Source organism: Callorhinus ursinus, unplaced genomic scaffold (genome assembly GCF_003265705.2).
Source record: "Callorhinus ursinus isolate GAN/ISIS: 27379988/994484 unplaced genomic scaffold, GSC_fseal_2.0 scaffold12, whole genome shotgun sequence".
Classification (NCBI taxonomy): domain Eukaryota; kingdom Metazoa; phylum Chordata; class Mammalia; order Carnivora; family Otariidae; genus Callorhinus; species Callorhinus ursinus.
Window position 1 is genome coordinate 77,699,055 of NW_027397074.1, and position 70,649 is coordinate 77,769,703.

The window sequence follows — 70,649 nt, forward strand, 5'->3', positions numbered from 1 at the left end:
AATGCGTGGCAGGGACTATCTGTAAAACAAATGGTTACCTTCCTCAACACCAAAGCAAGTGCCACGGGAGAAACTAGGTTAGTGGACCTGCATCTACGTAAGTAAAAGCAAGCCCTTTTGAAGAAGTTTAAGTAAACATATCAGAAAAGAGTCTTGAGGGCAATAAGCTTTTGATTAAAGGGAAACTAGGCACACCAACTGGACCGAAAAATTCTTGTGTTTTTCTATGCACAGCTGCGGAGGTATAATGAAGGCCTGGTTAGTTCTGCTGGAGATCTTTGGTATTTTTCATTATCAACAATGATCTCTTCCTGTCATTTTTTAAAGATTTTGAGAGAGAGACAGTGTAAGAGGAGAGAGGGTTAGAGGGAGCAGCAGAATCCAGTGAGCTGGGAACCCGATACGGGACTCTGGGATTATGACCTTAGCCGAAGACAGTCACTTAACCAACTGAGCCACCCAAGTGCCCCTCTTCCTGTCATTTAACCCGAAGAAATAAAAACCTTGCTTTAAGTTATTTACTACAGAGTACTTCTTTTATCTATAAAATGGAAGCCTGTTTGGGGCATGTGGGTGGCTCGGTTGGTTAAGCGTCTGCCTTTGGCTCAGTCATGATCTCAAGGTCCTGAAATCAAGCCCTGCATCGGGTTCCCTGCTCAGTGGGGAGTCTGCTTCTCTCCCTCTGCCCACTCAAAATCTTAAAATTCCACCTGCTGCTCAAGCCTATGAAAACTCTCAAACTGCTTCTAGTGTTTGAAGGATACTTAAACTACCCTGTTTACAAGTTTTTTTTTTAACTGAGCTCAACGTCCAATGTGGGGCTTGAACCCATGACCCTAAGATCTACAGTTGCACGCTCTACTGATTGAGCCAGCAGTAATTTAAAATAAACGACATTTCAAAAACTACCAGTCTCCTGGGGTACCTGGTGGCTCTGGTGGTTAAGCATCCACTTTCAATACAGGTCATGATCCAGGGTCCTGGGATCTAGCCCCACATAAGACTCCCTTGCTCAAAGGGGAGCCTGCTTCTCCCTCTCCTGCTGCCACTCCCCCTGCTTGTGCTGACAAAAATTTTTTAAAAAATTGGAAAAACACACTACCAGTCACCTTCTAAAATTACATTTCCATTAGTAACATTTATTACCAATGGGTAAGACAAGAAAGCAAGAACAGTTTGTAATATTCCACTAGTATCTATATACCAAATACCAATTTTAAACCACACAAGTTTGTGTTGGTTCATCAAGACAATTTACTTGATCTTATAATTGGCGAATTTAGTTTTTACTTTATTACCTTGAGTAAGATGCCTTAAAAAAACATTCCTAACATAACTGAGTATTTTAAAAACAAAAGTACCTTATTTAGTTTTCCTTATAAAATGATGGTTTCTTTCAACCTGGGACAGGCTGTTATGCTCTGACAACAAAGACACCTTTCTCCATATCCTGCACCTTCTCCATCTCAAGTCTTGGGTAGTTACAGTTATTTGCTTCATCTCAATCTGTGGGAGCTCACAGGAGCTAGAGATGGAAACAGCACTTACTGTGTGTAGCGGCAGGGCAGAGATTGAGATCAGTTTTGTGCAGACGAGAAGTGAGAATTTCACTTACAACAGGCGGGCACACAGAGCGCACGTGCAATGCACAAACAGGACAGCAGCACACATTATGATTGGCGGATACACGAACTTCCCCTGCCTTTTCTAAGATGCAAAGGGAGCTGCTCCCAACACAAACCTACCTAAATTCCAGTAAGCTATTGTCACTGCCTCCGTAGACCATTCTCCCGACCATAGACTCAAATATGCCAACAGGGCAGCTACTGATGAAACTCTTCCTACTTTCCAGACACCAAAAGGTAGATTTTAAGTCTCTCTTTCCCACTCAGAGCCCCAACACTTCTACCTTGCCTCGGAGGCTCTCCATCACTCTGGGGGGTGCATGTGAACCCCAGCACGACCTGGTCAGTAGCAGCTGAAGGCAGACTTTCAACACTTCTGGGAGAAAGCAGTGGATACATGAGCTCACAGAAACAGAATACTCCTGGACCTACAGCTGTTACCATGACTATACCAAGTCACAATATATGCAATTCCTAGAAATGGAAACACCGTTAATTCCTAATCCAAATGTTTTAACGAAGCACCAGTTTTTTTTAAAAGATTCCACTTACTAAGAGTGACAGCAAGCACAAACAAGATGAGGGGCAGAGGAAGAGGGAGAAGCAGGCTCCCCGATGAGCAGGGAGTGGGGATCATGACCTGAGCCGAGAACAGACTGAGCCCCCCAGGCACCCCTAAGCAGCAGTATTTTTACAAATAAGCAATGCAAAAAGGTCACCAAAGAATGGTTTTTATTAGAAGTATGATAGAATAGTTGGAGAGAAGAAAAGTACCCTTTCAAACCACATCATTATGTTGTGACCTACCTGCTATTTGTGGCTAGGAAGCAAGTTCAACCACAAGCGGATGGCAGTGCTTTTGGCCACTCAAGGCGGCCTGGGAGTTAGTCTTGCAAATTCTACAGTACAAAATAGTGTGATGACCCCAGCTGGTAAGGTCTCGCTCAAACATTTCTCAGCAGGCCAGGTCTAGGGAAGCTATATCACTTTTCTCAATGAACCGTATCCACAGAACTACTGATGAACTGATCGGAGTCAAGAAACAAATGCTATGCTTTTGACACCTACATGGTTCAGAACAGCTCATTACACAAAACGGAAAGCCAATTTGGGTTTTTTTTTATTGTTTTATTTGGGAAAAGTGCTTCTTACAAAAGGGCAGCTGCAAAATACAGAGACCTCTGCAACAATTACTTGTTTTTTCTTAAGAGTGAAAGAATGGGTGGGATCCAAGGAATGAATCAAAGCAGTAGATGGACAAATGAGCATCTCCAAGTTATTTTAGGAACTAGAGTGACAAAACTCAAAGCTTAAGTTTCCAATCTTCTTCTAACAACTTTAGCTCGCCTCATGGATTACCACCCCCGCCCCCCTTTAGTGGAAAAGCATGACTTATCCTGCCAACCAATGACCCCACTACAAGAAACACCTTCAACTAAGTTCTGAATCACATCTGTCTACCTGCAAAGCTCAGGGATGGAATGAGGCAAATACCCACAAAAACAAACACAAAAAACCTGACAACAAAACCTCAAACGAGGACAAATATTTGTCCAAAAGTGCCTGGGCTGCAGAGGCTGGGAGACCCTAAAATATTAAATACAACTGTGTATCCGAGCCCTGGTTTGTGTTACTGACTGGGACCAGCAGACAGGTGACCCTTGTGGCTAAGCCCGTTTCTCTAGAGCTAGAGTACCGATCTACTGACAGCTACAATATCCTGCTTTGCCCTTCACACTCTATGTGCCATACAGGGCTGAAACCGCTAAACCAAAGCTTTTCCACTAAGGCTAAGAACACAGCATCTATGCAGGGATGAGAAGCTTTTCACACACTCACACACACCAAGTCCATCAGCCCCCGGGAGTCCGCTTCCAGCTTGGCTGTTCACGTGGCCACTGCATCTGTTGTACGTGTTCCTTCTCAACTTTCCTATCGTGCTAAACACAGTAAAAACCTCAATGCATTTGCACCTGGTTCTGGTTACCCAGTAGTATGACTTGTGCGCAATTCAACAAGAGACCAAACCACAGAACAGGTGCACAGTGGGGGTTTTGGGGTAAGGAACAAATTTAAAAACACAGATGTGCAGAGTTCACCAGAAACCTCGGGTATCCACCTCGTAAGTCTGTGGCAGGCTACGTGCCACAGTGCAGATCCGTCACCATCACCTCTATCTTGTACCCCAAAGCAGGGCCAATGCTGTTCTTGAACCTGGGGTCCCCCGGTAAGTGTGGAGAGTCCATCAACGCTACCCTAGAATGGTGTCAATCTGGTGGAAAACAGATGACGCAACAGACCTACGCTAACTGTCTGACAGTTAAATTCATGTTACAAAAAAACTAGCTTTAAGATTTATTTTTGTAACTTTTTTTTTTTAACAGAGAAAAAAAACACACTCCTTGGGAAAAGGTGAGGGATTGAGACAGGCCCTGGGTAAGTAGGATCACGACAGCACCTGGAGTTGATCGGCCTGCCTAGGAGAGAAACTCGGGCACTGCCACCCCACCTCAGGGGACAGCTACTGTCTGAGGCTCAGCAGACCAGTTCACCCGCCACGTCAAGCTGCTATAGATCCAAGTCATAAAAATCTTCCAGCTCATCCTGAAACAAGTCCCACTCGTCTTCAGAGTCTGTCAGGTCGTCGTCCCCACCTGCGGCCAAAAGCATAAGCAACATCTCGCCCAGCTCAAAGGTGACAACCTCCTCTTCTTCGTTGTCAAAGGGGTTGCTGTTCTCTCTTTCCTCAATGAGCTCCCAGAAGTGGTTCCTTCGTTGGGCCTGTAAAAAACAAGGCCATGATAGGGATGGCACTGTCGAGTAGTATCTTCTATTGTTGTTTCTAAGGCAAAACGTCCAGCACACCAGAGGGCATGACGAACCAGACTTCTTATTTAGGGTTGACTTTACCAATTCCTCCCCTCTGGTTACTTGAGGCAAACCGCTTACTTAGAGCTTTAAGAGCTAGCTTTTCCTCACCTCTCCCTCCCAGTTTCCTGAGGTTGCCGTTCTTTCATCCGCCAGTCTCACTCCCAGACCTGAGTGTTAATCTCCTTCCCCGGCCCCAATCTGTGTGGGACTCAACTGATAGCGTGGCATTTCCCCTCCTTTAAAAAAACAGCGAGAGTTACCCGGTATCTGCTTGATGTTCCCACTTTCTGTCTCTGTGGCTCCTCTCTACGGCCATCAGGGTACGCATGCTTGTAAAAACAGTTCCCTCCAAATGGGCAGCTCCCACGTCCTTCATCAAAATACCTGCACGCCTTGTTGCTGGAAAGGAAAATATCGCAACCCTTATTCACAGTGGATTTCAGGTCTGTATTTGACTATCATCCGGTATTTCCTTAAACAGGTAGTACAGGTAGTGACAGAACTACCATGACTGTTTCCAGCCCGCCCCAAGGTGTGTTCTTAAACATGTGTGTACTAATGCATGAAGCACCAACTACAGAAAGATACTTTGTTCAAGTCTGTGCTGTTCGTAACAGCTCCAGTCCCGCAGATCCAGCAGAGAGAGAAATCTTCTAGAAGCCCACACACAAGCACACAGGACAACTGCAACATGGACTCAGAATGAGGTTGGAACCCACTCATGGGGCTTCAGCTATTAGAGCAGACTTCGTTATAACCCAGTCTCTGGGCATGCACCCCAAGGACTGCGTTATAGCAAGGTACACAACGGGTAAGTGTTATCAGGGGTGACAAAAAGAAACTGTACTGGGAAGGCAAAGAAAGGGTAGGAAGGAGGTAGGAGTATATAATGCAGCACTGTTCTTTTCAAAGAGAACCCAAGCTACGTTGGGATCTTAGCCTGAGAAAAGGCTGCAGTGCTCATACCTCATTGCTTCCTTGTATTTCTGAATGAGTTTCTGCTTCTCTTCTTTCTCCTCCACCCAGTACTCACTTGGAATGACAAAGTTAGATGTGATCCGGCATTCTGGGCAGGACCTGGGAAACAATGAACAGGCTGCAATGCACATCCCCCGTGACAGGCCCACTCTTCAAGGACACACCCTGGTGCGTCACCTCCATACTTAAAAAGACTTAACTGAAAGCCAAGTGGGCATTTCCTGAAAGGGTTCCACACACTGTCACACAACTGACCATTTCTTTTGAAGCAAGACAAACTCCTTAAACCAACTCAATGGCTAGCCAGTTCACTCAAAAAGAGTTAACTTCTGTTAAAAAAACAAAACAAAAAAACAAAAAACAAAAACAGAACAAAAGAAGACATTTCACACGGACTCCTTTTTCTTTCGTTTAAATAAATTTATTTCTTGTAACTTTGCTCTGTTTAGATTATATGTAGTTTTTGTTCAGTTATGAGAACAATCTTTAAAGGATGGTGGATTATTGGCTAGCTTAATGGATGGAATAGGAAAGTGGAAAATGTAAAACGTCAGGAAACATACATTCAGAGCTAGATTAAGTTTGTTCACTGAGCCTAAACTGGCTAATCCATTAAACAGTCTCCTCAGAAAAAGCACGAAGATTCTACTAACTGATACACAGGGTTTCCTCATTCAAATAAAAGTAGATATACCAACTAACCTAGAAGCTAGCTGAAATACAAAGAAGAAATTCCAATTAGAATACCCCCGTTTCAAGATAAAATGCATGCATTTAAATGCGGTCCATCTGGTTGAAAGTTGGCACAAGATACTAAAATTCTTCCCCAAAATAGAAAGCACAAACGAAGATTGGGGAGGAGTCTCACTTTATGATCTTGCTCTCAAATTGCTTAGCACTCCTCCACTTGCGAATACACTTGAGACAGTAAGTGTGGTTGCAGTTGGAGAGAATCCCAAAGCGGCGCTCACTGGGGTTGGCTTTTTCATAGACCACCTCCATGCAGATGCCACACACCATGTCCTTACTGCGCTGGACAGCAAATGAGAGCTCCATGTCCTTCTCATGGGCCTCAATGCAAGACTAGAAAAGGTGGAGAGATAAGAAGCGTAATCAAGTCACTGAATAATGAAAGACTTCAACTTGACAGTTAATGACTGAGTTCAAAGAATCAATAGTTAACTGAAAAGATGTTCCCAATTGACTGGAAAAGCGGCTTTGTTCACAAATATAGGTGGACAGACATTCTACATATTTACATCTATCACTAGAGTCAAACTAAGACCTCAACTTCAGAAATGGGGGGAGGGGGAATCACCCAATCTTCGCTACCCTCCATGTTATGATCCATGTTAGGATAGACAGATTTTCATACTAAGCTTGTTGATCTTCTGGTTTCTAAATGGAAAATGTAATTAAGATTAAGGTCTTAATTTACAATGTGTCAAGTGAGGGTGAAGGAAGCTAACATTTATTAGTGAACACCTAATTTTTACATTAAAAAAAAAAACAGCTTTGAGATACTTCATATACCATAGGATTCATTCCTTTAAAGGGTACAATTAAATGGTCTTTGTAGATGCAGTCATGCAACCATCAAACCAGTCAGTGTTAGAATGTGTTCACATACCCCAAGAACCACCCCATACAAACAAGCAAGGAAATCACTTCACCGGAAACCGACCCCTCCCCCACTTCATTGTCAGCTACTAATCTGCGGCTCTTCTTTAAGATTTTATTTATTAGAGACAGCGAGAGAGGAACACAAGCAGGGGAGTGGGAGAGGGAGAAGCAGGCTTCTTGCTGAGCAAGGAGCCCGATGCGAGGCTCAATCCCAGGACCCTGGGATCATGAGCTGAGGCGAAGGCAGATGCTCAACGACTGAGCCACCCAGGCGCCCCTAATCTGTGGCTATTCTTATTCAGGGCATTTCATATTAAATGTGTCCTTTTGTGACAGGCTTTGTTCACTTAGCATATTTTCAAAGTTATCTAAACTGTAGAAGGTATCAGTATTTTATTTTTTATTGCTGAGTAATATTCCATCACAGGGACAGACCACTATTTATCCATTCATCGGGTGATGGACATTTTGTTGTTTCCACTTTGGGGCTATTAAGAATTATGGGGGCACCTTGCCTACTCAGAAGAGCATGTAACCCTTGATTTCGGGGTTGTGGGTCTAAGCCCAATGTTGGGTATAGAGATTAAACTTAAGAGGTTGGATGGCTTGGTGGATTTTGGCTGAGGTTCTGGTCTCAGGGTTCTGAAATTGAGCACCATGTGTGACACTGCACTTAAGCAGGGAGTCTGCTTAAGATGCTTTCTCCCCCTGCCTCCTCTCTCAAATCTGTAAAAAGAGGGGTGTACTGGTCAGTCAGTGAAGCGTGCAGCTCTTGATCTCATAGGTGTGGGTTCAAGCCCCACACTGGACATCAAGTCTCCTTAAAAGTGAGGTTGAACTCTGGCAAACAGTATGGAGGTTCCTCAAAAAGTTGAAAATAGAGCTACCATACGATCCAGCAATTGCACTACTGGGTATTTACCCCAAAGATACAAATGTAGGGATCCGAAGGGGTACGTGCACCTGGATGTTTGTAGCAGCAATGTCCACAATAGCCAAACTGTGGAAAGAGCAAAGATGTCCATCGACAGATGGATAAAGATGTGGTATATATACACAGTGGAATATTGTGCAGCCATAAAAAGGATTGAGATCTTGCCATTTGCAACGACATGGATGGAACTGGAGGGTGTTATGCTGAGTGAAATAAGTCAGAGAAAGACATGTATCCTATGACCTCGCTGATACAAGGAATTTTTAACCTCAGGAAACAGGGTTGCTGGAGTGGTGGGGGTGGGAGGGATGGGGTGGCTGGGGGATAGACATTGGGGAGGGTATGTGCTATGGTGAGCGCTGTGAATTGTGCAGGGCTGTTGAATCACAGATCTGTAAAACTGAGGGTTCTAGAGGGGAGGGGGTGGGGGGATGGGTTAGTCTGGTGATGGGTATTCAAGAGGGCACGTTCTGCGTGGAGCACTGGGTGTTATGCACAATGAATCATGAACACTACATCAAAAACTAATGATATAATGTATGTTGATTAACATAATAAAAACTTTTAAAAAGCGAGGTTGAATGACATAACACACACTTTTTAAATTTAAACATGCTAATTATAAGGAAAAAAAAGTCACCCATAGTTACACTAACTACAATATTTTAATATTTTATTTTCTGAAAGCTCTTACATTCCTTAAGAGACACTACTAAAAAGGGGAAAAAAAAAAAAAGACACCACTTCTGCCAATACCCAATATATAGCTGAAAGACTTACAGGGATTTAACCTGCTCCAATTCATGTAGCCAACATGTCGTGAAGGTAGGATTCAATCATGTCTCTTATATTATGCTTCACCCAACAACCCACTAATTTTTTTACGTAATTTAGAAGCAAAATTTGTTGCTCCAGTAAATATAAAATTTGTATATAAAAAAAGTGTCTCAAAAAACATACTGCAAATGGGCTTAAAAACCATAATTTGGGGGTGTCTGGGTGGCTCAGTGGGTTAGGGGGTCTCCCTTCGGCTCAGGCCATGATACAGGTCCTTGCTGCTCAGCAGGGAGCCTGCTTCTCCCTCTCCCTCCCTCCTGCTCCTATTCTCACCTGCAAGAACCATAGTCTGAAATCCTCATCCACCGTGATTGGGGAAGTGAAATGGTGTACTCACTGTGCAAGAAGTCTGGCATTGCTCAAAATGTTAAGCACTGAGTTACCAGATGACCCAGCAACTCTACTCTCTAACTTAAAACATGCCCACAAAAACTTACATATGAATGCTCATGGCATTATTCCCAAAAGCCACTGGGTGAAACAATCCCTAAGTCCTTCAATTGATGAAATGGAAAAACAAAATGTGGTGTAGCTATACAGTGCATTATTATTCAGCGAAAAAAAGGAAGTACTGATACACACTACAACACAAATAAACCTCGAAAACATTATGCTAATGTTTAAGACAGTCACAAAAGGCTACATAGGATTCCATTCATATGCAATCTCCACAACAGGCCAGTCCAGCGATCAGATTAGTTGTTGCCAGGGAACTGCAGGGAAGGGCAGAACAAACAGTAATGGAGCTAAGGGGCATGAAGTTTTTCAGGGGAACTGTGGTAATGGCTGCACAAGTATGTTAATATATTAATACCAATCAGACGTGCATCTCTCGAAGAAGTCTCACATGGATTAACAGAATACTTCCCTGAAGACTTACTTTTATATGTTGCGATCTCTGGGCGGCATCAGTCGGATGGAGGACCTGCAGCCCACACATGTCGCAGGAGTCTCCGTGGAGATACACACAGTTCTCCCCGTACCGGCACTCTCCGACCGTAGCATAGGGGCAAAGCTGCTGCTTGGTTTCTGCTGCTGTTTGCTCTTTCTCCAATTCTTCCTTGGTCACTGAGCCCTGCGGGGATGCTTCAGTGCAGGAAGGGGCAGCTGAAAGTGTTTAAGAGGGTAGTAAAGGTCCAAAATGGGTAAAGCAGATATATGAACCAAGGTAACTGAGAACCTAACTGAATAGAAAAAAATGAGAAGAACTTCAATTAAACTCCAAGTCTATTGAACTAATCCCTTCACTCTTCAAAGATCAATTTTCTAATGCTGCTTGTTTGGGGAAAAATAAAAACTTATGATTTCTTGTGCGATTGCACTGATTAAAAGAGGCTTCGGTATTTTTCGAAACATTCTAAATTCATTGGGATTCAAAAAGTTTCTTTCACTCCATCGGTAAGTCTTAGGTAATCCAATTTAGAGTATTAACTCAGGCTAAATATGAAGAGTGGAAGCAGGAAGGTTGTGAAAACCTGCTCACTGGTAGGCTATGGCCCAGCACCCTAAGTTGTTTTTAGTCTTCAAAATACTCACTACGGCCACAGTAGGGCTGCCCAGGAACAAACTCAATGGCATTCACCCAGTCTTCTGAACCTGCTCCTACAGTTGCAAAGTTTGAATTTCTTGACTCGGCTTCGCCCGTATTCATTTCAACAACTGGTCCAACGCCTGATGAGAGACTTGAGGAAGCAGCAAGGGATGATTTTGCAGTTAGATCTACAGCAGTCACTTCGTCCTGTTTCAAAGGCTTGCTATGTTCATACCTAAAAAAAAATTCGAAGTCAGCAGTCACTGTCTAGCCAGCAGCCCCAATTGGGGTATGAATTCCCTGATCCTGTCCTTGGGTTGTTTTCAAAATGTCATGCCTATGAATCACCTGGGAATTGTTAAAAGGCAGATCTGGAATTTCTAAGTCTGGAGCAGAGCCCATGATTCTGCATGTCTATCAAGCCCCCACAGGAAATACTGCTGGCCCAAGGACTCTTGACTAGCAAGGTCATAGACCAGGAGTCGGCAAACTAGAGTCTTCAGCCAGGTTTGGCCTAGAGGCCATGTTTGCCCACCCCTGCAGATGACCATCTATCATCCCTTAAATTCCACTCGAATCTGGAGTCTCACGGTTTCCATGGCAACTCTGCTAAAGAGACCCTGCACCGAAGATTGATCAAAGCAAGGCTGACCCTCAAACTCAAGTAGGAAACGTAGAACACTTTAACACGTTATGTTAAAATGTTCACAATATTAAACAGGAGACTGTATTTACAATATACGATATGTATTCTTTTCCTGTATCGAGTCATTGACCTGATAACTTTTCAAATCTTTACCCTATATTTTCATTCCTTTTCATATGTAAAATTATTAAAACACATCTCCAGCTATTCCCTTCAAGAACCAACTTCCCGCCCAACAAAATACACACAATTCAGACATTCATTCAGACACAATAAATTAATGATACATGATACAGTCAGTCTGAACTGGCATAACCTACAGTACACATTATCTAGCAGGTCTTGCAAATTGATTAATTGGGCCATCCTAACCATGGGCCAGCTGTGTTACCAGTGTATGTATTTCCATCTAAAATAAAGGCTAACTACACACCATCCCTTAGATTACTGCAAACATTTGCTTATATTTACCCTTGTATTCTACCATCTCAAACCTTCATATTCCTACTCTTAAGCTTTAGGGAACCTACTTTCCCTTGCCGTCCAAGTAACTGCTATCAGCTATAAAACCCAGTGTGTTTTATTCCAGACTGGAATCCTGAATCATGCAAGCTGACAGCAGAAACCACTGGGAGTATGCACTTGCACCACACCTTATTTCGTTGTCAAAAAATTGTCAAGTGGTGGGCGCCTGAGCGACTCAGTCGTTAAGTGTCTGCCTTTGCCTCAGGTCATGATCCCAGGGTCCTGGGATCGAGTCCCACATCGGGCTCCCTGCTCAGCGGGGAAGCCTGCTTCTCCCTCTCCCACTCTCCCTGCTTGTGTTCCCTCTCTCGCTGTTAAAAAATAAAACCTTAAAAAAAATTGTCAAGTGGTGTTCTAATGTGACTCTAAGCTTCTCTGTATGACAGGAACCAATGACCACATAGCTATTTATACTTAAATGTACAACCAGTTTGTTGGTCCCAGCACTAGTCTTATTTTCAAGTGTTCAAGTGGCACAGGTATAGTTACTGTATTAGACAGCATTTTTAAAGATTTTACTGGGGGGAGAGAGAGAAGCAGACTCCCCGTTGGATCCCAGGACCCTCGGATCATGACCTGAGCCAAAGACAGACACTTAACTGAGCAGGGTTAACTTAACTGAGCAGGGAGCCCGAGCCACCCGGGGAACCAAACAGTTCAATTTTTTGAGCAACATCTAGTAATAAACACATGCCATGCATTAAGAACTGTATCATCTGGGGTGCCTAGGTGGCTCAGTCAGTTCAAGTCATGATCTTGGGGGTCGTGAGATAAGAGCCCGCCTTGGGCTCCAGGCTGGGTGTGGAGCCTGCTTCGATTCTTCTCTCCCTCTCCCTGATCCCCAAGGCTTGCTCTCAAAATAAATAAATCTTTAAAAAAAAAAAAAAAAACTACTGAGGGGTCAAATTTAATGAATAAAACCGGGTCCTTGAATACAAATGATAATCTATTTTGAGTATTAACTTTTAGGGATGCCTGGGTGGCTGAGTGGGTTAAGCATCTGCCTGCATCTGACTTCTCCTTGGCTCAGCAGGGAGCCTGCTTCTCCCCTTGCCTCCCGTTCCACCAGTTGTGCTAAGAAAAAAAAATGACTATTAACTTTTAAAATCAATCTGCCTAGGGCGCCTAGGTGGCTCAGTTGGTTAAGCAACTGCCTTCGGGTCAGGTCATGATCCTGGAGTCCTGGGATCGAGTCCCGCCATCGAGCTCCCTGCTCAGCAGGGAGTCTGCTTCTCCCTCTGACCCTCTTCCCTCTCGTGCTCTCTACCATTCTCTCTCTCAAATAAAATCTTTTAAAAAAAATAAAATCAATCTGCCTATTTAGCCTAAGTTAATCCTTTAGTGCAGAATAGATCTATAAAAATGATTCTGAAGTGAAGATTTGTCCATAGGTACTAGGAAAGATAAAGTCCATTTAAGAAAAAAATCCTAACAAAGCAAGGATGCAAGATGCATTTTGAAAGGTGCTTACTAGGGGCACCTGGGTGGCTCAGTCATGATCCCAGGGTCCTGGGACTGAGCCCCACATCAGGTTCTCTGCTCAGCAGGGAGCCCTCTCCCTCTCCCTGCCACTCTGTCAACTTGTGTGCTCGTTCTTGTCTTTTATATACTATTTGAGTGAGAGAGAAACCAAAAGGTGCTTACTAGAAATATGGTTCAATGAAGCATGGACCTTCTTAAGAATAGGGATCAATCCAGCCTATGACCCTCAGGCCAAACCCAGAGCTAGAGCTAAAAATGGTTTTGATACTGAGCAAGCCAGCCAGGCTCCCCATTGACAATTTCTTTTACAGGCCATTTCTGTGGGCAATTTTAACTGTGTAATTCAGGAGACAGCAACGGACTTGTATTCTTGGTTTCAGTATTTTTAAATGGTTGAAAAATGAACTCAAATTTTAGCGTCTCAATGAAGTTTCATGGGAACACACCACATCCATCAGCTTATCTACAGCTGCTATTGCACCAAGAACAGTATGGCCTCCATAGCCAAAATATTCATTATCTGGCCCTGTACAAACGAAGCCTGCCAATTCCTACTTAAGAGGACTAACATCTACTGGATTCAGAGTCCATAATGATTGTGTTTGTAATGATTAAATTAATTCTTTTAAGATTTAGATCACAGAATTGGTGATCCTTTTAATCAAAGTGTTAAGCAATACTGAGACAACACTGAAACCAATATTGGGCTTTTCTTTTTTTTTTTTTAAAGATTTTATTTATTTGAGAGAGAGAGCACATGGGGGGGGAGGGTCAGAAGGAGAAGCAGACTCCCCGCTGAGCAGGGAGCCCGATGCGGGACTCGATCCAGGGACTCCAGGATCATGACCTGAGCCGAGGGCAGTCGCTTAACCAACTGAGCCACCCAGGCGCCCTGGGCTTTTCTTTCACATCTTTGCAGATACTCTGTATAGTATTAATTTCTATGTAAGGAAACTGAAATCACTTTTTCTTCCATCTTTGAGAGTAGATAGATGCTTTCCCCTCTGGTTGGCTACTTCCGACCCCCAATCATTCCAAGGTCTGGTACCGGTCTTTAAAAAAAATTTTTTTTTAAGATTTTATTTATTCATTCATGAGAGACAGAGGGAGAGAGAGTGAGAAACAGAGGGAGAAGCAGGCTCCCAAGGAGCAGGGAGCCCGATGCGGGACTCAATCCCAGGATTCCGGGATCATGACTGAGCCAAAGGCAGATGCCTAACCATCTGAGCCACCCAGGCGCTCTGTCTTTAAAATTTTAACTTATGGGGTACCGGGGGTGGCTCAATAGGTTTAGCATCTGACTCTTTAACGGTTTCGGCTCAGGTCATGGTCTTGGGTTTCCTAGGATCTCCTGGGCAGAGTGCTTATGTGCTCTTTCAAATAAATAAATCTAAATACGTTAATTTACGGGATTCAGTGGGTCCAGAGGGAAAGAGCCCTCCACAGGAAACAAGACCTACCATAGCAATGGTTGTCAACCAAGGCAATACTCTTTCTCCACTGGGTGTTCATCAACAATGAGGGCATTCTTATGGCACTGAGTAAGTGGGGGCAAAGGATGTTAGAGGTCATGCAATGTGTTTAACAGTTCTGAGTAATGAAGAACTGGCCTAAGTTAACAGTGCCACCTTCATGAAGCATGGATGCAGTAACATTTGTGAACTGTTGGCATTAGGACATCATCTTTCATTGAAGAAACTATTACCTCTATGAGGCGTTCAATATTTGAAATCTCTGGGCAGTGGCCAATTTGTATAAAAAGATCCCTACACAGTTAAGAGTGAAAAAGTAGGTGTAAATCTTCCAGCCTGTCTGTCCCAATTACCACCAAAGCTTCCCTTCAGGCCAACTATTAATAATAGGTTTCCCTAATTCCTTTCATTTCAACCTGAGAGATCTAAACCTAGCTCAAATCAGATCACTGGCCAAAGAGGGAGCTGCATCTTTAAAGAAAAAAAGCAGTTATCAGGTGACTTGAAACCGCCTCAATGTCAGGGCCTCACCAAAACAGGGCACCCACCTCACTCCCTGGCCTTCGACCTCGGTCTCCCACAAGTAAGTCCACTGATTACAGGGTTATGTTGAGGATGCGCTTCCATACTTATTCCCAAGGAGAATATGGAATGCCTAAATGCCATTTAGGGCTGGGGAAGTAACCTGAAAAGTAAGCTAACACATACGGCCTCAGCCTTAGCTTGGGTTTCTTACAGTTATTTTTCACTCTTCCCACCTATATGGTCCAATCAGATGAGTCCCTCTTCTGAAGAGGAAGCCGATTGTTACCCAGCCATACTTTGCCCCCTCCTATCACACAGCATACTCTCCACTTCTCTCTGCTGGACACCCTAGTTTCCCCTCCCACTCCTGACATTTGTTTCTTCTCTCCCTGCACATAGTGTACAAAGACTCTCGGCTGATTGTTTAGGCAAAGAACCAGGCTCCCCTACAATTAAGCTGGCCTAGAAAACCTGCAAGAGACCATACAGTAGGATGGCGTTCTACCAACCCCCCCTTTCATACTGTGACTGATAAGCCTGGCAGTCGAGTTTTTTGGGGTTTGTCATTTTCCCCTTCCCAGTAATACTGCAATGAAAAAAATTAGCTGAGAGCAAAAGGACTTAAACTCAGAGGTTCCATTTCTGAGCTCTTAAAAGTCACATGAAGAAAAATCTATTTTTCTCTATCCTTACTAGATTTCCTAATAAAATGAATGTGGGATGACTGAACATTTATATCCCACCCATCAATAATTTCCTAGCCTTTTGAATTCTAAGCATATGGCGTAGAATGCTAAAACTGGCTGACATTCCCCAAATGTCTTACCTAATATGATGGTTTAAAGTATGTCCTCAGTTCTTTGACAAGCCTCCCTTCAAAAGGTGGGGCCCAATCTCTCTCCCCTTGAACACTTCAACATGGGCTGGATTTAGTGACTTGCTTGTAATGAAGAGTATAGCGGGAAGTGAGTGCAGGGCTTCTGAGACTAGGTCATAAAAGGCACTGTGGATGTGTCCTTGCTGGCGCTCTCCAATCATCTGCTCTGGGGAAAGATAGCAACCAAGTAGGACACTAAAGCAGCCCTAAGGAGAGGTCCAACTGGTAAAAAACTAAGGTCTCTCTCCACCTTAGGAGTGATCCTCCAAGCCCCTGAGGGAGAGGTCAGATAATGGCAGCCCTGCCCAAATTCCTGACTGCAACCTCTAGAATCTTGGAGCTAAAACCACCCAGCTAAACAAGACCCCCAGAAACTGGGAGATGTTTTATCATTTCTAAGCTGCTAAATCTCGGGGTAATTTGTTCAACATCAACAGGTAACTATTTTTTAATTGGTTATTTGACAGAGAGAGAACAAGCATGGGGAACGGCAGACAGCGAGGAAGAAGCAGGCTCCCTGCTAAGCAGAGAGCCCAATGTGGGGCTACATCCCAGGACCCTGGGATCATGACCTAAGCAAGGCACCTTACTTAACCAACTGAGCCACCCAGGCTGCCCCAATCAACAGGTAACTAGAACACTTCTTTTCCGACTTGGAAAGATAAATAAAACCTCCACCTATTTCTAAGCACAAGCCACGGCTGCTGAATCGCCACGTAACAAGATTAGGGTGCCAATTCAATTAATAATGATAGAGATTAAAGAATGAATCCCTTTTAGTTCTTAACATTCTGATGGTTACTAGACACATTCCTGAGTATTTCCTCTAAATCTAAGCTTAGTTGCAAGCTGAAGGGTTTCAGGAAAGTTGACACTGAATGATAAGCAATGAGAAGCTCTCTAGGTAGTAACCTAATACACTATTCCAAATGCCTACGATGCCCTTTTCTCTCCTATTTCATTATTAAGAGATATGCACATCATTCTTAGTCCTAAAAAGGAAATGCGATATACAGACATACTTTCTCCACACCTTATCCCTAGGTTTGCAGAAAGGGCTCCTCGAATTACTGCATTACAAACTCATTTTTTAAAAAAAAAGTATTAATACATACCCTCTAAGTTAGAGATTTGTAAGTGTACTAACACTAAGGAGTACTTTTTCAAAGCATTTATCTTAAACCTATTTATAAAGCTATTGGAATTATGTATTTTACTCTTCTTCTCACCCTCTTCCACTCCACCTCTCAACAAACTCATCTGTGAACAATTCTTACCTGCAGCGGTCTCCGTAAATACAGTATCCTCGCTGAAAATACTTGCACACTACACCGTAAGGACTGTCAGAGAGGTCATGTGAGTAGCGACAGTTATCTCCTTCCTTACAAACTCCGTGCATGAAATACCTGTGAGAAAAAGAACCACAAAGTTCAAGACAGTCCTAAAAGAATTCATGACCAATGTACTCCACCACTAACACACCAATAGTAGGAATATCCTAGTGCTGTATAGTAATATACCCAATATATGCTATTCTACCCAAACATGTGAAATGAACACAACAGCAAGCAGTGTAAGACTGTATGAGGAGATTAGCCGTTATGGTACCACAGGAAGACTGCCTATACATATGTGCACCAAATTAGATTTCAACTCTGAGGTCATCTAATCTGGTCTCTACAGGGTTAAGTTTGACCACAGTTCTCATTCCACAGTCCTAGGGAGGTAGTAATGTTAGCCATAATGGCAGCTCTTTCTGTAAAAAAAAAAAAAAAAAAAAAAAAGATAAAGAAGCAAGAAACAATTTAGACCAGAATGGGTAAGACTACTGCATGTTTCACTACTTCACGAAACCATTTTAGGGGTGCCTGGGTTGCTCAGTCAGTTAAGGGTCTGCCTTATCGGCTTAGGTCATCATGATCTCAGGGTCCTGGCACTGGGCCCCATGTTGGGCTCCCTGTTCGGCAGGGAGCCTGCTTCTCCCTCTGCCTCTGCCCCCGATTCTTGCCTGCTCTCTTGCGCTCCCTATATAGTGCTCTCTCAAAGGTTTTAAAAAAATAGTTTTATTTATTCATCTGACAGAGACACAGTAAGAGAGGGAACACAAGAAGGGGGAGTGGGAGAGGTCGAGAAGCAGGCTTCCTGACAGAGCAGGGAGTCCAATGTGGGGCTCAATCCCAGGACCCTAGGATCATGACCTGAGCCTAAGGCAGATGCTTTAACAACTGAGCCACCTAGGCCTGCTCGGCGGGAAGCCTGCTTTTCCCCTCCCACCCCCCGCTTGTGTTCCCTCTCTGTGTCTCAAATAAATAAAATCTTTAAAAAAAAAAAAGAAAAAATTTTTAAAGATTATTTGACAGAGAGAGACACAGTGAGAGGGAACACAAGTGGGGGTAGTAGGAGAGGGAGAAGCAGGCTCCCTGACCTGAACCAAAGGCAGACACTTAACTGGAGCCGCTCAGGTACCCCTAAATAAAATCTTAAAAAAGAAACCATTTTAATGCTTGAAAAGCCACGCGAAGGGTACCTGAGTGGCTCAGCTCCTTAAGCAACTCTTGATCTCTCCATCTCAGGGTTTTGAGTTCAAGCCCCACACTGGACTCCAAACTGGGCATGGAGTCCTCTTAAAACTTGATGTAAAATCCACATGTGAAAATATAACCAAATTTGCTGCAAACATAGAGGCAAAGAGAAATCACCGTATGTTCTTTGGTTAGCAGACTACTGCTCCTCAGCCTTAGAGGATTACAGGTGTACCTAACTAGCAGTTTCCTAAGCAAGTATCAAGAGTATGCCTTAGTAGGACCTGGAATAGCACCATTAGCACCATTTGGGAATTTGCTAGAAATAAACACCTCATACCTACTAAAATCAGGAAGTGGGGATGGAGGGGGATGAGTAGAGCAAGCAGCAATCTACATTTAGGTTAGAAGTGATAGTCATTTTTTGATCGCATAGAGTAGAACCACCACGACCATCCTCCATCTTCCCATCACTGACTTCTGTCAGGGTTCTTTTTTACCCCCTCCCCAAGATTTTATTTTTAAGTAAACTCTATGCCCAATGTGGGGCTTGAACCCTCAACCAGAGATCAAGAATCACATGCTCTAGTAGTGACTGAGCCAGCCAGGCAGGGCACCCCAGGGTTTTTTAATTCTTTGGTCCTTTACTGGTCTCTTTCTTGAGCAGAGAGAAATGAAGGTTTATTTTTGGCAGGCCACAACTAGCCACATAGGCACCTGAAGGAAAAAGTACATATTTCCTAAGTGTGGCTGATGACATCACTATATCCAAGAGTGTCACCATTATCTAGAGTAACTGTATACTCCACTTGCCCACTGATCTGAATATGTAGAAAATATCTTTATTTACCTAAGGAACCTGGAAGAAGGCTGCCCAAAATTGAATATGAAAGCTTCTGTTCAAAGAAGGGAAAACTTCTGCATGACAGTACATCACTTGAAAAGACTAACATGTTGGTGGAAATAGTTAAAATGACCAATATCCTAAAGTGCCCTGGACTTGTAGTCCGTAACAAAATCTAAGAATATACTAGGAAGAGAACTATAGTTGACCTAATTTAATTTCAACTGTTATTTTAAGTTTACCATGATGTAACCCAGGCGTCAACTTCTGCTCAACTACAGGGCAACTTTGAGTTAAACCACTTGTTTATCAATAGGTAATTTTGGGGGCACTGGGTGGCTCGTCGCTTAAGCGTCTCACTTCGGCTCAGGTCTGATCCTGGGATCAAGCCCTGCAATGGGCTCCCCACTCAATGGGGAGTCTACTTGATCCTCTCCCTCTGCTCCTCCCCGCTTGTGCTCTCCCTGTGTCTTAAAAAAAAAAAAAAAAAAAGCTCATTTGACTGCATAAATGAAGACATCAACACAGACACCCCCTAACTATAAACAAGCCAATGAAAATTACATTGTAATCACTGCAGCAGTAAAATCTTGCTTCAAAGTACATAGAAGTATCCAGGGGCACCTGGGTGGCTCAGCTCGTTAAGGTGTCTGCCTTCGGCTCAGGTCATGATCCTTGAGATGCAGGATTGAACCCCCTTTCCAGCTCCCTGCACAATGGGGAGTCTGCTTCTCCCTCTGCCTCTCACCCTGTGCTTTCTTGCACTCAAGTAAATAAGTAAGGAAAGTATCCAGTTGGTAATAGGTTAGTTATCCTTTTGAAACAGTATCAGTGCTCAAACACAATAGTTTACTGTCTTATCCCCAGTGGGAACTGTTCCTTTTTAAACACAAGAGTGTCTATACCTTCAGTATTTCTTTGGGATCATTTAAGTCACATACAGATACTGAGGGGCGCCTGGGTGGCTCAGTCATTAAGCGTCTGCCTTCGGCTCAGGTTCAGGTCATGATCCCAGGGTCCTGGGATTGAGTCCCACATCGGGCTCCCTGCTCAGTGGGGAGCCTGGTTCTCCTCCTGCTCCCCCTGCTTGTGCATTCTCTGACAAATAGAATCTTAAACAAAAAGAACTGGGGAGACTTTTAAATTCCAGCTTTGTCAATTAGAAGCTATGTGACCTTCAGCAGGTTTCAGCAATCTTTTAGAATTAAGGTAAGTCAGTAACTACATAGTCTTTGTGCTATGTCCTTCCACATCTTTACTCTGCCCTGCCAGACCACATTTATTCACTATATTGATTTATGACCAGCCTAGCAAGAGGTACACAGGAACATATCAAGTTGAGAGGAAGTCAACTGGTGCCTGGGTTGCTCAGTCACCTGCCTTTGGCTTAGGTCATGATCCCAGGGTCCTGGGATCAGGCCAGCATCGGGCTCCCTGCTCAGTGGGGAGCCTGCTTCTCCCTCTCCCACTCCCCCGGCTTGTGTTCCCTCTCTCGCTGTGTCTGTCAAATAAATAAATCCAAAAAGAGTAAGTCAAACCATTAAGGCAAGACACCCATGCCACAAGGTTTTTTTTTTTTTTTTTTTTTTTAAAGATTTTATTTATTTGAGAGAGAGAGAATGACAGATAGAAAGCACGAGAGGGTAGAGGGTCAGAGGGAGAAGCAGACTCCCCACTGAGCAGGGAGCCCGATGTGGGACTCGATCCCGGGACTCCAGGATCATGACCTGAGCCGAAGGCAGTCGCTCAACCAACTGAGCCACCCAGGCGCCCGCCACAAGGTTTTTAATCAACTGTAGTTAATATAGCCAGAATACAAACAACCTTTTCAGGCACTATTCCTGACAAAGTCAATATATGCAGAAAGCTACATCATGTATCTATCTGGCTCAACATGAAGCCAGAGAAGAATTACCCAGCAATGAGATAGGTTCCTGAGGTCCAGAACCAGTAACACTGAAGGAATTCAAGTAGACACAAAAATCACCTGATACTTCAGGATCAACAGAAATGCTAGAATACAGGAGGGGCGCCTGGGTGGCTCAGTAAAGCGTCTTCCTTCGGCTCAGGTCATGATCCCAGGGTCCTGGGATTGAGCCCCACATCGGGCTCCCTGCTCGGCAGGAAGCCGGCTTCTCCCTCTCCCACTCCCCCTGCTTGTGTTCCCTCTCTCGCTGTGTCTCTGTGTCAAATAAATAAAAGCTTTAAAGAAGAAATGCTAGAATACAAGCCCTAATTAGTTACTGCCAAATACTAAACATAAATGGTTGTTTGGTATGCATGGTCTGGGTTTTCAGCTTATTTTTTTGGCCTTTTATCCCTCAGTGATATGAACACTATTGGTATATCGAGAATTAAATACAATTCTCAGTGAAATCCCTCCTCACCAACCCATCTCTAAGAGATTATGATTGTGAAAAGTGTTGCGCTGTAACAAGTAGAAAAAAAAGGCAAACCTCTCCCAATAAGTTTCTCTCCCCAAAATGAAACCAAGGGCTTATTTTGTTTTTTTTTTTAAGATTGAGGCCATTTATTTATTTATTTAGTGGGATTGTGACCTGACTGAGCCACCCAGGCACCCCCTCGAAGTTTTGTTTTTAAAATGCCACCACCAAGCCTCCCCAGACTAAAGCTTCCTTTGGAGAAAAGGCTGGGCCATTATGACTTTTTAAAAATTCATTTATTTTAGAGAGAGGAATGGGGGGTAAGAGAAAGAATCTCAAGCAGACTCTTCCACTGAGCTTGGATGGGTACGGGGCTCCATCCCTCCACTGGGATCATGACCTCTGACCCTCCCTCCTGCTCCTGCTTTCACTGCAATGTCACTCCAGACATTGTCCAGTTAAGACAAATAAAATAGACTAGAAATCTCCCTACTGCTGTACCTCCTGGAAACCTAAGCACGTTTGCCAAAATAATTACAAAACACTCCAACAATAGCTTCTAGGGTACACAGAACCGAATACCCTCAAAGTACCTCTAGGCATCGCAACAACCTGCCTGTGGGTTGACAGAAGAAATTACAGAATGCTACCTAATTCAGCATTTACCACTTCATTGGCTATGGCATTTTTTAACTTGGGATACTTAATCTGAGGAGTGCACGTACCATTTTTCAGACTAGACTGCAAATTCCTGGTGGCTGAGGACCATGGTTTACTCTGCTTTTTTTTATCTCTTTGTCTTTACAAATAATACTTACCAGTTACATATTTAATAAAAACTGTAGGTGTCATCGCAAATCGACATGTCAGTAGCAAATTAATTCTTCTTAATGAATGGGCTGGTTAACTTTTTCAATGCCACCCCTTCAAAAAAGCCTGTACTAGATAGTTTCCAAGTAATAAACTTCACTATGGGTATGACTGCAATTTGAAAGAGACTTTCTGGAATTATTTCCTTTATTTTTTACACTCAAAATGAAGACACTTGGTTTTGGGATATTATTTCAAATGCCAGAACAGTCATCTACCACTGTAGAACTCCCATAAAGCAGTGTCTAAATCCAAAATTATAGCTTGCAAGTTATGACAGTATTTTATTTTTTAAAATTTATTGTTATGTTAACCATACATTATATCATCAGTTTTTGATATAGTGTTCCAAAGTATTATTTTAACCCTATACTCTCAAAGCTAAAAGCAATAGCGTATTTCATAATATTCCTCCAATAAAAAAATATGAAAAATGGCCTGGTGGGGGCAGCATGATACAGTTCCTTGGGAAAGGTGTAGGTTTTTCTTAAGCCGCAGACATCAAACACAATGAGGTAGAATTGAGAAATAAATAGTAACCAGTAAGAAAATCAATTGAGCAATTTAAAAAAAGTCCTCCAAAGAACTAACTTCTTAGAGGACTATGCCCTAAGTAAATAGCCTTAAACAAACTGCTAGATGGAAGAAAATAAGCAGAAACACTAAAGTGTATCACTTAAATCTTAATTCTCCTCTAGGGAGATTTAGCAAACAATGAAAATATAATACAATGCATTTTTGCATTCCCTTGAACATCTAGGGCATCGTCTCTTGTTGTAGGCACTAATACTTATTTAATGAATAACTGAATAAGGTAGTCCCCAAAAGATAACTCAATTTAGGATAAACAAAATAGGGCCCCTGCTCAAAGCTCAAGGTCCACAATAAATGAAGATCTCATATTCACTATCCAAAGAGAATTTTAGTTAGATGTTCGTACCTAGAAAACAATGTCAAATATTAAAATCCAAGATATACTAGCCTGTACTTTTGAAAAATAACTTTCAAGTAAAAACTAGTTCGTCTAAGCCTGTTATCTTTTACATAATGCCTTTCCAAAATACTAGATTACTGAGCTATGTAAATTTTTTTAAATACATATAAATCTATTGGTTCATGGGCAATGAATTCCCAGTCAAGAACAATCTACAATACTGCATTTAACTCAAAGATCCTAAAGGCAAGCAAAGAGGAATGCAGTCTGGTAAGCTATTCTGAATTCTGGTTATATATACTGTTGAGGACTAGAAAAGGAGAAGTTAAGAACAGGGCCAAGTGTCCAACAGAGAAGAAAGTGTGAAAGTGACAATCAATTCTGTGCACTGCTGTAAAGTTGGGTTCAAGTTACAGCTGCCAAGATAAAAATGAGGTAAGTATGGTAATGCCAGGTTGGTGATGGGTGTTAAAAGCTAGACTATATTGAGATTGGAAATGATAGGTTAAAACCAAGGCTTTGTATGGAGTTCCTGTTAAGAACTCACATATTCAAGCAACATATTTTCAGTATATAGAGGTAGATCGGGACTGCAGAGTGAAGGGCTAAAAATTCAGGTATATCAAGGTTACACTAGTTTTATTTTTAAAGGAACCAACTAGCACATATACATCAACTGCAGCACTGCAGAAGAGAAATTGTAAATAGGGACTTAACTGTTTCATGAACAAGAATTTTAAAATTCTCATTCTTCAAGATACTGCACTCGATTCCATTCTTAAGATCTACAAACGTCTGGTAAGAGAAGTGACCTAAAATAGCTTTTATGCTTCTTCAACCCACTACTGAAAATAAGCTTATATTCATGCCTTACATGTATATAAACAGAGAATGCTCTTTAATATCACTGTTAGCACCAGGACAGTGAGTTCTGTATAGGTAAGAATCCTTACGTATTGCATAGAAATTATCCCACCCCCCCCCCCGGTGAAAACTGGCGTTCCAGTTGGATTTTTTCAACTGCTAGAAAAACGCTTCCAGTCGCTAATGATCACTTCTATAGGAATCCAAGTAAAACATTCAATTAAATGCACAGAAGTGCACTCATCCTGTATGTACAGCTCGATCAATTTCTACACGCGTACACACGTACCTATTACCGCCATCCACTTATTTTTTCAAATACTTACATCTATCTGAGACATACCAAACCCAAACAAAACCGCTCTCCTGCATTTCCCCCCCTTCAGAAGTAAGATGCGTGTATTTCAAAAGAACATTTTCACCGCGGGAGGGGAATGGCAGCTCGTGTAATTTAAGGCGGAGGAGACGACCTCAGCCCGGCACTCGGTTCTAAAACAAAAGCTCAGAACCGCCAACCTCGATAAACATACAAAGAAGAAATAACAAAAGCTACTTCTCGGGTGCGGCGGGGGCGGAGAGAGACGCGAGCAGACATTACCAACGGATGACACCGCGCCGAGGCCGGGCAGCAGGGCCACCTCGTCCCGGCCCGCGGCCGCGCTCCCCAGCCCCGCAGGCCAGCAGGGAGGCCGGCTGCAGGCTAGAACACGCACCCCCTTCCGTTTGAACCTGAGGAGGAACTGCAAGCAGGGGCTGCAGATCTGGCGACAATGAAAAGGAGGAGGAGTCTGCCCACCTTTCTCTCTACGCGGCGCGCCGCTCCGCCAGCGCTAGGAGGGCGGCGGGCGGTGCGGCGGGCAGTGCGGCGGGCAGTGCGGCAGCCTCGCAGCAGAGCTGCGCGCGCCCGGCACCGCGGCGGCCGGCGGGGGTTGACGCAGCGCGGGCGCGGAAGCCGCGGCGGCCAAACGCCGCTCTGCTCCCTCCTCCGCCCGCCCCCGGCCGCCCGCCCGCCCGCCCCTTCCTCTGCGCCCTCTCCGCGGCCTCGGCCCCCTCCCCGCGCCAGCGCCCGGCTGCGCAGCGCCTCACCTGCAGGTGACCTGTTTAGTCCAGCCGCCGCCGCTGCCGTCGCTGCCTCCCCCTCCCCCCGCCCCCGAGGACGGGGAGGTGACTGTGGGGATAGGGGTGGGGGAGGCTGCTGCCACCGCCGCCGCTGCCGCTCCTGCTCCTGATGTTGTGGCTGTTGTTCCGGGAGCTGCAGCCTCCGCCATTACTGTTTATCCCACACAGCAGTGGCACCGGAACTTCCGGGATCACATAGTTCCGGTCCGGCTGCGGGAGAAGGCGGCGAGGCGAGGGGAGGGGAAGGAGACTGGGGCGCCCGCTCGCTCCTCTTGGCTCCGCTTAGGGTCTCCGAGCGCTCTAGCCGCTCGGACTGCGGGCTGGAGCCGCAGCGCCCGCGGCCCGCCCCTCGACCCCGGCGCCCAGCATCCTGATTGGCGGACGAGACAGCCCCGCCTGCGGGGGCGGGGCAGGGGCCGGGCGCAGCCGGCTGCACCCACCCTCACTGCTCCCCCGCCCCCCCCACACTGGGCGGCACATCTAGGGAACTTTATAAAAAGTCCACATTTCAAGAGTGCTAACCCAGAGGAATACCTGGGTAGCAGAGGCAGATACAGTGGAGGACGGGAATAGAGGACCTGGGTTGGAATCCAGACTTTCCCATTTACTGACTGTACCAATGGTCAGCTGAAGGAACCGGGGATACATACCCATTCTGAGCCGGTTCCTCATCTCCAATGGGATGATAGTAGGCCCTCCCTCACAGGGTTGCTGTGAGGATTATGGGACATGCGATCACTGAGGTTAGTGCCTGGTACATCGTAAACACTTAATGTTCTCTTATTCCTCCAATCGGTGTAATCTCTAAACCCCGGAGACTAGCATGGTAGCCCAGCACAGGTTCTGGAGTCAGCTTGTCTCCCTCACCTCCCGCTTTCTCCCATTCCTAGCTATGTGCCTTTGAGCAAGCTAATTTACTTTTTAGTGCTCCTGCTTTCTCTCTCTGTAACAGTAAGTCTATGGAAAGCACTGTTCTTTCACACAATACTGAACAGATAATAACATAAGGTGTCTGAAATATCCCAGCTTGAGTCATTTGTAAAACTATGAAAATTAAAATGTATATAATCCTATTTCCCTATTAATGTCCACTGTCCTGACGGGCTGCCTATTAAATTATGATTTTCCATAGGCAGTTTTTCATAAGCCCTTCATTTGCTTTTCAAGTCCACCTTGAGAGTGAAAATCGTCCCCACTGGCGATCAGACCATCGTGTACCTAACAGACACAAGTAAGGACAGTGACAAAGCCAACAGGAAACAGTGTTTCTCCCAAGGCCACGCCACGGCTGCAAAAAGACTAACAATCCCTTTTCTTCAGTGACAGCTGGAGTCTTCCCAGTCCCACTTCATTGCTCCCTCCAACCTCCCAAACAAGCATCATTGAGATGCCCAGTTCCTCAACTGCCCCACCTCATGACAGTACCTAATCCAGAGCTGGTTCCTCTTCTGCTGGTCTCTCCCAAGCCAGCTTAGACCCCGTAAGAGGCCCCGCCCCTCCCTACTGCCCTTCCATGTTGCCCCACTATTTCTTAGCTGCAGTCTCCCCTGCTGCAATAAGTTCATCAATTTAACTTCGTGGGACTGCAGGTATAGTCAAGTCTTGTTGAGTTTTACCTTACCAAGTCAAGTAATAATGTGATTTTTTTAAGAGATTTTGTCAGAGCGAGAGCACACAAGCAGGGGGAGAGTGGAGGGAGAGGGAGAAGCAGGCTCCCCACCAGCAGGGAGCCCGGATGCGGGGCTCAATCCCAGGGTCCTGGGATCATGACTGGAGCCAAACGCAGTTGCTTAACCATCTGAGCTGCCCAATGTGATTTTTAAAAAGGGAAGTGGGGGAGGGGCACCGGCTGGCTCACTAGAGAAGGTAGCACTTGATCTACAGGTCCTTAGTTCCACATTGAGCAGAAGAGATTGCATTAAAAATGGGGGAGGTAGGTGCGCCTGGGTGGCTCAGTTGGTTGAGCGACTGCCTTCGGCTCAGGTCATGATCCTGGAGTCCCAGGATCGAGTCCTGCATCGGGCTCCCTGCTCAGCAGGGAGTCTGCTTTTCCCTCTGACCCTCTTCCCTCTCATGCTTTCTCTCTCATTCTAAGTAAATAAAATCTTTAATAAAAAAAAAAATGGGGGAGGTAGGGGAAGCAAGCACTTCATCTTTAAGAGGGTCACTTGGGCTCCTGTTCCCAGGTCAGGGTGGAGTTTGCTTGTCCCTCTCTCTAAAATATTAAAGAAAAAAAGGGCTACTTCAACTAAAGCATTCCTCTATTTTAGGAACATTCTCTTGTATATTATGGATTCATTTTGTCTCCATATTGCTGCCCTTACCCGGAAAGCATTGGCACCCAGCTCAGAGCCCTCAGTGGTATCATGAGATCATAAAAGATCTGAGCCTCAGTAACACCTGGAAAGGCCCTGGGCATGAACTTCAGAATAATCCAGACCTAGTCCAAAGATGGGGGGAGGATGGGACCCAGGACTGTCCAAGGTCACATGTGCCCACCCAAGCTTAGTTCTCAATTTCTGAGCTCCCTGCTCAACCCTTCAGCCAGAGTGAAGGTGTCACTCTCTGCTCAAAGTCCTCCAAATAGGGTTTCAATCAGAGTTAAGTCCTTGGCAATGAATGAAAGAATTCTCTCATGTTATAAAACTCACTATGCCTTGGCTCACCATCCATACCAACAGGAATAATGTTTTGTTTCAGGAAACGAACTATAGAGTCATCTGTTGATTCCTGGGAGGAAAGTTCAGCACAAGGGCAGTTCATGCATTTCTTCCCTCAAAAAATATTAGTGACTCTGCTATATACCAAAAAGCCAGGTTCTTTATTGTAGGAGCCAAGAGCCTCCTGTGTGGTGTGATGTGAGGGTACCAAGAACCTTCTCAGATTATCAATTTCTTAGATGCCAAGGTCCAGATGGGGACGACCACAGGCTGGGGAGGACTCCCATGGGAGCACTCACTTTATTCCCCTCCACTGACTGGGCATCAAGGCCAGTTTAAGAACCCTCGGCAGACACAAGGGAAGGAGAGAAAGAATTCCCAATGAAGGGCATGGTGGGCATTCTCCTTCACAATTTTGCGAAGAAAAGCTATAGTCAAGCTGTAGTCCTCAAGTATAGTGACCTTATTTATTGAAACAAAAATGTTCCATGACCTGACAGGGTGCAGTGGACTGGTCTGAAAAACAGGAAGCTTGAAGTCAGGGTTGTGCAGAAAACCCAGGTGACCTAGGAATCAGAACTTCAATGCCTGAACCTAGTTGTTTGACAGAGCAAGTTATTGCCCGTTTCCTCACTGGTGAAATACCTCCCTCGTTAAGTATTCAGTGTGTTAATATACAGGACCGTCACTGGCCTATTAAGGGCTAGGGAAGTATTTGCTCGTTTCCACTGATGTTGGCATAGGATGTTTTTGCTTTAAGATTTTGAAGACAGAGCACACATGCACAGCAGGGGAGGGGGCAGAGGGAGAGGGAGAAGCAGAGCTGGATGAGGGCTCCATCTCAGGACCCTGAGATCATGACCTGAGCAGAAGGCAGATGCTTAACCGAGCCATCCAGGCACCCCGGCATGGGATAGTAAAATAGTTTTGTCAAATTTGGCAAATAAAAATACAGGATGCCCAGTTGTATCTGAATCTCACCAAAAAAAAAGTATTTTTAGTAAGCTCTATGCCCAATGTGGGGCTTTAACTCAGGACCCTGAGAGCAAGTTACATGCTCTGCTGACTGAGCAAGACAGGCGCTCCTACATCTGAATTTCGGATAAACAAACTGGTTTTTTTAAGATTTTATTTATTTTGACAAGATAGCGAGAGGTAGCAAGCAGGGAGAGTGGGAGAGGGAGAGGGAGAAGCAGGCTTCCCGCTGAGCAGGGAGCCCAATGTGGGGCTCGATCCCAGGACCCTGGGATCATGACCTGAGCCGAAGGCAGACGCTTAACGACTTAGCCACCCAGGTGCCCCAACAAACTGGTTTTTCATGTAAGTATATCCCCAATATTGCATGGCTCAGGTCATGGTCCCAGCGTCCTGGGATGGGGCTCCCTGCTCGGCGGGAAGCCTGCTTCTCCTTCTCCCACTCCCCCTGCTTGTGTTCCCTCTCTCGCTGTGTCTTTGTCAAATAAAATCTGTGTAAAAAAAAAAAAGTGATTTCACTGTCTGAACTTCAAATGTAATGCCTCCTCTGCTTTACCTAGCAACCTTACGTTACAACCAGTTTTCATGATGCTGAAAGGCCAGGTTGAGAACCTGGAGAGGGGGGCCCCATGGGGCTAGCCAAGAGGGCCCTTACCTTCATGTAGGGTGGAAATCAAATGTGAGCCAGAAGGAAGTGACAACAAAGTTTAGTGAATGAGACACGCAGGGACAGAGCATCTGAGAATTAGGAAAGTAACCTGAGTCTCGTCTCTGCTTGGGGTCCAGGGTTCTTATTGGCGATTTTGCTCTGATGGACATGTCCTCTTAGGCATCTGGGAACTGGTCAGAATAAGGACAGGGTCCAGGTGTCCTTCAATCCCTGAAGCCAGGGTTCTTGGCAGCAAGGTGTTTGGAGTCAAGTGGTCCTGGAGAATGTCCCCAGATATTATCTAATGTACAGGAAACCTCCAAGGATATCACTACCTCTTTGTCCCTTTCAAGGGAGAGGTATGCCATTTGCATTTACAAGGCATGTGTAGCATGGGGCTGAGGGTGCAGGCCAAAGCAAGAACAGAAGCTAGAAAAGGAGTTGGGGGTACCTGGGAGGCTCACTAGGTTAAGTCCCTGCCTTTGGCTTGGGTCATGATCCAGAGTCATCACGCTCCTTGCTCAGTGGGGATCTGCTTCTCCCTCTGCCCCTCACCCTGCTCATGCTCTCTCAAATAAATGTTAAAAGAAAAAAGTCTGGAAAAGGAGCAAAAGGGGGAAAAAACTGGTTTTCTTCCATGGTCTCAAAAAATTTTCACCTACCTTACCTACTTTGAGCCTCCCAACAGGCCTTTGCAGTAGGGCAAGCACAAACGACTGTGCCTCTTTACATCTGTAAGATAAGGTCGAGACAGGCAGGGATACTATATACGCAGGATCACACAGCAATTCCCCCGCCCCCCAACCCGGAGTGACAGAGCAGCGCTTCAAGCTTGAGGAATTTGAAGTCTGGTGCTCCTTCCCCAGCACGTGCTGGAAGTCAGGCCAGGCCCTGCCTTAAGGGAGGTTTTCATTGGAAACGGGGACCTGCAGACCAAACACAATCATGCTTGTCCCTCTGTGCAGAGTGCTACAGAATTGAAGTATAAGATAGGCCTGGCATCCTGCCATGGCATCTTGGGAGGATACACTGTGTACAAGTTTAGTCTGTACTCTGGCACCAACTTTGAAAATTTTAGCCTGGCAGTAAACAGTGCTACTAGTCTATGCTATTTTTCTCAAAAGGAGATTTAAATTTTTTGAGAAAGCGCGTGCAAGCCTAAGTCTGGGGAGGGTTAGAGGGAGAGAATCTCTAGCAGACCCCCGCCCACTGAGTGGGGAGCTAGCTCCAGGGGAATCCATCTCCTGACCCTGAGACCATGACCGGAGCCAAAACCCAGAGCCAATTAACCACAGAGCCACCCAGGCGCCCCTCCCAAGGGGATCTGAATAACGATTTGGTCCCTGTAAAAAAGTTTGTATTCTCAGGTCAGTGGCTTCCCCTGACTTGTATCATCTCCCACAATTTTTAAGTTATTTTGTAGCAAGTACTGTGTTAATTTGTGGTTTGCATAAATTTTGTAACAATGCGGTCACCTAACTCAAGTATTTGTAAAACTAGAAAAGGCATGACGAAGATTCTCTTCCACCAAATACTCAAGCTCCCCTGAACTTCTCCAGTAGCCCTCAATTTTTTAACTTCCATTTTCATCTCTGCATTGTCTGATTTTAGCCAGAACCCTCCACTCTCCATATCTGATCAGGCTCACCTTACACCATCCCTCAGGTTGAAAGGACTTCAACCACCTCCATTTTGACCTTAGTCTGTACTTACTCAATGATTAAGTTCTCCCTTCCAGCTTATCTCTAACTCAGGGAAAAGACCCTGCGGGTAAAGCATTCCCTGATGGGAACTGAAACTGCCCCCCTCAAGCAATAAGGACTGCCCTGAGCCGGTGAGACCCCGCATGATTGACCCCAAGATAATGATCAGCCTGACCTTTACTGCCCACCTGCGGGTACCCACCCTCCTCTGTCCTGCATTTTTTATAAATCTGGAAGTGGGGCATCTGGCTGGCTCAGTGGGTAGAGCGTGAGACTCGTAATCTTAGGGTTGGGTTCAAGCCCCACATTGGAAGCCCCCTATTTAAAAAACAAACTCCCCGAGTATTTCCAGGACTCTGAGCCTGATTGAGATTGTCAATCTGCTGTCTTCCCATTGTTGCCCTCACTGAAATAAATCGTTTGTTTCACCACCACTGTCTCCTCTAACTTTGGGTTTTGGCAGCAGTGAGTGGCTGAACCCAGTCTGTTTGGGACCCCCAGAGCCAGGTGTTTGGTCACCCCTGCCCCCTGCCTACAAGGTGAGGTCTGATCACCCTGGCTTGCCTTAAAGAGTCCTGTTAGGTCGGTTTAGCCGAAGTGCCCCCTTACCCTGTTTTTTCCTTAATTTTCCATCCACTGAATCACCCCCCACCCCCGCTTTGCTCCTTGGCTGTATATTTCAACTTGCCCAAGCTATATTTGAAGTAGAGCCCAATCTCGCCCTGCTCTAAGTGACCCCCCCAGTTCCTATACCTCCTGGGATGGCTCCCCTTAATATTTTAAGTTTTCATAGTCAACTTATTAAGTTGGCCTTGCCATGCTTTCCCAAACGCCATTGCAGTTAGAATGTTGTTTTCTTTTCATAGGTATGGAGTGAAAACGTCACCAGCTAGGCCCCAAGACCTGGCCTTTACTGCCAGCCTGCTTGAACTCACTAACCTTTGTCTTACATCTTCCCTAAGCTCTTCTTTCCGGCTTTCCCCTTAATGCAGGCAAATGAAACCCAAAACCATCCCCCAGGTGATGGGACAGCCTGGGCCAAATCTCCTGCTGGTCCAGACCACCCAGCCTGAGCGAAACCTCACTCGCGCCTGCGCAGATGGATCTTGGAGTGACCTCATTATACTACTAAGATCTCTACTCAGAGAGGAGCCTCAGTCGCTTACAGAGCACACTAAGTATGTATAGGCCAAGTTCCCTTAAATGTGCGACCCTCACGCCCGCCTCTACCTACGATGACCAGCCTCCCCCATCTAAATATTCATCCTAACCCTAAACAAAAGGAATCTATTCACCCTCTCAGGGTGTCACATCTCTGGAGGCCATTCCCCATGATCTCATTATTTGCCGAAAGTAGTAAGAACTTTGTGGCCACAACCTGGTCGTTTGACTCACCAAGCAATGAACTCACAAAAGTTGTCCCTCCCCCTACCCCGTTCCTTTCTCCCGGCCACCCAGCTCATACCCCATGGCCAACTACCACTTTTCATTGTTTGTATATCCTTCCGGAGAGATCTTGTGCACATTCAGATGAATGTCTATGTACTTTTTCCTCCCTTTGGAAATTAGTGGCAGGTTGGACACCTGGTCCCCACCCCCCCATCTAACAAACAAAATATATTTAAAGCTCTTTCCATATCAGAACCTGAAGGGAATCTTCATTCTTTATACTCGCATAGTTCTCTGCTGGGTCATTTATATGACCAGTCCTCCTATTAGGGACAACTGGTGTTGTTTTCAGTCTTGTCATACTAAACAGTGCTTCAATTAATCACGTTTTTATGATATCCTGCACATGGGGGATTAGGTCTGCAAGATAAACGGATTGCTAGGTTAAAGAGTATGGACATTTGCCATGTTAACAGATTTTATGAAAACGTCCCCCATACAGGCTGTTCCCCTTTATAGTCCCACCAGCAATTGCAAACAACCTCACCAATCCCACAGGCAACCCAATTTTTGGCTATCTGCCAACCCAAGGTGGGGGGATAACATTCTGAAATGTTACCTTTCCCAAAACTATTTGTAAAAATCATCTCTACACCCAGCATGAGGCTCGAACTCAACCCGTCGATCAAGAGTTGCATGATTTACTGACTTGAGGTACTAGGTGCCCCTTTTTTTTTCAGGAATGTTCTTTTATGTATGAACTTTAGAATCTGAGTGTCTTAACTTTCAAATCCTGTTATTTTTATTTTTAACATCAAACATTTTGGGAGGGACCTTCCTACCCCCATCTGAACACAATGCTTGGAGCTCTTTCTCCTCAGCATTTTAGGTCAATGCCTAACTCAGATTAGGGGACCAAAATATTTGTCCAAGTAAACAAATGGATAGATAGATAATGAACATGGGCATGGACATGGGCAAGGATGAGGCAAATTTAGATTTGTGGGGCCTTACCTTACGTTCAAGGTTTCCCTCCTGCTTTTGATGTTGTTTGTCGTGGTGGGGTTCGGAGCCGACGGCCAAGAAAATTCTTTGAGATGTGTTCGGTGCCAAAAACCGTGGTCTTATCAAAGCACAGGGACAAAAAAAAAAAAAAGGACTCGCGAGCAGAAAAGGTTGTGGCTCCAGGATGCTGAGGAGCAACTGATTATATACTGTGGAGTTGGGTGGAGGTAAAGACAAAGGGAAGTTTCCAGAAGGACTTTCATATGCTAAAGAAGACTCTTCAGATCCTGGAGGCCTGCCTATTGTCAAGCTAAGGTTGTTTTTCCCTCTAGCAAAGCATTAACATTAAGACAATTGGGAGTTTCCTGGAGGAATGTTATAGTCTGCCTGCCTCAAGTACTTGTCAGGGCACAGCAGGTTATAAGGACATTTAATTTTACCTACATTTCCTCTGCCTTTGTTCCCCACATCACTTTGACAGAACGGGAACTAAGGTTTTAGGAAAAGAATAAGGAAAATTTAGGGATAACTCAGCACCTCCTCTTTAAACTGCTGGCTGTTTCAGCTCCTCCACTTCTAACCTGGTGTTTGTTGCTTGAGGGCATTCTCTTAGGGAGGGGCAAAACGTGCTAATAGGTTTCCAGCTTCCATTCTTGCCTCTGCTACTTGTAGGAGCTGAAAACGATTGATAATCTCAAAAAAGAACAGTACCGGGGGGGGGGGGGCCACCTGTGAGTAGGAAAAAGGTAAACTAGATTCTAGGAAAGGGCTCAGAGTAGCCTTTTAAAATACAGAGACTTTAGAGTTAGAAAAAAATCCTGTCTGCTTTAAAAACCTTTACTTTCTTGCTTTGGTGGAGGGTGGGGGAAGTGGAGTGGGGGCGGGGAAGTGGTTAGAAGTTGCAAATGAAACTGCCAGAAGCCCTGAGACCCAGTGGGCAGCCTAATCGGCCTTGGAAATGTTCCATTTCGGAGAATTCTGGAGTCCCGACTGAGAACTAGAAGCTGAGAATGAGTTTGAGAATTTCCCAGTCTTCTTTGGTTAAAACACCAGATTTTGTCTTTTTAAGAAAAAGCCTCTTCCAGCTTCAGCCTAAAGGCGCTGCAGTTAGGGGATGATGGCGTCAGGGAATGCATTCACTCATGCGTTCACTCAGGTGCCTCTGGGACGTCTTTGCTGACATAATCGCACAGAGACCTAAAGGATTAGATCTTTTTAAAAAATAGATTTTATTTATTTACTCATGAGAGACAGAGAGGCAGAGGGAGAAGCGGGCTCCCAAGGAGCAGGGAGCCCGATGTGGGACTCGATCCCAAGACTCCGGGATCGTGACCTGAGCCGAAGGCAGACGCTTAACCATCTGAGCCACCCAGGCGCCTGAGACCTAAAGGATTAGAAAGAAGAAGGCATGTAAAGGTCCAAGGGGATCGTAGACAGGACAGAGGGATCAGCAGGTGTAGAAGCTGAGCGTTGGGGCCTTGGCTGATGTGATCCAGGAACGGCTCGTGCCTGTGTGGCTGGAGCCCAGGGACCGAGAGCGTGGGCAGAGACAGGCAGGCTGGCTCGAGAGCCCTGGGGAGAGATGGTGGGAGCTAGTGCCCTGGGGAGCAGACTCCTCCCGACACCTCAGCTCACAGCATAGTTCCAGGGAGCAGGGGTGCAAGAGCACCTGGCTGTGGGGGGTGGGGGCACAAACAGACCAGGTTTGGCCAAAATCCAAAGGCAGAGAGACAGGCGGTGGTGAAACAAGAAAGGATTTTGTTTCAGCGAGGTCCACACTGGAAAGACAGTAGACTAGGATCTCAAAGGCTGTCTCCAAGCGCTAAAACTACTTCCAGGTTTATGGAAGGAAAATGCGGGACAAAGATGAGTGGATCCCGGCAGGTGGGCTGTACAGGTCAGGTTGATCCCAGTCTTGGGGTCAATCATGGGTGGGGTCTTGCTGGCTCCAGGCAGTTCTTATCACTCGAGGGGGCAGTTTCGGTTCTCAGCAGGGGATGCTTTGCCTGCAGGGTCTTTTGCCTGAGTCAAAAGATAAGTTGGAAAGAACTTAATCAGTAAGAAAGTACAAACTGAGGTGAAAATGGAGGTGGTTGAGGGGTGCCTGGGTGGCTCAGTTGGTTAAGCATCTGCCTTCAGCTCGGGTCATGATCTCGGGTCTTGGGATCGAGTCCCACATCGGGCTCCCTGCTCAGCGGAGATTCTCCCTCTCCCTCTGCCCCCACCCCATGCTCTCTCTCAAATAAATAAAATCTTAAAAGAAAAATGGCGGTAGTTAAAGTCCTCTTTCCCTTGGTGTTATCAGGTGTGACTCTACCAGCTAAGCAGAAGTTACCAAACCCAGTGAGACTGTGCTGGGGCAGTGGGCGCATTGGGGGGGGGGGGGCCTACTTGAAGGGAGGAGGCAAAGGGAGTGACAGGTGACGCGTGGGGGCGCGTGGGCGAGCACACTAGGAAGGCTCCTACATGAGTTGTGTCCTTCCACCAAGTCAGCTTTATTCAATCAGAAAGCAAGGTTAGCGTAATTGTGAAGCCGGTTTGGGATTTCCGAAATCAATGTCATTTCCCTGCACCACTTGGCTTCACACACGTCACAGGGGAGAGTACAAACAAGACACACGGGGGGTAAGAAGTTAACAAACCAAACTCGAAGTCAGCCCGTGAGTAAGCAGCTGAGATGACTGTCTGGCCCAGGTGAGCTTCTTAGGGTCAAACAGTGTCAGATCACTCTGATGTTTAGAGATCAATCACACAGAGCCTTTGGTGGCAGCCACCTTTTTAATGAGGTCAGATGCGGAAGGGTCAGCATCTGCAGAGTCGGACACTGCTGCAGAAATCCCCCCTTTTTAAAGGGGTTTGTTCAGTCTTTATGAAGAGGGAGCAGAAGGCTAGCTGAGGACAGGCAGAAGCTGACTCCCCACAACCCGCCCTCCCGTGGGATATGTGTGACATGCCTCAGGCACTCCAGGCTGCCCTAAAGGAAACACAAATAGTTAATTTATAGAGATTACAGTCCTGCAAGACGTGAGTCTCCCTTGGTTTGCAAAAGTCTTGGCAATTTACAAGAACAAAGCATTTCTATCAATGGCCTAGCTTCCAGAAAGGAATGTAGATACAATTAAATGTCCTTGTAATCTGCAGCCCTTTCTTTGACAGATACTTCAAGTGAGCAGAGTGTAATGTTCCTCCAGGAAGCTCCCCAATATCTTACTGTTAATGCCTGCCTTACTAGAAGGAAAGACAACCCTAACTTGACAATGGCCAGGCCTCCGTATCCTGTGAGTCTTCTTTAACATACAAATGTCCTTTTGAGGGCACCTGGGTGGCTCAGTTGGTTAAGGGAGGGCCTTCGGCTCGGGTCATGATCCTGGAGTCCCGCATCGAGTCCCCGCATCGGGCTTCCTGCTCGGCGGGGAGTCTGCTTCTCCCTCTGACCCTCTTCCCTCTCGTGCTCTCTGTCTCTCATTCTCTCTCTCTCTCAAATAAATAAATAAAATCTTAAAAACAAAACAAAACAAATATCCTTTTGAAGCCTCTCTTTTCCTTACCTCCCCAACTCCCAAGCATATAATCAGCCACACCTCACAAACCTGCGGCAGCAGCTCTTTCGGCCCATAGATCCTGTTCCTATGCTTTAATAAACCACCATTTTCCACCAGAGATGTCTCAAGAATTCTTTCTCGGTCGTCGGCTCTAGACCTCACCCCACCAAACCTCACCTATATTTTAAAACCGCATCATTTAGCCTTGCAGACCTCTTCTGGTTATAGTGGTTATCAGTTCTCAGCTCTTCCAGGCTCTCTTGCTGGTTATCGGTTCTGGATGCCACCAGTATGTTCTGGTTTTAACGATAATCTAGTCTCAGTTCATCGCCCCTTGGCTGCCTTCCTGATTCATTATGTCATTGCTTGGCATGAGTCACTGCTTGACTTGAGTGACTCCATCTTGCTCTCTACAAGGCAACAGAGACCCCCCTCTTTTTCACCCTTGGGTGATCACAGATGCAGAGTATCTATTCAGCTTTCTCTCTGCTTCTGCTCCTGGCTTCATACTTATCAGGGAGCTTTGATCTGAAGGATTACAGCAATGCCTTCTGGATTTGGTAGTTATTACAGAGGAAGAAAAAACTTTGCCTCTACCCTGTTAGGTTCAGTAACTGGGGCTTGTGAATCAAATTGACAAAAGCCATTAATAGGAGAAAAGAGTTTATTTCATAAGCATAAGGGGAGCCATCAAAAGAAGTAACTGGCTCCTGGGGTGCCTGGCTGGCTCAGTTGGAAGAGCATACGACTCTTGGTCTTGGTCTTGGGGTTGTAAGTTCGAGCCCCAGTTTGGGTGTAGAGATTACTATAAATAAATAAACAAACAAACAAACAAACAAACAAACTTTAACAAAAGTAGCTGGCTCTTAAATGGTTAAAGTTAAAGGCTTATATATCTAACTTAGCAAGGAAACAGGAGTGGGGAGAAAAGGCTACTATGGGAAAAACCAGTCTTCTTTAGGAAAGACAAACGGGTTTCTAGAACAGATGAGAGATAAAAGTTTGGGATAATGTTTGTATACACAGTTATGCATGGTCTTTTTGTCCTCTTAAGGGCCATAAAGGGGATTTATGATAGCCTCCCTTTCCAGAAGTTGTTGCTTTTAGTCAGTAAGCAAAGCACTGAAAGGGCTTTTTTTTCTTCATCTTTTGAATCTCAAATGTCTTCAGCTTAAAATAATTGTGATATCAACTCTGGTCTTCTGAGTGGGTCCCCCGTTATCAAGGTGTATCTATCTCCCAGCATCTTGTGCCTGTTGTCCCCAAACTGAAAATGCACGTGTAACTGATGGATGAAACCAATGCTCTTGGATAAGAGAGCTGGGCAGAGAATGCTTGGATTTTCGTGTGCTAGTAGGACAGGGATCTCAGCTGCCAGAGCTGCCCCCTCTAAAGAGCAGTAGCAGGCCCCCGGCCCCTCAGCCTGTAGGGGAGACTTCACACCTCGCCTACCCCACCTCAGCCCAGTGCCCACAGAACCCCTGCTGCCTCTCACAGTGCTGGCCCAGCTCCCAGAGCTCCAATTCCCCATACAGGCACCACCTGCAAGGCCCAGAGGCTGCCTGCCTATGCCTCCCCCCCCCCCGCCTCTCTCTCTCTCCCCACAGCAACCCTGGGCCAAGTCGGGGTCTTTTCACCGCTGAAATCCACCTCCAATGTGCCCGCTTCCCTCACCGCCACCACCACTACCCTAAGCCAAGGCACTGTTGCTACTTGCTGGCCTATTTCAGTGGCCTCATAAGTGGTCTGTGGGCATCCACTCTGGTCCTTTCCATTCCATGCCCAACATTGCAGACAGTGATCTTCTAAATCTAAAGATGCTGATCTCATGGGTGCCTGGCTGGCTCACTCGGTGAAGCATGCAGCTCTGGATCTCGGGGTCATGGATTTGAGCCCCAAGCTGGGTGTAGAGATGATGTAAAAATAAAATTTTTATTAAATAAATAAAAATAAAGGTGCATATGTCATTCTCTTGCTTAAAACTTTTTATAGTTTCAGGTGCCTGGGTGGCTCAGTTGGTTAAGCGACTGCCTTCGGCTCAGGTCATGATCCTGGAGTCCCGGGATCAAGTCCCACATCGGGCTCCCTGCTCGGCGGGGAGTCTGCTTCTCCCTCTGACCCTCGCCCCATCTCATGTGCTTTCTCTCTCATTCTCTCTGTCTCTCAAATAAATAAAATCTTTAAAAAAAACTTTTTATAGTTTCTAGTAACTTTTAGAATAAAAATTTTCACTATTAACAGGATCTATAGAGCCTTATGAAGTTTGGCCCTATTATAGACTGGATTGTACCCCTCTCTCCAATTCTTATGTTGCAGCCCTAACCCTCCCTACCTCAGAATGTGACTGTATTTGGAGATAGAGCCTTTAAGGAGGGAATTAAGGTTAAGTGAGGTCATTGGGGTGGCCCCTAATCCAGTGACCGGTCTCCTTATGAGAAGAGGAGTTTAGGTCACAGACATGTACAGAGGACAGAATTTGTGAAGACACAGAAAAGATAGTCCGCAAGCCAAGGAGAGACGCCTCTGAAGAAACCAACCGTTGGCCTTCTGCCTCTGGAGCTGGGAGACAATACATTTCTGTGACGTTACCTAGTCTGGAGTACTTTGCGATGACAGCCCTAGCAAACCAACACAACCCCTACTCACCTCTCCAGGTCCCAGTCTCTACAAAGCTCCATTTTCTCGGTTTCTAGAACTTGCTTTAATCCCTCCCACCAAGTGGCTATTCCAAGCCATTTTCCAACCTTCTCTCCTTTGCCCATTCCGACTACAGGAGCCAAATACCCACTGGCTTTCTCAGCATCCCTTGTAGCAAAAGATAGCTGTGTGGTCAGCTCTGGCCAATGAGCTGGGAGAGCCGGCTGCCGGAGGCTTCTGGGAAAAGTCCCCTGGATTTCATGGATAAGAGGCGAGCTCCCATTTGGTCCTCCTGCATCCTGCCTTTGGAAACCATCTCAATCTCTGGAGCTGGGCTGAGGAGGGGACAAGCCTGAGACCAAGCCCTAATGCATGAAAAATGGCAAGCAGAAAGAGGCTGGCTCCGTAAGGACAGTGTGCAGCAACTGGACCAGCGCCAACAGCCACCACCTCCATACTTCTCCTTGTGCGAAGAAAGAAACTCCACTGGTGTAAGCCACCCGCTGTCCGATTTTGTGTTTCTTGGAGCCCAAAGCATTTCTAACCAACACATGATTCAAGGCTTTGCACACGCTATTCCCTCTTTCTAGAATGCTGTTTCCTGCTCTCCTCAACTTTCAGATCTCTGACAAGTGCCACTTTCTTGGGGAAGTGTTCTCTAGACTCCTAACCAAGTCCAACCCCCTGTGATCTACTCTCACACTCCAGTTCCCCATCCTTCTTAACACCTTGCATGATGGCGACATTTTGTTTGCTTGTGCGTGATTATATGAGTGTCTTTCTTATCCCCCAGAAGCTCTTGAGATCAGGGACCGTATCTATATTTGTTTACCATTGTACCTCCAATGTCTACCACACTCAGTCTGTGTCAAATGAATGAATAAATGAACGAGTGTCAGGAAGGACCAACGTCAAGACACGCATTCGTTCAAACTAGAATAGTATTTGGCACATCATTGTAGTTCAGGAAATACATGTCTAATGAGTAAATGAATGAATGGACAGGGGGATAGAAAGATGAAAAGCAATGGCACTTGTCTTGGGGGAGCTTAGACCGGAAGAGGCGAAGAGGACCCCAAAGCAGGGCCTTTTACTGGGGAATGTGCATATGCCATAAGGTGCTATCAGAACTCAGAGAAGCAGCCTGTAAGTTGGACCTGATTAGGAGCGAGGGTCGCAGGGAAGGTGCAACATGAGTTGAATTCTAAGTGAGCTGAGCTAGCGCACGCGCCCTAGCTGCAAGATTGCACGAAGCTGACGGACAGGATGGTGTGGGAGGGAGGCCGGGAGCAGCTCGGCGTTCGCTGTTGGAGCATGAAGTCCTATGCCGGCAGGGGCAGCCTGCAGCCTGCGGCGCGTGGCGGGAGGGCCAGGGAGGACTTGGATTTGGTCTTGCCAGTCACGGGAGCCCTGCAAGGTTTCGGGCAGGCGGCTGGCCTGGCTGGTCAGATCACATTCTGGCAGTGGAAGAAACGTAGCCCTGAGTCCTCAAGCTGCCAACTTTGCTGTTGCTCCCAGCCCTTCTAACTGGGGTGTTTCCAAGGGCAGGCAAGGTTTCCAAACACAGGTTGTTCCAAAAAACACATCTACCCTGTTGACTGAGTCAAGTAAACAGGTTCTGACCATTCACCTGGGACCTGGGCACCCGCCCTGCCCTGCAGTCTCTCTACTCCAAGCCAGATCAAAATACTGGGTATCTTAAAACCCACAGGGACCACTTTGACCCCTGGCGTTCCACACCCTCATCCTCAACGGCCTGCTTTCTCTCCCGCCCTCCCTCTCTTCCTTCCTTCCTCCATTCCTCCCTTCCTTCCCTCCTTCCCTTCTTTCTTTCTGTGCCCCAGTTACCGTGTCTTCAGCCCCTGTACCTGCTTCACCTCCTATCCATTGCCCTTGCAGCCCATCCTCTGACCACAACCCACATCGCCTCTCCGAAACGCTGCATCATCTGGTAGGGCTTTCACAGACAATCATCTCGTGAGCCCAGGACCCCCAAGAAATGCAATTTGTCAGCAAAATTGTCTTTCTTGGTCACCAGACCCTCCCCTAAATCAATGAGAGGCTACAGGCTTTAAGTAGAAAGCTGGCTGATTCCACTAGACCATCAGCAGGGATTCTGTTCCAACACTGCATTTGAAAGGTAAAAATGCATGGCGTGACCCCAATGCCCATTGACAGGTAAATGGATAAACAAAACATGGCATATACATATACTGGAATGAATATTGTTTAGACTTAAAATGGAATGGAATTCCAGGCTCCAACATGGATGAACCTTAAGGACATTATGCTAAGGGCAGATACTGCATGACTCCACCTTCGTGAGGTACCTAGACTAGTCAAATTCCTAGAGGCAGGAAGTAGAATAGAATTTGTCAGGAGTGGGGGTGATGGTAAGGGAGCAGGGGGAGTCTTATTCAATGGGTCCACAGTTCCAGTTGGGGATGGGGAAAAAGTTCTCAAGATGGATGGCGGTGACAGGTGCACAATAAAGTGAATATACTTAACACTGCTAACCCTACACTTAGAAATGGTTAAGATGGCAAATTTTATGTTTATATATACTTTAACGCAATTAAAACAACATTTTAAAAAGATTTTATTTCTAAGTAATCTCTACACCCAACGTGGGGCTCGAACTTACAGCCCTGAGATCAAGAGTCACATGTGGGGCACCTGGGGGGCTCAGCCGTTAAGCGTCTGCCTCGGGCTTGGGTCATGATCCCAGGGTCCTGTGATCAAGCCCGGCATGGGGCTCCCTGCTCAGCGGGAAGCCTGCTTCTCCCTCTCCCACTCCCCCTGCTTGTGTTCCTGCTCTTGCTATCTGTCTCTCTGTCAAATAAATAAATAAAATCTTAAAAAAAAAAAATAAAGTATGCCACCTGAAAATATGCCATTTTGATATAAAGATACTTTGAGCTGAAGGCAATCAAGAATCAACAGATAGGGGTGCCTGGGTGGCTCAGTTGTTAAGCGTCTGCCTTCGGCTCAGGTCATGATCCCAGGGTCCTGGGATCGAGCCCCACATCGGGCTCCCTGCTCAGTGGGGAGTCTGCTTCTCCCTCTCCCACTCCCCTGCTTGTGTTCCATCTCTCGCTGTGTCTCTCCCTGTAAAATAAATAAATAAAGTCTTTAAAAAAAAAAAAGTTTAAAAAAAAAAAAAGAATCAACAGATAAAAACAAAGTCTTTATTTTTTAAAGTAAGCTCTAGGCCCAACGTGGGGCTTGAACTCACGACCTCGAGACCAAGAGTCACAGGTTCTACCGACTGAGTCAGCCGGAGCCCCTCCTCCTGAATTTTATTACCATAGATTAATTTTCTTCTGTGTTGTTTTGTTGGATGTGTGTAGAAAGAGAATGCTGCAGTATGTTTCATTCTACACGTTGGTGGTGAGGCTCGTCATGTTAGTGCTCCATTATAACAGTGTTCCAAGACTCCTCAGGGCTCTTCTCCTGTGTGAAGTCCTTATTTTTACTATATTCAGATTTATCAGTGTTTTGCTTTATTTTTATTTATTTAAAGATTTTATTTATTTATTTGACAGAGAGAGACAGAAAGAACACAAGCAGGGGGAGTGGGAGAGGGAGAAGCAGACTTCCGGCAGAGCAGGGAGCTGGATGCAGGGACTCGATCCCAGGACCCTGAGGTCATGACCTGAGCCCAAGGCAGCCACTTAACCAACTGAGCCACCCAGGCGCCCCAGTGTTTTGCTTTATAGTTTGCCCGCTCCATGTCTTGTCAGAGAACTCACCCACCTTGAGGTCAGAAAGACTTTCTCCCATATTGGCTTCTGAAATGTTAGATCTAGCTTTTTACATTTTGGTTTGTTTTAACAAGCTGTTAGATGGTGCTTACCAAGTTCCAAACCTTAAAAATATTAACTAATTTAAACCTCATAAAAGCCCCATTTATTATTTTAATCTTCTAGATGAGGGAATTGAGAGAGATGTTCGGTAAGTCACTCCGAGTCCCACAGCTAGTGAGGGCAAGCCAGAATTCAAACCCACAGTTTCCAGAATCTGGAACTAATACTTGGCACACTTTGGTGGATACCTGGAATTAATTTGTAAGCATGGGCAGAGGTAGGGGGCCACTTTTCTTCTTTCTCCATATGGAAAACCACCAGCACCAGATAACAGTGTGATTCAGGGATACATTTTTTTTTTTTTTAAGATTTTATTTATCTCAGAGATAGAGAGCAGGGCAAAGGGCAGAGGGAGAGGGACAAGCAGCCCCGACATGGGACTCGATTCCACGACCCTGAAATTATGATGGGAGCTAAAACCAAGAGTCGGATGCTCAACTGACTGAACCACCCAGGCGCCCATTCATTCAGGGACTCTTTGAAGCCGCTTCAGAGCAAATCACTGTTGTTTCAGCCTTAAAAAAAAAAAAAAAGAAAGAAAGAAAGAAAAGGAAGAAAGGCCAAGTTCCTTCCTTAAGTACCTTGTCCTTCCTTCCCTTGGTCCTGCAGGTCTTCAAGGACAGTAGGGAGCCTCTCTCATGCCTTGGGTCCTGGTCTTGCCTTTCCAAATGGTGCAAACACCCCAAAATGTCCTTCCCCAGAAACAGAGCACTTAGTGTGGGAACACGTGTGACAAAAACATTCCGGCCTTCTAGGGCTCTTTCAGAAGAAGGAGGCTGATCTGCCATCCCCGTCTCCTCTGTAGAGGGCATTGTCCACGGTGCACTGGTATGACACTGGCAATCACGGCCCAGTGTGGGGATGGCGAGGGGCTGGGGATGTGGGGAGCCCGCAAAGGAAGGGAGGGTACGGCCCTGGACAGAACATTTGAGCTGTTCCCAGGGTTCAGGGGCCGGAAGCAATGCCAAGATTCAGGGAGATGTTTGACGCAGCCCCTGGATGTGTCCCTGGGAAGAGGACTAATCAGGGAGACGCCTGTGTGTCCAGAACATGCAGTAATCTCATGGGTGGGGAGTGGATGGTCGCTTGGGAGGATGCCATCAGCCGCTGCAGAGGACACAGGCTTCTGTAAGGAGCACGGTGTTTACCAATTGTGAGAGAAGTGTAGTGCACGTTCGTGGGGGCCCTTAGTCTCCGGGGTTGCTGTGACAGTAGCCCCAACCCCACGGCGGGGCGTCCACTGTCCTGATGCTGGCCTGGGAGCTGCTGCTTCCTTCTGCAGGAGCTTTGGTCCCGTGACCCCGGCAGCTATAAGGTGGGCTTATCCCAGACGCCCAGCTTTCCTTCCCCTGGAGCCCCAGAGGCAGGTCTCCACTCGTAGAAATAGAACTCACACACCCTAAAGTTCACCCTTTAAAAGTGTACAGCTCGGTGGTTTCTAGTGTGGTCACGAGTGTGACCATCAGCACTCGCTAATCCCAGAATATTCTCATCCCCGCACAGGGATCTTGCCTCTTTTTACCGGCTGTGGGTGGCCCATGGGGCCACCCCCGGGGTGGAGGGGCAGTGGCTTGGGGACCTCGGTTCTTTTTCTACATGCTGCTTAAAGTGGAGAGGTTTCGATGTTTCCCTGAAGGTCACCATGCACGTGTGTGTGTGCATGTGCGCGTGGGGGGGGGCAGGGCACGCCGTGTTGCCTCAGATGGCGGAGGGTTTGGGCTGCAGGGAACCTGTGGGTAGTAGGCAGGTCCAGTCATGGAGGGGATGGCAAGTCAAGGAGAACATTCAGGACAGCGGCAACCCCCTGCCGCCCCCCCGTCTCTAGGTGAGGGGAGGGTGCCTTTTTTTATGATAATCACCTGTGACCAACAAAGAATAACCAGACCCTACAAAGGAAGTAAACCACTGAAGGTGTTATCACTAGTTCCTGCTCAATGGTGCTATCAATAGAGATGTTAAAAGGATTTAAGCTCCCTGGTTAGCTTTCTATAAAAGACCGATGCTGAAGGCCCTTGTTGGCAATCCTGTCGGGACCCCTCTCACTCTTGAGAGCTTTTTCCGTATTTTCACTCAATAAACTTCTGTCGCTTTACTGCGAGGTTCATTCTCCGTGAGACAAGAACCTCGCTCTCCTGCTTCATTTGGAGGCAATTGCATAGAGGAAGTTGGTGTTTATCTCATAGAAATGTATGTGTGGACGATAAATGGCCAGAGTTAAAATAATTTTCCCAGAATATAAATGCCCTGCAACATTATTGCTGTGGGTTCGTGTGTGTGTGTGTGTGTGTGTGTGTGTGTGTGTGTGTGTGTCTCGGAGGGGGTTTAACAGGTACACAACGTAAAATGTATCATTTTCACCCTTTTAAAACTATACAGCTCAGTGGCATTAAGTATATTCATGTTGTACAGCGATCACCTGGGTTTTGTTTTTATTTGTTTTTTTTTTAAAGATTTTATTTATTTATTTGGGGAAGAGAGGGCAGGGAGCACGAGCAAGGGGAGGGGGAGGGGCAGAGGGAGAAGCAGGCTTCCCGCCAAGCAGGGAGCCCCATGCGGGACTCAATCCCAGGACCCCGGGATCATGACCTGAGCCGAAGGCAGATGCTTAACGACTGAGCCACAGGTGCCCCTGGTTTTTGTTTTTTAAGCACAATATTTTGTCACGGCTAGAAGTGCAGGATGGTGACAGTCGGGCTTGGTGTAGCCCGAACCCCATGGCTCCCCCGGAAGGCGGATGCCCCATCCCTGGAGGCTTTCAGCTTCCCTCTGCCTCCATAGCACCATGACCTGACTCAGCAGGGGCTTGGCTAGGCCAGAGGGAGGGGCCCCGGAACCAAGGACATGCGGCTAGTGGACCCACGCTGCTGGGAAGGGCCCTGACCCACCTGCCCCTGAGTCGCCCTAGTGGCTGACACTCCCCCCCCCCCCGCCCGCCCCCCCGCTTGGGTGCAGTCTGCTGTGCCAGCTCCTGCTCAGGGCTTTCCCCAGGCCGGATAAACCAGCGCAGTGAGGGCAGAAGAGCAACCTGTGCCCCAGGCCAAACTCCAGGTCCAGGGGCTCGGGTCCGCCGGCCAGGCCTCCCGGAGCTGCCACCCAGAGATCTGCCCACTGGATCAGCCCTTTCGCACCTGCCTGAGAGAGTGATGCGTGAGTCCCCGGGAATCTGGAGTCCTCTGCCCAAAAGACAGCTCGGTCCACATTCCGCCCATGCGGGTGAGGGAATTAACAACCCGTGGTGAGGTTTGGGTGCAGGACTGGACTGGGTGCTCTTAGCAAGACGGTTGGGGTGGGGCGGGTGATGGTTGCAGGCAGAGGAGGGCAAGAGGGGCAGCTGAGGAGCCCCGGGTTGACCAAAGGTGAGGCTGTTGTGCTTTTTGGCTCATCGCCGCGGAAGCTGGCAACAGGCCTCCGTCAATTGTAACCAAAAAGGAGTCAGAGGTTGGCAGCTGCGCCCCACCCAAGACCTGGGTGAGGGCGAGGTGTGGTCACCCGACAAGCCAGGGAGTGAAGTTAATTGGCCGTCACAGGTGCGCGCAGTCCAGTGACCCCTCTCACCTGCCCCTGGCTTTTCTTACTCACCTCTGCTCGGGCCAGAATCTCCCTTTCCTCCTCTGCCTGTTTCAGCCCCTCCTGTCCACCCGAGTCCGGCTCTGAGCTCAGCTCACATGGTGAAGTCTGAGCCCCCTCCCCCGCCCCTGCTCTCACCCACCCTGCCCTCCTCTGAGCTCATCCCCACAGCAATCCGTCCTCGGGATTTTTGGGGGCCTAGCATGTACTGCCTTGGGTTTGTCTTCAAGCCTGCGCAAGGTAACTTGAGTAATGGGACCTTTTTTAAAAAACCGAATTCACCAGGTTTGATATCTCAGATGAGTGTGGGTGGCCCCGTGCAAGCGTATACCCATTTCATTTCTGTTTTTATTTTGCAGAGCATTTTAGGGGCTCTTAGGTAATGCTGAACGCAGGACATACAGGCGGAGGTCTCATTTCCAAAACTTGGCCCTAAGATTACTGTCAGTGAAACATAAAGGAGAATTTGCTTACAAGGGAGGAGATCAGCCACCTGAGGAGGTGAGTCGCCTAAGACAGAGTCCTGTAAATGTGTGAAGACATCGGGGGAACTCCTGGCCAATGAAGGGTTCTAGGGCTTTAGCTCCAGGTAGATTAAGGTGGATCCCAGGAATCTGCATTTCAAACTAGTATCCCATCAAACTGACGCAGGAGGTGCCAATCACCCCTGAGAAGCTTGGGGTCCTCTCTGAGAGGTGTGGCTGGAAGGTGATGGATATAGCTGCGCAAGCTGGAACCGGTCTGAAGAAAGGAAGGAAGCATCAAAAGGTGAGGTGCCCTCAGACGTTGTGGGTGGGAATGAAAAACAGTGCCACCACTGTGGAAATCAGTCGGATGGTCCCCCCCCAATTGAAAGGTAGACATTTCTATAGGACCCAGCAATTCCACTCCTAGGTACATCTACTCAAAGAAACTGAAAACAGGTACTGCGCATGTTTGCAGCAGTACTGTTCTCAGTGGTCAAAAGGTGGAAATAAACCGAGTGTCCACGGATGGAAGAATGGGTAAACAATATGTGTGCCAACCATACCCTGCATATCATTCAGCCATAAGCAGGAATGAAGTACTGTTGGGTGATACAGCGTGGATGCACCTTGAAAACATTATACTCAGTGAAAGCAACCAGACGCAAAAGGTGACATATCGTGATCCCACTTGTATAAAATACCCAGAGGAGATAAACCCATGGAGATGGCAAGAAGAGTGGTGGTTGCCAGGGGCTGGGGGTGAGGAGGGCCTGGGAGTAACTGCTTAATGCGTACAGGGTTTTCTTTTAGGGTGATGAAAATGTCTTTTGGTTGTTGCTAACATTGTGAGTGTACTAAATGCCACTGAATTGTTCACTTTATTTATTTATTTAAAAAAGGTTTTATTTATTTATTTGACAGAGAGAGACAGCGAGGGAACCCAAGCAGGGGGAGTGGGAGAGGGAGAAGCAGGCTTCCCGCTGAGCAGGGAGCCCGATGCGGGGCTCGATCCCAGGACCCCAGGATCATCACCTGAGCCAAAGGCAGACGCTTAATGACTGAGCCACCCAGGCGCCCCTGAATTGTTCACTTTAAAACGATTGATTGTATGTTCTGTGAATTTCACCCCAATATAAGAAAAAGGGGGAAAAAGACAAGGTGGTTAGGAGGGAAAGTGCCCAGGATCAAGGAGGCGGCAGGATTCTCCAGCACTGCCTGGGGGAAACGAGTCATGTGATTCACCGCGAACTGAAACCCTGTGCTTCTAAACACACACACATACACATTCTTCATGGAAAATGTATGCCTTTTTGTTGGCATTAGAGGACTGGGTTCTTGGATAAATGCTCCGTGTGCAGCAAGACACAGAAGCTGGGGGCACCTGGGTGGCTCAGTTGGTTAAGCAACTGCCTTCGGCTCAGGTCATGGTCCTGGAGTCCAGGGATCGAGTCCCGCATCGGGCTCCCTGCTCGGCGGGGAGTCTGCTCCTCCCTCTGACCCTCCCCCCTCTCATGCTCTCTCTGTCTCTCTCTCTAATAAATAAATAAATAAATCTTAAAAAAAAAAAAACCCTGGAAATAGCTTGCATGCATAAGAGTAGAGGATTGGTAAACTAATTTCTAATACATCTATAAAACAGAATGTTACACAGTCATTAGAAATGTTGACAAAGATGTATATTTATTCACTTGGAGGTGTTAAGTAAACAATATGAAATAAGTTAGAAAAGAAGGTATATTCCAAAATATTAAAAGTGATCATCTCTGGGCAGAATACTGGTATTCATAAAATTAACTACTCTGAGGGGCTTGTAAGTTACAAATTCCTGAGCCCCCACCACTCAAGAGATTCGCCAGAGATTCCCCAGAGATTCCCCTTCCGTCTCCCCCACTCGACCCCAAACACACGTACCCACCTAGGCTAATTGTGATGCATAGCCTGGTTCCAACCTTGGACCCCTTTGAGAATCTGATATAAACCGTAGATCCTCTCTTAAAACACAAATGGACATCGCTTCTCGGCCTTTTGGCTAAGATCAAGTGAAAACACAAATGGACACACCAAGTCTTGGCTATAACTTGTGGATGGAAGGGGGTCATCCATGACTCCAGTTAAGAACCTCTAATGTAGAATGACAGAGATCAACCACTTCATTTTCCTCTTCTTTTTTTCCTTATTAGACCGCCTGTTCCCAACTCCCTAAGTGAGAATCTCTGCCAAGTGGCACAGGTCCTTGGGCCACTGCCAAGGTCAGAGCACATCCCTTTTGTGTGTTTTTGTCGGGACCACTGGTGCCATCCAGAGGGGGTCCGCTCGTGCGATGTGCAAGCAGCGGGTCGGCCCCCTGGTGTTCCTGAGGCCTGCTTGAGAACTTGCCTGTGCTGCCTGCCTTCTCTTCCTGCATCCTCACTGTGATCTTTGCAGGACAGGACTTGGGGTGCAAGCTTTACCCCCACCTCTCTGCTTCTGGTCCTGAGAAGGCAAGCCGCCTAGCTGGCGCATGAGTCTGATGAAGCTAGCCCCAGAGTTTTGATGACCCCTCTTGTAAACATCAACACCACAAGCCCCTCCATGTATGCTGATCTGGGTCCCTACAATGAGATGGGAAACATTCCCTACAATATAAATGGAAATACGGTCAAAGCTGTGGATTACATGTTTTAAGGTCCCCAAGAATATTTTATTAACAGATCTCATGAGGAGAGCTCTTTTTCTGTGTCCCTCTGAAAGTCATGGACTGCTTGGGCAGTGGATGGTCCCATGGCTTCGAAGAGAAAAAAGGCCATCGGGAAGTGTCAGGTCCATTCGGGCCCAGAGGAGTGGGGAGCACGACCAACGGCCTCGGCCACCAGGTGGCGTCCCTGGCCGGCCTTGGACGTGCAGCTCAGCCCAGGAAGCCAAATGTCTGTGGTGCTTGCGCTCCTTCCTTCAGGCCTCAGAAAGCACGTAACACACACTGGCCAATCCTTTCCCCAAGAGGACACCTGTCACCTGTGAGCACGAGTGCCCTGCGATCTCCACTGCCCTCCCCCCCTACCACCTGCCTCTGTGCCCAGCCCCCACCCAGAGGGGCGCCTTGTTTCCCAGCCCCTGGTCACCGCTCCTGCCCTCCCCTTCCTCCTCTCCTCTGGGGTTTAGAGCGCAGCCACCAGGCAGGATGAACCAGGGCACCATGGCGTAGGGCACGAGAGAGTTTTCTTAGCCCTGGCATAATAAAAAGAAAACCCAAACACTTTTCTTTCTTTTAATACCTAAGAGTAAAAAATAGAAAAAATCCCAAACCCAACAACCCAAACAATCCATTTGAAAGTTGCTGCCATGCCTGGTCTCAGGTCCCCTTTCCAGGGCTGTTCTGCAGGAGCAGCACCTGCTGGGCCCTGGGTCCTGGGGAGGCCCTGGGGCAGCCGGAAACCATCCGGCCTTTATCCCATACAACCAGGACCCAGCGTTTCAGAAAGGCCACCAGGACTGTTTTTTAAAAAATGTGGTTGCAACCACGAGGAAGTTTTCCCTTGAGGCTGAGCTGAAGGTTATTTCTTGTGGAGAAACTTCATTTTGTTGCCTAAAAAAAAGAAAATGAGAACATGTCACCAGGCAGACAAAAGTGAAATCCTACCCTTTTCAACCCGGACATGGTGGGGGTGACTGCGGCCTCCCAGGCCACCTCTGGAGCCTCTCCTCATGCAACCTCCCCAACGCAAAGGGATCTTGCTCGGACGTGGGCAGTTTTGAAAGGAAGCGTGTCAGAGCTGTAGAGGAGTGTTTGCTCCTGAAACGGTGACAAAGGGAGCACTGAATGTAACATGTCCCTGAGGAGCCACATGAGGAGAAAACCCCCAGCAGCACGGGCGGGTAGGAGGGCCTCCCCAGGAAACCAGCCGTCCTGCGGAAGGCACGGTATTGGCCCACTTGCACCTCCCCCTGGGCGCCTCATCACCCTCGATTAAACCGAAGCCCTAATTCTTTTGGTTTTTGTTTTTTAATTTTTATTTATTTTTTTAAGTAATCTCTACACCTGGGCGCCTGGGTGGCTCAGTTGGTTAAGCGACTGCCTTCGGCTCAGGTCATGGTCCTGGAGTCCGGGGATCAAGTCCCACGTCGGGCTCCCTGCTCAGCAGGGAGTCTGCTTCTCCCTCTGACCCTCCCCCGTCTCATGCTCTCTCTCTCTCTCTCATTCTCTCTCTCTCAAATAAATAAAATCTTTAAAAAAAAAAAAGTAATCTCTACACCTAACATGGGGCTTGAACTCACAACCCCTGAGATCAAGAGTGGCGCGTTCCATGGACCGAGCCAGCTTGGCGCCCGAACGTCCTCATAATTCTTACATTTCCACTAATTTGTTTTTTTTTTAAAGATTTTATTTATTTATTTATTTGAGAGAGCGAGAATGAGAGAGAGAGAGAGAGAGCGCGCGCACATGAGAGGGGGAGGGTCAGAGGGAGAAGCAGACTCCCCGCCGAGCAGGGAGCCCGATGCGGGACTCGATCCTGGGACTCCAGGATCATGACCTGAGCCGAAGGCAGTCGCTTAACCAACTGAGCCACCCAGGCGCCCCATTTCCACTAATTTGGAGGCTGCTCCAGGTCTTCACTACCAGACACCCTTCTTCGGTTCCCCTCATGCTTCCTAAGTTCAATTGCCCAGAAGGCTGAAGAGTGTGGGAGAGAAGAGTGAGGAATAGAGCAGGGCGGCCCGGGGGCCGGTGAGGCAGGGAGGGGTGCTTTGTTTCCCTTGTCTATCCTCTGGGGCCGGATCAGAACAGGAGCCTACAAGGCCGCAGTGCACTGAGCATTATTTGGCACCTGCCCCAGTGGAGGGAACCGAACGAGACTCGAGACCCGGGGGAACCAGAGGCTGGTGATGGGGACCGAGACCGCCGGGCCTTACCGAGTCCCTTCAGGAACTTATTGACGCCGCTGTGTTCTCCACTGGGGAGTGTTTCTAGGTACTCTTGGGCTCGGACCTCAAACAGACCTGTCAGCAAGAGAAATCCCAGCCATTTTAGTTCCTTCTCTCTCTCTTCTTAACATATCCATTTCCTTACTGCCATAAAAAAGAAACCTTGCTTCTGAGACGAGCTGCTCCTATAAACATGCTCTGAATCATAAGGTTTATAAGGGTTTTTATTGCCCTTATAATTGCCCGACCTTGTGCAATAACTATCTTCGGGAGGCTGTAAAGCTAGATCATACATGAAATCCTATTTTTATTCAACAAACACCTTCCAAGTGTCTATACTGTGCCAGGCACGTGGTTTCAAAGATGAACCAGACCGCCCTGGCTTTCAGACTCCTGTAGTCTCCCCTTTCCTCATATTCTCCCCTAAGAGGAATGCCGGCCAAGTGGTTTAGCTTCCAGGGAATCTGTCTGCCATCTGTCGGCTCAGGAAGGCCAGACAGGGCACCGCAAAGGGGCCTTCGCCTCTAGCCTCAAGGTGTGAGCTTCAGGCATTGTCTTCCTCCTCTCACTGATCTTCCCTGGACAGAGGACGCCTCCCATGCCACTTTTAAGCTTTTGTGTCTCGACCTTTCTATCAAATAGTGATCTGTAAGCAGATGATCTGGTTAGCAGAGCTTCTATTTCAAGGAATCCTGTCGTCAGGAGTGTGACTCCGACACTAATCAATTTCCTTGTGTCTCTTCAGATACCATTCATCAGAATACCTGATGTGTGGCCATTCTGTCTCTACTTTGCAAAGAGCTCCAGGCATGTGGGGCTTTGGTTCCTTCACCCAGGCTGGGCCATCACAGCACCAGAGGACACGGAGGCCTGGGGCCAGAGGCTGTTCCAGGGCCCTCGCTGCCCTCCGTCTTCACTGGCCCGGCTTCTCCGTGGTGTCTCTCCCCCACCCAGGTCTAATTCCCGTCAGTGACTGTCTTTGCCAACATTGCTAGCTTTCCGATTCCCAAAAGGACTTACTATGATGCAAGAAAGAGAGGGGAGTGATTTGATCCTCCCTCACATGCTCCCCCTCCTAAGCCCTGGAAGTGTGATGGAACCCAGCCAGAGGGGACAGGGAAAGGGAGGAGAGAGAGTGCAGGAGGCCAGGCTCCATGGTGAGATGACCCACAAGCTCCCCAAGTTGGGGAGTCTCTGCGGTCCTACCTCCGGTGCTGCGGCCGATCAGGCTGAATGTGAGGAGGTGCTCACACAAAGTGGGGGGCACGGCCAGCCTCTTTCCCCCTGTCCCCCGCCAGCCGGCTCCTGCCTGCTGGTGCCACACCTCGGGGGACTGGGAGGGAAGAAGGGCAGAAGGAAGGAGAGGCCTGAAGAAGAGGAGAGGAGGGGCCGGCGAGAGACAGGAAAGCATGTTCTGGAGAGTTTCATCAAGTGGGAAAGATGGAACCCAAGGAAAACCTGCTGCCCGAACCTGGAACGTGGTTCTGGGAGAGGCTGTGAGCGGGGACGAGATGGCCAGAGCAGACAGGCCGACTCTGGGGCAGTGTGACCAGCTCCGAGGCGCCAAGATGGAGCGTCCCCGGAGGAGGCCACACAGTCCCTCCCACCCGTGCCCTGGCCCCACGACCTTCCTCCCCACTCCTCTGCCTCTGCCGGCCTGGGCGTCTCTAGCTGCCTCGGCCCCCGGCACGGAAGGTGCCCCCTAACCTCTGGCATCCTGCCGGCGCAGCTCCCGCTCCTGGATGAAGCCCCGAAAGGTCTGGGTCTCCATGAAAACCTCCAGGAAGCGGCGGAGGCTCTTGGAGGAGACGGCTTTGCGGAAGGCCTCTCGCTGCAGGGTCCTCTCCTCGCGCTCGCCCGCCGTCAGGAACAGGGAGTAGTGGCCCACGATCTCCACGAAGAAGCGGACGAAGGCTTCGGACACCACCTCGTTCAAGGGGCTGGACTGGGGGCCTGAGCAAAGTGGGGACGGGGCCGGCACCAGTGAGGGCGGGGGCAGAGCCCGAAACAGCCCCGCGGGCGCAAGTAAGGACTAGAGCCGATCATCATTCTCCGAGACCAAGGTTACCCGGAGGGACGAAGTCATTTCTTTCTCCCCTTTAATTGGGTATTTTAGGGCCAAACTGGGGGAGGTGGGAAAAATTTTCTCACAATTCATTGTTAGCATGAGATCCAGATCAAGGGGTTACACACCCAGTTTCTCTCTTTGCATGCCCCTCTGGCCACTTTTCCTACTTAACTCAATGCCACGTGGAAGGGCTGGTCACCTGCCCACTCGCTGCCCGACTCTAATGATGGAAGAGGGAGATGGAGGTGGCTGAGCTCTTACCATGCTTGCAGTCTGGGGGCCCTTCATCCTGGTCACTAGCCAGGTCATTCCTCTGCTCCAGAATGTGCTCCAGGGCCACCTGAAGCTTCCTGGGGAGGATGGAATCCTCGTCATCCATCTGTAAAGCAGAGACAGCAGGTGGGCTGGTGCCCCAGTGCCTCTGGGGATGAGAGCGGCATCCTGGCCCGCAGGTGACACTGGATACACTGCAGGGCAATCCTGGCACAGTTTTTGGATTAGTGGAAGAAACATGATTTATTTTCTCATTTTTATTTTTTTTAAAGATTTTATTTATACATTTGACAGACAGAGAGAGCAAGCACAAATAGGGTGAGTGGCAGAGGGAGAGGGAGAAGCAGGCTCCCCACTGAGCTGGGAGCCCGATGCGGGGCTCAATCCCAGGACCTGGGATCATGACCTGAGCCAAAGGCAGAGGCTCAACCGACTGAGCCACCCAGGTGCCCCAAGAAACATGATTTAGAGATAGAGATCTGAGGTTTGAATCTTGATTCCATGTGGTTTTTTTTTAAAGTTTTATTTATTTAATTAACCTCTACACCCCACCGGGAGCTCAAACTCCCAACCCTGAGATTAAGAATTGCATGCTTTTCCAACTGAGCCAGCCAGGTGCTCCTCTTGATTCCACTTTTTACAAGCGATATGAGCCTCAGTTTCCCCACTTGTAAAATGGGGGTACCAATCAATATCTACTTCATTGTGAAGATTAAATGGGCTATAGAAGACATGGATGAAAGAATTTGAAAGAGATATAAAGAAATGGAAAGGTATTCTGTATTCACAGATTGGAAAAATCAATATTGTTAACATGTCCATTTTACCCAAAGCCATCTATAGATTCAGTGCAATCCCTACCAAGACTGCAATGGCATTTTTTATAGAAATAGAAAAAACAATCCTAAAATTCACATGGAACCACAAAAGACACTGAATAGCCAAAGCAATCCTGAGAAAAAAGAACAAAGCTGGAGGCATCACAATTCCTGATTTCAAGCTTTATTAACAAAGCTGTAGTAATCAAAGCAGTCTGGTAGTGGCATGAAAACAGACACACAGACCAATGAATGGAACAGAATCAAGAGCCCAGAAATCAACCCATGCATATATGGTCAACTAATATTTGACAAAGGAGCTAAGAATTCAATGGGGGAGGGGCGCCTGGGTGGCTCAGTTGGTTAAGCGACTGCCTTCGGCTCAGGTCATGATCCTGGAGTCCTGGAATCGAGTCCCGCATCAGGTTCCCTGCTCAGCAGGGAGTCTGCTTCTCCCTCTGATCCTTCCCCTTCTCATGCTCTCTCTCTCTATCTCATTCTCTCTCTCAAATAAATAAATAAAATCTTTAAAAAAAAAAAAGAATTCAATGGGGGAAATGATGGCCTTTTCAATAAATGGTGCCAGGAAATTCATGCAAAGGTATGACATTGGACCCCTATCTTACACCACTCACAAAAATTAACATGAAATGGATTAAAGACTTAAAGATTAGACCTGAAATTAAAACTACTAGAAATAAATAGGGAAAAAGCTCCTTGACATTGGTCTTGGCAATGCTTTTTGGATATGACACCAAAAGCTACAAGCAACAAGAGCAAAAATAAGCATGGACTACATCACACTAAAAAGCTTCCGTACAGTGAAAAAAATGAACAGTAATAGTTGTACACTTACGCACTGCTGGTGGGAATGTGAATTAGTGCAGCTGCAATGGAAAACAGTATGGAGGTTCATCTACCATATGATTCAGTAATTCCACTTCTGGGTATATGTCTGAAGGAAATGAAGTCACCATCTTTCCTTTTTTTGCTTTTTAGAGAAAGAGCATGAGCGTGAGCAGGGGGGAAGGGCAGAGGGAGAGGGAGAGAATCTTAAGCAGGCTCCATGCCAGGCTCGGAGCCTGACGTGGGGCTTGATCTCACAACCCTGAGATCAGGACCTGAGCCGAAATCAAGAGTTGGACACCTACCCGACTGAGCCACCCCTGAAATCACTATCTTGAAGAGATATCTGCACCCCCTTGCTCATTGCAGCACTATTCACAAAGGCCAAGACATATAAACAACCTAAGTGTTCATTCACGGGTGAACGAATAAAGAAAATAAGATTTTGTGTGTGTGTGTGTGTGTGTGTGTACATACACACAATGGAATGTATATACACGTATAATGGAATATTAGTCAGTTATAAAAGAGAAGGAAATCCTGCCTTTTATGACAACATGGATGGACCCTGAGGGCATTATGCTTAGTGAAATGAGTCAGAGAAATACAAATGCTGTATGTTCTCACTTATATGTGAAATCTAAAAAAAGCTGGATTCACAGAATTAGAGTAGAATGGTGGTTGCCAGGAGCTAGGAGGTGGGGGAAATGGGTAAGTGTGGTCAAAGTGTGCAAACTTCAGGTTATAAGATAAATGGGTTCTGGGAATCTAACGCACAGCATGGTGACTATAGTTAACAATACTCTATTGTATACTTGAAAGTTGTTAAAAGAGTAGGTCTCAAATGCTATCAGCACACACACAAAAAAGGTAATTAATTATCTGAGGGGATAGAAGTGTCAACTAATCTTATTGTGATAATCATTTCACAGTACATCATCATGTTGTACATCGTAAACTCATATATATGTCAGTAATATTTCAATAAAGCTGGGTGGAAAAATTAAAAATGCAGTACAATTACTTTGTAAAAGTGCTTGGCACCTAGTGGATTGTCAACAAATGTCCCCCACGGCCCCCACCCCGTAAGATGGCTAGTGTTAAGCAGGGACTCTGGTCAGGGCAGATGACCAGTGTGATCATGGACTTCGGAGCAGGAGGGCCCTGGGGAAGGGCAAGTAGACAGAAGTAATGATTCAAAAGAGAACAAAACATTAACATGACAGAACTTTTCAGCAGTATGGCAACTCCAAGTTTAAAAGCAATCCATGGGAATACCTGGAAAACCTTTCTGTAATGAATTTTTCCAAGATCTGTTAGGACTTAGCCCTCTTTGGCAAGTGATAACGAGAAAATAAATGTGTAGGGGCGCCTGGGTGGTTCAGTCTTTAAGTGTCTGCCTTCGGTTCAGGTCATGATCCCGGGGTCCTGGGATCGAGCCCCGCACTGGCCTCCCTGCTCTGCGGGAAGCCTGCTTCTCCCTCTCCCGCTCCCCCTGCTTGTGTTCCCTCTCTTGCTATGTCTCTGTCAAATAAATAAATAAAATCTTAAAAAAAAAAAAAAAGAAAAGAAATGTGTAGGGCACCTGGGTGGCTCAGCTGGTTAAGCATCTGCCTTTGGCTCAGGTCATGGTCCCGGGGTCCTGCTGGGCGGGGTGTCTGCTTCTCCCTCTGCCCCTTCCTCTTGCTTGCTTGCACACATGAACCTGCTCTCTCCCTCTCTCTCTCTCTCTCTCATGTTCTCTCTCACTCTCTCTCTCTCTCAAATAATAAAATCTTTTAAAGATTTTACTTATTTGACAGAGAGAGACATAGCAAGAGAGGGAACACAAGCAGGGGGAGTGGGAGAGGGAGAAGCAGGCTTCCCACCGAGCAGGGAGCCCCATGCGGGGCTCAATCCCAGGACCCTGGGATCATGACCTGAGCCAAAGGCAGACGCTTAATGACTGAGCCACCCAGGAGTCCGACCTTTCAACTTTTTTTAGAGGCGCACGCACGCACACACACACATGCTGACCCTAAAACAACACAGATTTGAACTGTGCAGGGCCAGTTATAGGCAGATTTTTTTTCAATAAGTCCACTACAGTCCTATAAGTGTATTTTCTCTTCCTTATGATTTTCTTTTCTCCAGCTTAACTTATTGTAAGAATATGGCACATAATACCTATAACATACAAAATATGTGTTAATTGACTGTCAACAATAATGCTTTTGACCAACAGTAGGGCTATTGGTAACTAAGTTGCTGGTGAGTCAAAAATTACGCACAGACTTTTAACTACGAAGGGGGTGGGCACCCCTAACCCCTGCGCTGTTTAAGGGCCAACTGTGTTTCTTTCTTTCTCTTTCTCCTTTTAATAAGAAAAAAAAAGATCAGGACAATAATGTATATAATCTTGTGTCCTGATTTTTTCCACTTGATTTTATATTCTGAACTTTGTTAACAGTTATTTTTTGAAAACATTTAAAAAAGACAAGTGTTTATAGTTATAACCTATACAAAGCTTCTAATTGTTAGAAAAGCATATTGTGATAAAACACATGGGACGCAATGCTTTGCCAAACCTTTGCTCTTTGGCCCCTGCCTTCTCTCCTGTTCTCAGTCCAGGCCTGGCCGGGGATCGCCCAAGCCCACTGACCTGTTTCGCAATCCCAGGCCCACCAAAGAGCCTTTCCAGGCCTGGAAAGCTGTGTTTCCAACAACGGAGAGGTGAAGACAGAGAAGCGGGTTGTTGCCTTTTTACTCACCTGTCTGAGGAACCGATTGTTGACGAGGTCGACCACAAGGACCTGCAAGATGAGGGAAAGGGACGATTCCTGTCACCAGAGCTTCCGGGATATAGTGATAGACTCTTAGCCTTCCTCGTCCTTGGCATCCAGACAGGCAGCTGGGGTGGGGGTGGCGTGGCCCATTTGTGGTTTCCTGACGTTGCCACTCTAGCCACAAATGATGAAGGGGGGAGTAGGGGGTGGGGAAGGGCTTTCCAGAATTGCATGCTTTCAACACCGAAACCACAGGCTGGGACATGTGTATACCACAGACTGGACTCCCTGCCCTGTTCCGAGACTGACGCAGAGCCTCTGGGACAGACTTTTAGTGTGTGGGTTGGTGGGTGAAAGAGGCTGGAGGACCCCTCCTTGTTTCCATTCCATTCAAGTCTGCATTCCCCACTCCCAGGGCTCTCTCTCCTCCCAGCTACCCACTTGGCCTTGCCATTTCTCTTAATGGGATAGGAGGAGAGAAATCCAGAAGAGTAGATCCAACTGGAGAATGAGTCAAGCTGCAGGTGCTGGGCTTTCATTAATCGAAGTTTTTAGGATAAGCACCTTCCCCTTCTCTCCTCAGAGTGGGGCTGAGACCCAGGGCCAGATGTAGGGGGAGGCAAGTGAGCTGCCTAGGGCACATGGTCAGGAAAATGCTGGGTGTCTGCCCGCATGACCCTGGCCAGCATGGGCCCACTGGCTGTGATGGAGGAAGAGCATGGGCCTGCATGGCCACCATGTTTTCACCAACAGCTGGAAACACAGGCATCCACATAATACATCCCAGAGACCCTGCCCAGGAGCTGAGGGGGCTCTCTTCTTCCTTCTCAAACACACGTATGGGGTCGAACTGAGCCATTTCGGGGATCACAGGGTACCCAGACAAATTCCTTGAGGTTTGAAACCTACACTCAAAGACCTGTGTGTGCTGGTGAATACTTCACGGGACTTCAGGCCTCTCTGGGCAATTAAAGGAGCCACATCTGGGGGCCTGGGATGAATTTCAGGGACAGGCGTTCCCCTGGGGGTTCAGAAGTGAGTGGTATCATTTAGGCCCCCCCAGTTTCCTCACTGACGGCTGGGAGCAATCAGTACAGGGGACAGAGATTATTTAGAGGCAGGGACTGGGGCTAAAGACCCACCGAAATGCCAGGGAGGACTCTCCCTACTTGGGGGCAAACCTGAAAACCCAGAAGTGCATCACTGAGAACATTTTGGTGGTTGTCTTTTTAACTGATGTGAAAAAGGACCTGTTTGCAGGAGCACAGCCTTGTCAGCTCTGTTATTAGTCATGATATAAATTCCAGCTCTTGTTAGTTCCTGTGTGCTTTCTTCCTCGGTGCTGGAGAGAGGGAGGAGGGAAGGATAGGGTGGGTGGCTACTTATGGATCAAGTGTTTTAGCATCTGGCAAAATTGTAGATCGCTGCCCTTCAGGCCAGTGGGTTCATTTAGAGAAAACCGAATTTGCAGTCACCAAGGGCCTACTGAGGCAGGCTGGGGGTTTGTATCTAATAGACAAAACTGCAGGGTCCCCCACCCCTCGACGTTGCACGCTTGCAGTGCCTCAGCCAGGACCTCCCCTCTGTCCTCTGGCCCCCCACAGGGAGGAAACAGGGACGTCCCCAGTGCTTACCTCTTCCAGTGGCAGCTCCCGGAGCAGCGGCAGCGAGCTGGTGAGCAGCCCGATGAGGAAGGGGGTTGGTGAGCACACGATGTCGATCATGGCGGGCGGCAGCACAGGGATGTAGGTGTGCTGCCAGGTGAAGGGGTAGATGACAGCCACCATGGCGTGGCAGCACTTGGACAGCGTGCTGCAGCAGAAGGGGGAGAAGGGGAGAAGGGGCAGATTCAGGGGCTCTGGACTGGGCCTGCTCAGGCTCACAGGGTGGGCAGCCTCCATGGAGGAGGCTGGAGAGAAACGCAGACACTCCATCCCAAGGGCGTGTTGGTCAGAAAAGGCGTCACGCACCTATTAGGCACACTGTGTAACAGTCTGAACACAGATTATACCAGGCACGTGGGGCCTGTGTGAGGCTTTGAGACACAGCTAGAAGGATGAATTTAATGCCTCAGATAATTTTTGCTAGTGTGCCTTCACATGCGAGTTACATTCTCGTAAGGTCTTGACCAAATCATTCAATTCCACCCCTCTTCCCCAAACGCTTCCGAGTCAACGAAAGCCTCTTTCCTCATGGATGCTCACGAATTTCTCATACTGAAGATGCTTTTATATTTCTAAACTAGCTTTCTCTTTGTTCTCTTCCACACACTCGCTCAGCCAAGCACGAATACCTAGGTGCAATCACGGGAAACAGGGTAACTCCTCTGGTATTCACGTGGTCAGCAGTCAGCTCCCAGGCTCTGTTGTGTAAACATGAAACTCGTGTACAGTTGCCCCTTACCCAGAATTCAAAACTTGAAAAAAAAAAACAAAAAACACTGGGAGTCTCCCTTAAAGAACTGTGATCATGGTACAGCCTTTATCGGCAAGCCCTGAGCTCCGGTGATCACTGTTCCCAGGGCTCTGTGCAGAGCCTGAGTTCATGAGTGGATGAATGGGGGGATTACCCGGGACTATCATCTGGGATACCAGCCCCACCGTGCTGCAGACAGGGGTGCCCGGCAGCCTCCCACAGTGAGCAAGAGCCAACCTTCTCTTCTTCCCTGCAGTTTCTTCTTTCTTCACCAGCCTGCTGGTGAGCAGACCCTCTCTGCTCTCATTCTACTGTGCTGTTTCCAAAATGCCATGGGATTCGAAACTTCAGAAGCTTGTTAGAAATACATGTAATGTAAGAATAAAATAAAAGTGAGGGCCCATGGTTTCTCCCGTGAACGTACTGCATCCTCCTCAGGGCACAGGCCCTGTAACCAGCAATGCCTTTGTTAGGCCACCTTCTGAATATTTGCCCTGGCTCTCAGCTGTGCTCTGTTAGGCATAGTTTAAGGAAGCTGAGTTCTCCATAGATGAATGCTCCCTTACTGGATTCCCACTGATGTCAGGCACCTATGCAGGCATACTTTGGAGTTCTGTACCAGACCACCACAATCAAGCAAATGTCTCAAAAAAAGGCAGTCAAATGAATTTTTTTGTTTCCCAGTGCATATAAAAATTATGTTTATACTATACTGTATGCAAGTGTGCAATAGCATTATGTCTAAAAAAATAATGTACATAATTTAATTAAAAAGTAGTTTATGCTAAAAAATGCTAACCATCATCTGAGCTTTCAGTGAGTCATAATCACCAGTCACAGATGACCATAACATAATAATAATGAAAAATATTGTGAGACATTACCAAAATGGGACACAGAGCCACAAAGTGAGCAAGTGCTGGTGGAAAAACAGAGCTGATGAAATTGCCTGACGCAGGGTTGCCACAAACCTTCAATTTTTTTTGTTAAGATTTTATTTTTTGACAGAGAGACAGCAAGAGAGGGAATACAAGCAGGAGGAGTGGGAAAGGGAGAAGCAGGCTTCCTGCCAAGCAGGGAGCCTGATGCGGGGCTTGATCCTCAAGACCCTGGGATCATGACCTGAGCCGAAGGCGGACGCTTAACGACTGGGCCACCCAGGCACCCCAAACCTTCAATTTGTAAAAAAACAAAAACAAAAAATGCAGTATCTGCAAAGTGCAACAGACCGAGGTCTGCCTGCAACCTCACTCTCATAAAACTTCCCTGAGCCCGTTTTAATAGGATCACTTAGCTCTGGCTTCCTTAAGAAGAAAAGAGGTGAACTAAAAGATATTGGCTAGCAAGTGAAATAAGCCAGAGAGAAAAAGGCAAATACTGGACAATTCCACTTATACATGAGGGACTTAGAACAGGCAAATTCATAGAGACCAGGGGCTGGGGGAGGGAGAATGGGGAGCTGTTGCCTAGAGCGGACAGACTTTCAGTTTGAGATGATGAAAAATTCTGGAAATGGACAGTGCTAACGGTCACAAACACTGTGAATGTCCTTAATGCTGCCACTGAACTGTGTACTTAAAAATGATTAAAATAGTAAACTTTATGTTATGTATATTTTATCACAATAAAAAAAAAGCCAAGAAAAAATTACTTACCTGCGAAAGGAATTCCTCTGAATCGGGTATCCCTGAACATCCTTAAAATACATACTAGCCCCCTTTCCCATCCCACCTGCATTTGGGGGCCCCTGAGCCAAACGAGAGTAATGTTGAATCCTGTTCATTTATCAGCATGACCCTCCTGACCTTCCTGTTTCCTGTCTTTGCAAATTATCTCTCTGAACACTCAGTGGAGTCCTAAAATGCTTCTTAGGAGCATGGCACCCACATGTCCCACTATTCGGTCCTGGTCTTTTCTTGCAAGTGATTACCCCCAAAACAAGAAAGATACTACCCCAAGATTTCATTATCATAATGCCCATAATATCTTCTTCATAAGAGGGAGGGATACAAGCTATATAATACCTTCTTTATAATACCTTCCTTATACCTATTGAGTAATAGTGAGACAGAATAATTGTTAGGACTTACACCGAGAAGAACAGCAGTAATTCACCCGGCAGGTTGGTGACCTCAAAGAATTTTCTCTCAAAGCAGAGAAACATTTTTCCTCAGGCAACCCTTTCTCTCAGATATTCCGGAATGTAAATACTGTTGGTGAGTTGCTCACCCTTTGTGTTTAATTTCCTTGATGACTGAATGTGTTGAATTTACTTTGTTCTACAATTTTAAAATTTTAGGACCAACCTGTACCAGTGTGTGACCAGTCTGCAAAGCTGGTCTGCTCACGTACTACATTGTGAGAACACGACTGAGAACACCAGGACGTTAAAATATAAATGTGGATAGCTGGGTCTAGAGCAGGTCTTTTCAGACTACAGTTTGCAGCCCATCATTGGGTCCTGAAATAATTTCAGTGGGCTGTGATCAGTCTTAGAAACAACAAAAAGAACAGACTAGAAGAGAGTGTGCTGCATTCTGTTCCAGTCGTAAGTAATGATCTGTGGGCCTGTGTGTGGCATACGCGTTGGGTCTGAACGTGAACGGCATTGCTCATTAGGGCCTGCAGTAAAAAGGGTCTGAAGTCAATGATTTGGACCAAAGAACTGGAGGCCGGAGGCAGACAGACAGTAATGGTCCAGTTGGAATTCGGGTATGTTCCATGTTTTCCTGGGATGTTGGCTTTCATTCCCAAGTGACTAGAGGGACCTTAAAAGAGACGGTGAGAAAGAATTCCCTGAAGGAAGCCTCGCGTATGAAACCTGTCTCTTTGGACAGCACGTTTGTTGGAAGCTCCCGAATGTGTCTTGGAGGAAGAGTGGCTCCTGGGTGGGCCTCGGCGGTGGGAGCGGTCATGCGGGGCCCACTTCACAGCTGGCTCTGAAGCTTTTCACTTCTGTCCGCTTACTAGCAGAGAATAAAAATGCAGTGCTCACGCTGAAGAGTTCTTTCACATTTTCAGAGTTGTGGTTTAAGCACTTTTGACCCCAGGGAGGTTATAGAATCACAGAATTTTAGACCTGGAGTCACCTTAGAGATGGAGTTCATCTTCTTTTGAATCTTTTTTTTTTTTTTTTTTTTTTTTTGCTAAGCCTCACACCCAACGTGGGGCTTGGACTCACGACGCTGAGATCAAGAACCGCGTGCTCTACCGACTGAACTGGCCAGGCGCCCCTTCTTTTGCATTTTAAGAGCTAAAGGGACCGAGGCCAAGGCTGACCTCTGCATTCAGGGTGGGCAGTGAAGCGCGTGGAGGAGGGGAAGACATACAGAGCGGGGAGTGGAGGCACAAAGAGACACAGTGAGAAGGCTTTGTGGTTTCCTCAGTCACTGCAGTAGAAAAATAAATGTGTTTAAGGTTTTTTTTTTTCCAACTCAAAGAAAAGGCCTTCTGCCCTTTTGCTTTCTTGCGGCCTCATCCCTGCACTGAGAACGTGTAATGAGTTGCTGGCTTCTCTCTGCCGCTAGAGCATCCTGTGGCTCCTAGGGGAAGCCTAAGGGGCCCTGCAGTGCCGGGGACCCCCCACACCCCCCCAACGTTCAGCTGCAGAGCGTGAACCAGCTGGATGGGGAAGGCAGTTGGAATGGGTCAGGAAAAATGATAAGCAACGCCAGCTCTAGCCAGATACATACAGTGGGTGAATAAATGTTCCGGAGAGAAAGATCAAATTCATCCATGCCACTGGAATGCCCAGAACTAAAGGACAGCTGAATTCAATTTTGACAGGGACCAATGATGACAACTCAGCCGGGTACCCTGCTCGCCATGGAGGTAGGTGCGGGCCCCTGCTATCTCTCCTAACAAGGGTTTTTTGGTTGCTTGTTTTTAAATCATCTGATGTGCTGTTGCAGCAGGAGCCAAATGTTCCCGCACCTGGCTGTCATTAGCACCTCGCTGGCAGGCGCATATGGAGCGCAGGGTGCTCAGGACAACAGGTGGGCAGTGTTTGAGGAGTAGCTCATTCATTCCTCTTGCTCACCAGCCCACATCAGTATGCTGGGAGAAAAAAAAAACCAACAACTTCTCTCTCTTGAAACACTAGAAGGAAAGGTCGAATTCTGCAGAGTGCAGTTAGTGACAACTTTGTCCCCAAAATAAATGGTAGAGGAGAGAGGAATTATTTTGAGTATAGCTTGTGTTTTTCTAGGTCTCTGCTGCAAGTGCTAATGAAATTTTATTCCCAGGCACATGAAGGCTAGAGGAGCCTTCCACGGGGGGTGGAGGGGTGGGCACTGCTAGGATGGGTGGTGTCTTAGGAATATGCAAAGAACAGGGTTTGGTTTGGGCAACAATGAGGATGACTTTTCAAGTAAGCTTGCCATACAGCCTTCCTGAGCATCTGCTGGTTGGAGGAGAGGCAGTGTTTCGGAGGAAGTCCTAGGAAGACAGCCCTCGCAGCTGGCTCTTGTTACCGTGGGGGTGGAGGAAAGCACACCAGCCTTCAGCTGTGATCGATTTGTACAAAAGCAGAGGAGGGAGGTGATGCCCACGTGGGAGGCTGACTGGGCCACAGGGCTTCAAGATGAGCACAGGGGAGAGGGTCCCAGAATGCTTTGCTATTTGGCGGTACTTTGTGAGGGTTGAAGCATTAGTCTGGAGAAATCAGGATGCACTTGTGCGTAATCAAGTTCTCCTGGAGAAGACACTTTGGTTCTGGTTGCTACCAAGCCCCTGTCACCATATGTGGGGTTACTATGCTCAGCAACCTTCCAACTCATCTAGGAACCAGTAAGAACTGAACACAGAGCCTTCTCTAAAATGCTACCAGAACAGTAAACAATGAGTTTCCTGAGTTAGACAGACTCCCCAGGAATTTGAAGAATGATCCTATCAGCATCCGTTAGTATCCCAAGCAAAGTATCTCTCCTAGTGTATCATTCCCAGGAACATGAGCGAAAGGCAAACTTCAGTCTGGGCTGGTACCTGGAGGGACCTAGAGGGAGGTGGGTGCCACCATGCCCTGGCTGCCATATTTCCATGACTGTACTTTCAAACCTGGAAGTAACATGTTGCCAAATTAAAAAAAAAAAAATTAGGCTGGGCCTCAAGAAAACTGGCTTTGCTACTCCCTGTATGATCTTAGGTGAAAGCCTTGAACTTCCTTATCTGTAGAGTAAGTCAAGTGGACTAGATAATTTCTAACTTCCTTCCAGCTTTAATGTTTCCAAACTATAAATCTATGTGCGCGAGAGAAAACCAGGTGCTGGAAATAGCTGGAAAGTGAAAAGAACCACGGCTTGTCATCGGGAGATAATCCTAGGGCTCATTAGTGGAGACAGGACAGAAGAGCTGGGGTGACATCGCATGGGACAAACTAATAGAACAAAGTAGTGGAGAGGTTTTGAGTCCCTGCAGTAAGCGCCACATGAAGGTGGCAACACAAATAAGCACGGCCTGAGAGCATCTGACCCCTGATGGATGAACCGGAATAAGTCTTCAGCCCAAGATTTTGCTAGTGATGGGTTTGACGTAGAAGACAATTTTGGTCATGCTAGTCTCCAAATCTTGCTCTTGGTGTTCATATGCAAAAACAGGTAGTTGATACTTAATATTTCATCAGACTGATGCCATTATGTTACTAAAGTTGTATTTTTCATAGGCTTTTGCTGAATGAAATTTATGTACCTCTAAGACTGGCAGGTCTTGGTGTTCTTGGTGTTCATATGCAAAAACAGGTAGTTGATACTTAATATTTCATCAGACTGATGCCATTATGTTACTAAAGTTGTATTTCTCATAGGCTTTTGCTGAATGAAATTTATGTACCTCTAAGACTGGCAGCCACTCTGGGGACCTCTGAAGTAGTATTCTGAATGCCAGATCACCAAGGTGGCAGCTACTGATCCTGCAGGTGGGCCTCGGGCAAGCTCATCTGCCCAGAGAGGGCACGCTCACAAACCCTACCTTTTTCTGAGATGGCAAACATTGCCGAGCATAACCGATTCTAGACAGGACAGGGGGGTCCCCATTTAGGCTTACAGAGACTGATAAAAAAAACCAACAACCAAAAGGAGAACACAAAAGGACGAAGGTGCATAGCTACTTAGGAACCGATCTGTGCAGTTACTCATGGGCAAAGCCAAGGTGCAAACACCAGTATTTACCAAGATTTGACCACCTTGGGGTGCCTCGGTGGCTCAGTCAGTTAAGCGTCTGCCTTCGGCTCAAGTCATAATCCCAGGGTCCTGGGATCAAGCCCCGCTTCGGGCTCCCTGCTCAGTGGGGAGTCTGCTTCTCCCTCTCCCTCTGCTGGTAGTGTGTGTGTGTGTGTGTGTGTGTGTCAAATAAATGAATAAATAAATTAAAAAAAAAAAAGATTTGACCACCTAATCCTAAGTAGGCATTTGGCTTTATAGTCTTCCAGTACCCCAAAAGGATAACAAGGAAATTTCTCAAATATTAAAAACTTTGTCCCATCTAAAACTTTTGAACAAATCTGTTTATGTGCAACTCTGATTTTATGGTTCAGCTGGGTCTGTAGATTAGTTAAAATGTTGGGAATTGAAATTAATAAACTAAAAAACAAATGTTTATCATTGGGGAAATGAAGAAAGGGGTATAAGAAAATATTTATTTGGGTTGCTACGACAACAGAACAAGCCATCACAACAACATTCTCTCTTTTCCATCTGTCAAACTTGGGCTTGACAGAGCCTTAAGAAACACTCAGTGTCCACCCTGAAGATGAAATGGAGCAAAAATATTATTCTAAATTTGACAGATTTTTGGCTCGACTTAAAACTCTTTTATAACTCATTTAGTATTTGCCACAAGTCCTGGCTACTTCCTGTTGCAGTGGGTAGACTCACTAGCAGTGAAAAGTAAGTACATTGTGTGTGTGTGTGTGTGTGTATGGTGGGGGGATGGCAGCATGAGTATAGGCCGAATTCAGGCTCACGTCCACCCCGAGATGCCATGCGGCCACTCACTGAGCTCGTGGCGTGTCCTGCTCTCTTGTGCTGTTCTGGGGTCTCACAAAGATTGGGGGGAATCAGAAGAATGAGGAGGCTTGCTTCCACCTCTAGCTGAACGGGCCGGAAATGGGACCACATGTGGCGTGTGGAGTACTGTGCCCAGTGGTGATGAGCATGAAAGACCCCACGGGAGCTTATGCTGAAGGCTCTCCTCATAGACTTTCCCAGGTCAGACGATTTGCAGCCAGCCACTGTCCTCAAAGCCCTAGTTTGTCAGGGCCTGGCCAAAGAACTCTTCAGGTCTTATGGCTCTTTGTCCATAAATCAGGCAGCATTAGGTGGAGGCAGAGTCCTCCTGGGGGGATACCCAGTAAGCAGAGCAGGCCGGAGAAGGGAAGATGGGTTCTAGCTTTTTCACTGAGCAACTTCACACACAGGATGTTCTTGGGTGGATTTTCTGTGTTTTAATCATTAGCTATCTTTCTTTCTTCCTTCCTTCCTTCCTTCCTTCCTTCCTTCCTTCCTTCCCTCCTTCCTTCCTTCCTTCCTCCCTCTCTCCCTCCCTCCCTCCTTCTCTTTCTTTTTTTTCTTAAGATTTTATTTTTAAGTAATCTCTACACCAATGTGGGATTCAAACTTACAACCCTAAGATCAAGAGTTGCAGGCTCCACTGACTGAGCCAGCCAGGAGCCCCAGGAGCCCCAGCTGTGTCACCTTCTTACAGGTGAGCCAGACTTCCCTGCACTGGCTCAGTTGGCCTGTTAGGGAAGGGGTCACAACGGAGGGTCAGAGAGACCTGACACCGAGGTCTCCAGAAGTAGACAGTGTAAGCTGCAAAAGAGGTGCAGAGACGCCCCGACTTCTGAGCACAGTCTAGAGCAGAGGCCTAGGCATCCTGGAGAGGACCCACAACACGATGTGTATTTAACTCTAACCCAAGAACGTTAAGAAGGGCATTAAATGAGCATACACAGTTACTTGGGCTTCACACAGCTCTGAAGTGTCAGGGATTGGAATCGCTCTAAGAAGGCCGCAGTAGCTACCCAGGTGATTTCTACTGAATCAGATGAAGCCGGGAGAGGAGTGAGCCTCTGGAGCTCAGGGAGAGGTGGGGTGTTGGGGCTGACTTTCCCTCAGCAGCATGTTCATAGAAGCACATAGCATTCGAGCCGGAGGGGTCCTGCAGGCATTAGATAGTCCTCTCCCCCACTGCACAGCTGGGCACATAAGGTGGTCGTCCCCTGGGACACTCTGGCAAGCACAGGACGCCTGAGGAGGTGGGGTCAGGTATAGGACCCTTAGCAGGTTCTGGGCCAGGATCAAAGGGAAGGCAAGGCATGAAGGAGCACGGTTCCAGGAGGTCCCAAGCACTCTGGCCTGTGGAGTGAGAGAATTTCAGAGCGAGGAGAGACTGTGGGGTTGCCCGGTCCCACGCGCCTCACTGGGCCCCAGCTGAAGGCCACAGGGAGGGAGGGCTTGGGGAGAAAAGCACAGAAGTCTTAGCTTCTTCAGTACACAATTCTAGCCTGATGCCAAGCACACAGGGGGTCTCAACGGTGTGTTTTAAAAAAGACTTTCCTTATATATTTCTGTAGATGGGGTCACAGACGCTGCCCTTACCCCCACCAGACCACATGGCGTGCTCCTCCTCCTCCCTTCTCATTTTCT

At 47.0% G+C, this 70,649-nt stretch overlaps 2 protein-coding genes and 1 long non-coding RNA gene across 8 annotated transcripts in view; 1 reads left to right on the plus strand and 2 right to left on the minus strand.

Annotated features, from left to right (window-relative positions):
- Positions 1-3,968: 3,968 nt before the first annotated feature.
- Positions 3,969-25,775, minus strand: MKRN1 (makorin ring finger protein 1). Of its 2 annotated transcripts, none has more exons than XM_025854787.2 (8): positions 25,431-25,775; positions 17,204-17,332; positions 10,405-10,634; positions 9,749-9,975; positions 6,343-6,557; positions 5,463-5,573; positions 4,757-4,895; positions 3,969-4,406 (listed from the first exon to the last, which is right to left on the minus strand). In XM_025854787.2, the coding sequence occupies exons 1-8, from the start codon at positions 25,610-25,612 to the stop codon at positions 4,194-4,196; spliced, it is 1,446 nt and encodes a 481-aa protein (XP_025710572.1). In that variant the 5' UTR covers positions 25,613-25,775; the 3' UTR covers positions 3,969-4,193. The 2 variants fall into 2 exon arrangements, with proteins under 2 accessions (XP_025710572.1, XP_073755385.1); XM_073899284.1 differs by lacking the exon at positions 25,431-25,775 and adding an exon at positions 25,141-25,173.
- A 21,165-nt stretch (positions 25,776-46,940) lies between these two features.
- Positions 46,941-50,479, plus strand: LOC141373918 (uncharacterized). Its single transcript, XR_012380373.1, has 4 exons — positions 46,941-47,102; positions 47,816-47,957; positions 48,108-48,224; positions 50,348-50,479. It is a non-coding gene; the product is annotated as an uncharacterized lncRNA (long non-coding RNA).
- Positions 50,480-51,153: 674 nt separating this feature from the next.
- The window catches only part of DENND2A (DENN domain containing 2A), a 98,312-nt gene continuing 78,816 nt past the window's right edge, over positions 51,154-70,649 (minus strand). For 3 of the 5 annotated variants that reach the window (XM_073899281.1, XM_025854938.2, XM_073899280.1), the window contains exons 15-20: positions 61,227-61,404; positions 59,578-59,619; positions 55,152-55,269; positions 54,530-54,775; positions 52,811-52,897; positions 51,154-51,485 (exon numbers count right to left, since the gene is read on the minus strand). In XM_073899281.1, coding sequence (XP_073755382.1) covers positions 51,454-51,485; positions 52,811-52,897; positions 54,530-54,775; positions 55,152-55,269; positions 59,578-59,619; positions 61,227-61,404 — 703 coding nt within the window. In that variant the 3' untranslated portion in view covers positions 51,154-51,453. Of the gene's footprint in view, positions 51,486-52,810; positions 52,898-54,529; positions 54,776-55,151; positions 55,270-59,577; positions 59,620-61,226; positions 61,405-61,885; positions 61,955-70,649 lie in introns of all 5 variants that reach the window. The other 2 variants (XM_073899283.1, XM_073899282.1) reach the window with 2 other exon arrangements.

Bases quoted from the DNA above. Each gene is read 5' to 3' on its own strand.
- MKRN1 (XM_025854787.2), bottom strand. From the start codon at position 25,612: ATGGCGGAGGCTGCAGCTCCCGGAACAACAGCCACAACATCAGGAGCA. The intron at 9,976-10,404 runs GTGAGTATTTTG...AAACACTTTCAG, and splicing joins GCAGCCCTACTGTGGCCGTA to CTGCCCCTTCCTGCACTGAA. The intron at 6,558-9,748 runs GTAAGTCTTCAG...CACCTTTTCTAG, and splicing joins AGAGATCGCAACATATAAAA to TCTTGCATTGAGGCCCATGA.